Source organism: Sarcophilus harrisii, chromosome 2 (assembly GCF_902635505.1).
Source record: "Sarcophilus harrisii chromosome 2, mSarHar1.11, whole genome shotgun sequence".
NCBI classification, from domain to species: Eukaryota; Metazoa; Chordata; class Mammalia; order Dasyuromorphia; family Dasyuridae; genus Sarcophilus; species Sarcophilus harrisii.
Window position 1 is genome coordinate 357,098,392 of NC_045427.1, and position 72,089 is coordinate 357,170,480.

Here is a 72,089-nt window from a genome sequence, read left to right on the forward strand (position 1 = left end):
CAAAAATTTAAAGAATTCCTAAAAGGAGGAAAAATGTAAATTATGTAAAAAGACCAATGTGGGATATACTAGGAACTCACCAACCAATTAAGATTTTTAAGATATTTTCAGAAGAGCAGGTAACAGATGATGAAAAAAAAAAATCTTATTGTAAGTGTACAGAGTGCTAGAGTTTTGATGAACCTTGAGGTTGAATAAGAAAGCTAGGGATCACAAAAAGAATTTTGGTATTTTGCAATGTTTTGGTAAATGATTTGAGTTAATGTGATTTGCCTAGTCAGATAATTACCTAACTAGTCTAAGATCAGATTTGAACTTCCTCCTGATTCCTGCATTATATCCACTGTGCCATCTAGCTGTTCCATTTTTTTTTTTAACTGTAACCCTGTCACAGTGACTATGGAAACTGTTAAGTCTCTTTATGAGTCAAATAGGAATTCAGATATTATCACTGAGACTTCAGTATTTCAAATAGAATGTTGGAGAAAGTCAGGTTGGCATTTGAAAGAGACTTGATGTGAAATCACTCTTCCTCTGGAAACAGGAAGATATTGTGAGAATGACATTATTAAAATGTTAACTTGATGGAAACTAAGGAAGACGGAGAGGAAATAGGTGAAAAGATCTTTCTTGAAGTAGTTTTCTCTTATGAAGAGGATTTCATAGACTTTAATGCCTTGAGAAACACTGAAAAAGTAATTCTTAATGTCTTGAAAAGTGGAGGAAAGTTAAATTAATGATATTACTGAGGCAATTAGGTGGTAGAATGTTAGAGTATCGGATTTGCAGTGAGAAAGAGCCAAGTTCTAGCTATACCCAGAAAAAGAACTCTGGGAGATGACTAAAAACCACTACATTGAATTCCCAGTCCCTATATTTATGCACACCTGCATCTTTGATTTCCTTCACAAGCTAATTGTGCAATAATTCAGAGTCTGATTCTTTTTGTACAGCAAAATAACAGTTTGGTCATATATACTTATTGTGTATCTAAGTTATATTTTAATATATTTAACATCTACTGGTCATCCTGCCATTTAGGGGAGGGGGTGGGGGGGGTGGGGTAAGAGGTGAAAAATTGGAACAAGAGGTTTGGCAATTGTTAATGCTGTAAAGTTACCCATGTATATATATCCTGTAAATTAAAGGCTATTAAATAAAAAAAAAAATAAAAAAAAAAAAGATAAAAAAAAAAAAAAAAAGAGAAAGAGCCAAGTTCAAATCTTGCCCTCAGATATTCACTAGTTGCAATCACCTGATTTCTCTTAACTTCAGTTTCTTATTTGTAAAGTGGAAGTAAAATAATAGCAACTATCTCACTAGACTCTTGTAAAGATACACAGGTATAATTATATAAAGTTCTTTGTAAGATTGAAAGCATTTTATGAATCTAGTTATTATAGTGGCAGTGAGATGATATAGTGTATAAAGAGCTATATCTGGAGTCAATCAAATGTAATCTCAGACATGTCCTAGCTGTATTATCCAAGACAAGTTCCTGTTTAACTCATTTTCCCATCTGCAAAATGGGACTAATAACATCTACCTTCCAGGGTTTGGAGGAAAATCAAATGAGATAATTATAAAGCATTAAGCATGGTGTCTAGCACGTGGTAAGTATTATGTAAGTATTATTATTATTGTTATTATTACAGAGTTTTGAAGTGATTGTCAAAATATTATAAATTATAACTATGTTTATTCAATTTGTTAATAATTTAAATATTTTATTATTTTAATATTTATTTAAGTATAAATAACAATCATTACTACTTAGAAATTTCCTCTTATTCACTGAATTATTAATATTTAATGAATTAGAGTGAAGGCTCAAACTAAACAGTTAATTAATGAGGAAAGATTACAGACTTATTAATAGGAAATAAATTATTCAATATACCCCTGGATTATTATAGAGTACAAGATTAATAAATTAAATATACAGCAGAAAGCCAAGAGCAGACTGAGGTTGTATGTCTACAAGGAATTATGGTTAGACACCAAAACCCCATTCACATTTGTTACATGTGGGGGCTCACATGGATATGTTCTCCTTACACCTGTTACATTTAGCTATATTGGGAGAAAGAGGAGAATCAAAGAACAGATGGAGTGGCTGCTTAGGATGGCTGGGATGACCAGAGACATGGTGTTATGGAAAAAATGTTTAAATTGGAGTCCTAATTCCTTGGCATTAACAGACCTGATTTGCAAACCTAGCTCTGGTACTTATTTAATTCCTCTAGGCCTTCACTTCATCATCTGTGAAAAGGGGAAACTGGATTTCCTATGATAATTGACAACAGAAAGAAAGCAAATCCAAACAATTATTCTTTTTTTTTTTTTTTTTTTTTTGCATTGGAAATGATGGGAAAGTGAAAAGACATACCAGATAAATTAGGAAATAGTAAGATATTGCCTACTTATACTTGATGAATTCAAGTCTCCTTAGTCAGATGAATTTAGGACATACATCTAGAAAGAACTGGTATTTGTGCTTGCTGAACTGATGCCAATAATTTGTATTTGAAAGATCCAGAAAAACAGAAGAGGTAATGAAAGACAGGGCAGCTAGGTGGTACTGTGCATAGAGCACCTGAGCCTGGACTGAAGAGGATCCAAATTCAGATCTGACTTCAGACACAGACCCTGGGAAAGTCGCTTAATCTGGTTTCTGTAAAATAAGCTAGAGAAGGAAATGACAAACATCTCCAATATCTTTGTCAAGAAAACTCTAAATGAAGTCATGAAAAGTTGGACACAACTGAACAACCAGGATATAGAAAACAAAAACAAAAACAAATGTAGCTCTGGTTTTCAAAGAGGGAAAGATGATAGGGTTTGCAAACTGGATTTCTGGGAAAAGTATAGAGCAGATCATTAAAAAGATCACTGAACCCTAGAGTCAGGAAGATCTGAATTCAAATCTGACCTCAGACTTTGACACTTACTGCGTAACCCTGGACAAATCACCTAACTCCAATCACCTCGGAGAGAGACAGACAGAAACAAGAGAAGGAGAGGAAGATAAAGCCAGAGAGAGCTGGGAGGGGTTAAGTAGAAGAGAAAGAGAAGGGCGTGGAGGGAGAGGAAAAGAGAGTTGGGAGGAAGAGAGAGAGAGATCATTGAGAACATATAAAAAAGGAGGTTGTAATTTAAGAGAATCTGCATGGATAGTCTCATCATGACTAGGTCATGTCAGACTAACCTCATGTTCTTTCTTGACAAGATTATTAAATCAGGCCATCAGGGATAAGCTGCAAATACAGTTAAAGCACTTGATCACATATTTCAAACTATTTTTATGGAAAACAGGTGGACTAGAGGATAATATGATGAGATGGATTCTGAATTAGACTCAAACAGTCTTTGTTAATGATTCAATGTCAATATAGAAGGAGGTTTCCAATGGAGAACCACAGATCTCTGTGCTTGGTCTGTGCTATTTAACATTTTCATCACTGACTCGGATAAAGGCAAAGATGGCAGAGTCAAGATCCAACAGGAACATGAAGGGTTAGACCATCAATGGTAAATTCAAATAGAAATTGGCCCACTGGAGCATACAGAAGGATCCCTAAAAGTGCATACTGACTTAGAAAAATCACATATTAACATAATTCTATATGTTATTATATTTTTAGTTTTTCTATTAACTTTTTCTCATTTACATTCAAATCTGGTGCACTTGTAAGTGCTGATGCAATGTGGTTGTCATGTTTGGCACATTTGGGTTAGAATATTGGATTGAATTTAATAAGATAATTTGTAAAATCTTATTATTGATTTTATTTTAAAAATACATCCGTACAAGTACAAGATAGGGGAGTCATGACTAGATAGTAATTTGTTTAGAAAAGATTCTAGACTTCTAGTAGGCAGCTAGTGATAGTGATAAGAATATCTCTCCTGAAATCAGGAAGATTCGTTTTCCTGTGTTCAAATCTGGTCTCAGACAATGACTCCGGGCAAGTCACTTAATCCCATTTGTCTCATGAGCTGGAGAAGAAATGGCAAATCACTCCAATCTCTTTGCCAAGAAAACCCCAAAATGGGATCACAAAGAGTTGGACATGACTAAACAACACAAAGTTCAATATGAGTAGTCAAAAAAAAGTGTGTGTAAGTTGGAGCTGCATTCAGTAAGACATCACTTCTAGGAAGAGGAAGAAAATAGTTTCTCTGTCCTCTACCCTGGTTGCACTATATTTGAAGTCTTATGTTCAATTCTGGGCACCAGAATTTAGGAAAGTTACGAATAAACTGGAGAATATCCCGAGGAGACAAATTAGTATCATAAAGAGACTCGAGTCCTTGTCATATGAAGATTAATAGAAGGAACTGTTTAGCTTCAGAAGAGAAAGGGGGAGGACTGGGAAGGGAATTAAAGTTTAGGGCACCATATGCTCTCTTTCTCTTCAAGTATCTGCAGTGCTGCCATGTTCAAGGAAAGGAGGTTGATTCTACTCAACCCCATACCACAGAACCAGGAGAAAAGGCAGGAAGCTATGAAAAAGAAGTTTTAGGCTTGATTTTAGGGGAAATTTTCTAACTTTTAGAGCTTCCCCAAAGTGTCGTGTCCTGCCTCAGGAGGTAAAATGTGTTTTGGTCACTAGAAGTCTTCAAGCAAAGGCTGGCTGACTGTCATGCATATTATGGTCAGAATTCCTTTATGAATAGAGAGTAATAGAGAGTCAATGAGGTCCCTTTAAGCTCTGAAATTTCATGATTCTGAGCCACCCATTTAAATCATCTTCCTTCAGTTGTTTTGTTCAGGTGCCATCTTACCATGAAACTTTTTCTCATGGCCCCAGCTGAACATATTCTGTCCCTTATCTGTGTACAGGTCACATTATAACTCCTTCCCAGAGTAGATTGTAAGCTCCCTGAAGGTAGGGAATGGGCCATATTTTAGTATTTTTATTTTCAGCATCTAGCAAAGTTCCTTATTCAGAGTACATTTTGAATTGAACCAAATTTATAAAATAATCTGTTTAGTATTAGACTCATTACTAATATAGGGGTCATATACACACACATGAAGGAATACCTAGAAACACACTCATTCATAGGCAAACATAAACCTGTTCAGGGGTAGATTTTTAAAGCAATCAATTTTATCCCATTTTGGATTACACTAGACAGACAAACCAGAAACATTGTTAAAAGGTTTTTAAGTCTTCTTCAGGCTGGATTTTAGTCCCATCAACCTCAACCCTTTGCTGTTATTTCTGCCCCTTGGTCTTAAGGACAATAATATATAACATATAATCATATGTATCATATATGAAATATATCTATAGATACAAACATGTATTTATATATACAGATAAATATATATAAACAAATATACATATATATACATAATATACAAATATATGTGGATTTGTTCTCATTTGAGCCATTCTGCAATCCTGTAAAGAAGCTACTGATGTGGCCAATGTCGCACTAAATGATATTTAGACACTAAATGATGGTGGGGACCAAACATTGGGGTCCAGTCATGTGAAGAATTCACAACAGTCATTCTCTTTGGTACTTTTACCTTTGTAGGTTCATTTAGGAGAAAAGGTTATAGATACCAGAAATGGTAAATATGAAATAGGATTTGCAAAGCATAGGAAAAGATTTTATGGAAAGGGCAAGTTCCTTAGTGAAACAAGTTCCATTTACCAGGAGAAAGGGAATTCCCCATGAGGTTGGGGCAGGAACCTACCTGGCAGACTAAATCCTAAAAGGGACTTAATACCCTAAAAGAGAACTGGGGTCTGAGAGCAGAGATACCACATAGTTTGGGGGAGTTAGGAGACACTACATGGAATGGGGAGGGGTAAAGGGAAATACACTACAAGATAGAGTGTAGTAGTCCTACTCAAAGGAGGGCAGTAGAGAAGCTATGGGCTATAAGCTGTTTTATAGGGAAAATTTAGCCTTAGGGACTTGGATTTCTGACTGGATTATTTCCAGAGGGTAGGACCAGGAAACTAAACTGATCTCAATTATCAGAACCTTCTTCCTGTCTGCCCCCGAGAATAATTTTTATCAATACTTCAATTTCTCTCTGCCCACCACACCCACCATTCAAGACCTCTTCAGCTATTGTTGTATTTTTATCTTCATTTTACAGATGAGGAAACTGAGATTGAGAGGTCAAGTGATGAGGAAACTGAGATTGAAAGGTCAAGTGCCTTGCTTACAGTCACACATCTAGTAAATTGTCAAATATGGGAAACCCAGCTCTTACTCCCTAGTGGAGTATTATATCCACTCTGGCAGAAGGAAACAGGAAAATATTTTTCAGTCAGGGGTTGATTTTAAAAGCAGCTTTCTTGGAGCAGCTAGGTGCTGCAGTGGATAGAGCACCAGCCCTGAAGTCAGGAGGACCAGAGTTCAAATGTAACTTCAGACACCTAGCACTTCCTGCCTGTGTGACCCTCAGCAAGGCATTTAATTACCTCAGCAAAAAAACAAAAAAAACAAAAAAAACAAAAAAACAGCTTTCTGGGGCTCAAGGCAAATTCAATCCATGTCCTGTAGCATTCTCATCTCTGCCTGCAGCCTAAAATAGTAATATATTTTTTTTGAAAATCTGTTTTTTTAGTTACCTTAAGGTTTGTGGTAAATTTTTCCATTATCTGTTCATTCACCAGTCTTACAACCACCTGAGCAAAGAGGGAGGACAAGGGTTACTTACTTGTCTTCACTTTAAAACTAGAATATCCAGGTTGGAAGGAACTTCAGGGAGGACTGAGTCATGGGGTTATAAATGTAAAGCTGAAAAGCCATTTAGTCCAACCTTTTTTTTTTTTTTTTTTTTTTTTTTTAACAGAAGAAACAAGAGGCTCAAGAATGAAATGATTTGCCCAGGGACCCAAAGGTAGTGTCAGGGATGGACTGGACCCAGATCCAGTGCTCTCACCCACATGATGACAGGAGTTTTGTGGATGTCCTATTGAGCCTATCAATATCTCTAAATTATACTCCTATAGACAACACAAGTACACAAGTTCAGGAAAGTAGAACAAAGATCTTTAATCTATTCTACTGTGTGGGACAGGTGCTAGATCCCCTTTCCCAAATTAACTAATTAGAGACATCTTCAGGTACAAAGAGAAAGCATTTATTTAGTCCCTGCAGGGAGAGGCCCAGACACACACCTGGGAGCCATCCCAACTCCCACTATGTACTCATGCAACCTAACCAGCTTCCCGCTTCTCAGGTTTAAATAGCAAAAGACTCAGGCCTTTTCATTGGATAGAGTAAAAGGAAGTAACCATCCTTGACCAATGATGACCAATGTTGTCTGCTTTCTGTGGGTCCCATCACTTTCCTAGGCCCAGAGATCATGTGGCTTCCTGAAAGCTGAGGCCCAAGACCTCATCTTCCCTCTCTGGCTATGGGAATCATGAGACTTGGGCCTAGTCTCATAAACTCAGAAAACTTCATCCAATCAGTCCCATTCATATGTCTTAGACTTCTCTGCCAGTGCAGGCTTCTCGGAAGCCTATCAACTCAGAGTAATATTTTTAAATGCAGACAATAAAATATATGGAATTACAAGGGAGTTGGCAATTGAAATACATTTATCAAAAAAAATTTTTTTAAGAGAGAAAAGAAAGGAAATTCATACACCCAAGGACGTTTCATGTAAAGGATTACAAGTTCATAGATTTAATCCTGGAAGGGGCTCTCAAAGTGATCTGGTCCAGACTCCCTCATTTTACAAATTTGAAAACTGAGGCCCATAACTGACTTACTCTAAGCCATAGAAATAGGATTTGAATCCCAGTCCTTTCACTGCAGATTTCTACTTTCCAATGTACAGTACTGCCTTTGCAATTCCAAACTTTTCAGTTATACAGATAAGGGAAAAATCTCTCCAAAAAGAAATGACCTCTTCAAGATTACACAACCAGGAAGTAGTCAGACTTAACCCTAGGCTTCCTGGCTCCCAATCTAGTAGCAAAAAATCTTGAAGTCCCTACAGGACTTGCCATCAATAAAGAATGAACCGATGATAGCCAATGATTGATGTGACTGAAATAATTAAAGAACTCTGATATTTGGGAAATTTGCAATCAATGGATATTCCCACTAGCCCTGAGTTAATAAGAAAACTTAGTTCACTAGTATTCTCTGTCCTTCCTAGTTGCAGATTAAAGTTTGCCTTTGACAGCAATGATCCAGTGGGAAGGGTCTTATCACAGGATCAATAAACATTTATTAAGCAACTACTATGTGCTAGGCACTATGCTAAGTGATAGAGATTCAAAGAAATATAAAAGACAGTTCCTAATATCAGGGAAGCTCACAGTCTAGACTGGGAAACAACATGCAAATGACTCCTGACAGACCTTCTATATATAGGATAAATTGGCAATTATCAACAGAGGGAAGGTACTAGAATTAAGGAAGATTGGAAAAGGTTTTCTGTAGAAGGTGAAACGGGGATCTGCCTTTCTGTGACTTTATATGAGAGGCTCCTAGTTAGATCTTGCTTCAGAGTAAGATTGACTTGATTTACCCGTTTGTTCACATTTCAGACCTCTGATCCAGTCTGTCCTGTGATCCACATGTTGCTTTCTCTATGAAGATTCCTGAACAATCTCTCACTGCCAGCAAGTGAATGCTTCTTAATCCTTGATTTCATCTGCTTCCATCTCTATTATAACCTTTAATAACCGTGTACTCCCTATAATCATCATCTTCCTCATTACCATCATTATTGTCATTATTGCCTCCATTAAAGACCTTGTACTTCTCAGCATGTAGCCCTATGTTGAATTCCTCTGAGCTGGAAAGTCTCCTAGTCCAAGCCTGGAGAAGGACTGTGAGTCTATTATATAGAGCAAAATACAAGCTCCTTGAGATCAGGGCCTGTTTTATTTTCATTTGCATCTCCAATATCTAAAACAATGCCTGGCCACTAGTGGGTATCAAATAAAATGCTTATTGAATGAATGAATGTCACCAAAGGACTGACAGCCTAACCAAATGCAGAATGACAGAGGTTTTTATTTTTAACATTGATGATTTACTACAAAGAATTGCATAAAAAGGCATCCAGGATTTTTTTTAAACAATATTTTATTTACCCCCAAATATGAGGATTTTTTATTTTTACTGATGCATGCAGTCCTCATACCAATAAAATCATAGATCTTTTGAAGTAAATATCAGTATCATGAGAAGGAGCATGGCATAGTATATAGAGAGCTTTAGAAATCAAAAGGGCTTCTTAAATATATAAAATATATATCATATATTATAGGCTATACAATATGTAGTATATTATATATTATACTATATATGAAAATATTTTAAAATATATAAATTGGTATACAAATATATGTTTATATATTTGTATATATACATTATATAGTATAATATATAATATATATAAATAGGTATTCAAATCAAACATTTACTCATAATAAATCATAATTTCATGACCCCCACATTCAGTTATAAGACCCAATATGGTGTTGCAACCCACAATTTAAGAAACTGGGAATTAGTCCAAGTCTTTCATTTTATAGATTTGAGGAAAAGCGGTCCTTAAAGATTGGGCAGTTTGCCCAAGGTTACAGAGGTAATAAATAGCAGAAGAGGGTTTGAACCTATGTCCTCTGACACCAAGTCTGACTTTTTTACATTGTGCCATGTTCCCTAATTTGTCATAGAAATCAAGTATCTTTTTTTATAAGGAAAAAAATCACATTATAATTTTTCTTTGGTAAAATTTTTCACCTACTCTCTGCAAATGGCAGTGAATGTTCACCAAATGAAGAGGGATCTACAGACAAATGTATCAGCATCAACACTATGCATAGCAAGATTCTTGTTCCAGAGATGGGGCCCACTATAATGTTGCCTTTAGGTCACAATGGGGCCCCTGTAATGGGGAATTCCAATGTAATGTCATCAGCAAGTTCTCAGGACCAGCCAGACAATGTTTCTGGTAGTATGCTCCATGACAATGTAATTAATACCATCCCACCCACAAGGCTTCACTTTTTAGGTACTTTTCTGTTCCCAAGAAACTTTTTGTTGAGTTTTTGACTCATATCTGATTATCATTCCATTTGGAGTTTTCTTGGCAACAGTATTGCAAATTACAAATTACTTTTGCAGTTCCAAACTCTTCAATTTTACAGATAAGGAAATTTTCAGAAAATAAATGACTTTTCCAAGATTACACAGCCAGGAAATAGTCAAACTTAAACCAATCTATTGCTACCAGGTCTTGAGACTTAACAGGACCTGCCCAATTTCAATAAAAAATGAGCCAATTATATCCATCGATTGACATGACTGAAATCAGAAAAAGATTCAGCTATTTGGAAAAATTTGAAACCATTGGATAGATCCACTAGCTCTCTTTCCTTCTTTGGCTCATTTTACAGATGAGGAAACTGAGGCAAACAGGATTAAGTGTCTTGCCCTAGGTCACACAGCTAATAAGTGTTCAGGAAGATGAGACTTCCTAACTCCAGATGTAGAACCCTAGCCATTGCACCAGCTGGCTGCTCCAAGAAACATTAGCTATTGAAGTTGATTTCTGCATTCTCAGAGACTTATCAAAGATTACAATGTTTTGTTCTGTTTTATTTTGTTTTTTTTTCTTTTGCCACATTGTAATATCAGGGAAGTGTTTGACTTCTACATCTACATCCTACATTGAATGTTATTGGAAACAGTTTTGGTTAACTTTAATATCCCAATCAAATTGGCCAGAGTGATTTCTAGGAGCTAAGGAACAATTGGAGATAGGTGGAAGAACAGAAGTGTTTTGTCAGGTTTCTAGACTCATTGGAAAATTCAGACATAGATGTAGAAAACACCTATCAGAAAGAAGAAATCGAGCAAGATTCAGGGAGGGAATGTGTTTAGTTTGCTTCCAGCTTAGCACCAATAACAAAAACCTTTTCTATTGTAGTTTCAAGGTGCTCATGGTGGGCTTTCTTGACTACTGGATGAACAAAGCCAGAGATGGGAATATCTGATTTAGTATTTGTATTTTCAGTGACTCTACAATACAGCATCATCTACTGAACTGGGTCGAGAAAGTTTTTTTCCTCTGGAAAAAGGGTTAGTTAAGGTATGATAGGTATCACTTGCTGAGAATTATGGGATGTCTAACGAGAGCTCTAAGTAAAAATACCTATACAGACCCCTGGGGAAGGTTTACTAGTGCATTGGCAAATGTTAGGATTTTCTGTGAGCTCTGATAAGAATTCTGCTTGTTTTCTTCAACAAACAAATAAACCTTTTATTCTCTGAGCTTTGTGAACTGTGTGCTTGCAAGGGGAATTAGTAACAACACATTGAGTACGTGCCATATAATGAAATTTTCAGATCTTCTGCATGTAGGTAATGAGCCAGAGGTCTGAGAAATCCCCCAAAGTATAATAGGTAGCTCACATTCAAATACCACTTTAAGACTCACAAAGCATTCCCTTCATAACAACCATGTGATATGGGTAGTACAAAGATTATTCTCGCCATTTTACAAATGAGGAATCTGAGGATCAGAGAAATGATATAACTTGTGTATGGTCATATAATGAATTAATGACAGAGGCATGATTCAAATCCAGGAATTCTGTTACAACGTGATTTCTCTCTTCCATGTGATGCTGACTCTATCTTGTTCTTCTGTTCTAAAAGAAGGGTGTATTCTCATGGAGCTGAGCTATGGTGCTGAAAGAAGAGGTCATATACAATTGACTCTTCACCTTAAGAGGCCTAATGGCCAGAGCTGGCATTCTCAGACTCTCCATTAATAACATGTGCTTAAGATAGAAGCAAACAAATTGCTTTACGGGGACTCAGGGGTGGTGGTGGTGGGGATTATAATAACTTGTGAGGATTGGGGAATACTCCCTTGAGCAGGTAGCATTTGAATTGAGTTTTAAAGTATGAGTAGGAATTTAAAGGGGAAAATGGGGTGGAAAGACATTCCAAATATAAGAGCAATATGAATAAGGGCATGAAGTCAGGAAAGCACAAGCCATGTTCAGAGCAAATACCCTGGTTTGGCTAGAACCAAGAAGAATGGTATAAAATAAGATTGGATAAGAGTTATGTTCCCTACATGTGCCTCAGTATAACTGTACTATAAGTTTATGTCCAACATTCTCATAAACATTATGTGTATTTGTGGGGAAATATATCCCAGGTTTACCGTTGGGGGTGGGAAGAGAATTTTCTATGGGTACTATTTTTTTTTTTTACAGCAACTTTTTTGTTTTTGTTTTTTTTGTAAGCAATTCGGAGTTAAATGACTTGCCCTAGGTTATATAATTGTCAAGTATCTGAGGTCACATTTGAACTCAGGTCCTCTGACTCTAGTGCTCTATCCACTGTATCACCTTGCTGCTCCCATACAATGACATCTTAATAAAGCCTTTGGGAAAGAAGGCAGAAAAGAAGGTAGGAAGGAAGGAAGGAAAACAAGGAAAGAAGGAAGGAAGGAAGGAGGGGGGGGAGGAGAAAGTAGACTGGAGAAAGATTGTGGAGAACCAGACAAAAAAAGTCTGAAGTTTACTTGACATTTGGCAACCATTAAAGGGTATAAATGGAGAAGTGGTACAATCAGGACTATGCAGAAAATATCATTATGGCAGACTATGAAGAATGAAATAGAACAGGAAGAAAATGCAGATGGAAATGCTATTAAGAGGATGTAGTTGTTCATAAAGATAATGGTAACAGCCCATATTTCAATCTTTGGTTATCTCCTAAAGGGTTCACATCAGTTGACTTTAGGCATGTTATTTTTGTAGACTGTTCTATTTGTAAAAAAGGGATTATACTCATTTTGCTGGACTAGTTTATCATACTCCTCCCTCTCGACCTGCCCCAACCCTTCTTTTCTCCAGGGTAAACACTCCCAGTTCCTTCAATCATAACCATTCCTTGTGTCCTAGTCTCCATTTCCTTCATCATCCTGGTCACATTCCTTTGAAAAAGTTCAAATTTGTCAATATCCTTCTTAAAATATAGCACCTGGAACTCAGCAAGATCAAGAATCACAAAGCTAGAAGGAACCTTAAAATTCAACAAATCTAGCCTTTATTTTTCAGGTAAAGCAATTGAGTCAGAAACAGGTTACTTAGCCAAGGTCACACAACTAGTAAATATCTTCAGGAATGGAACCTGGGTTCTCCTCTCCATTCTAGAACTTTGTTATTTTAATTTTACGTTATATATATGTGTGTGTGAATACATATACATATGTATATACATATATATATATATATATACAGTTTAAGATTACATTAATAGCTCCATTTTCCTCCTCTAAAATAATTCTCAGTCTCACAGAGTAAATTTTTGGTTTTTATTGTGGTGGTTTTTTTGCCTTTGGACTATTATAGTCCACTTTAGTCAAAAAAACACCTATTCTCTGCCAGTATGCTAAGCATGATTGAAACCAAAAAAAAAAAAAAAAACCCAGAAACCAGTTCTTGCTCTCAAGTAGTTCATAGCCTAAGGGCTTACAACAAGCAAACAATTATGTACAGGTCCTCCAGACTTCTATGTCTGATGTTCTATCCATTGCACCAGCTAGCTAGCCAAACTTTTCTTTCTGTGTCTCTCTATCTCTGTCTATCTATCTCTGTCTCTCTCTCTCTGTCTGTCTGTCTGTTGTCTCTCTCTCTCTCTCTCTCTCTCTCTCTCTCTCTCTCTCTCACACACACACACACACACACACACACACACACACACATTTATTTTGTGGTTGCTTTTTAGTTCCTCTTTCCATATCCAACATTCTGTTGAGTTACCTAGCAGCCTAAAAGACAGAAGTACTGAGAGAAGCATAGAGGGCTCAAGACTCAGAACTTGAAACTAGGAAATGGTGAACCAGCAAAGGAAGCAAAGTGGTCAGAGGTAGAAGAGAATCAGAAGTAAGCAGCATCATGGAAGCCAAAAGAGAACTTCAGGAGAAGGAAGAGGTAAAAAGTGTCAAAATACTGCAGATAGGCCATTGAATTTACACTGTACTTTACATTTACATAGTACTTTAAGGTTTGCCAAGCACTTTACAAATATTATCTCAATTAGTCTTCATAACAATCCTAGGAGTCAGGTGCTGCAGTTATCATCCTCATTTTACAGATGAGAAAACTGAGGTAAATGACTTACCCAGGGTCATACAGCTAGTAAATATCTGAGGTCAGATTTGATCAAGTTTTCCTGACTCCACACCCACTTTTCCAAACATTGTGTCATCAGTTGTCACTAGCCAGGTTTGAGATAAGAATGGAGAATAAGAGTAGATAAAGAGATTGAAAATCAAAAAGTAGGTTTAGAGGTTGTGGCTGAGATCTTCAAAGTTCTGATCTTAGAGGTGTGCAAATTTCCAAGAAATGGAGAATTTTGAGGTGTGATCATCATGCCAGTGTGGGCCTGATAGTCAAGGGATGAAGTAGAATGGGAAATGGGTTGCAAGAGGAATTAATGGCATAGACATGGAGGTTGCTAAAGAAAACTGAAGGAAGTAGGCAAGAAGGCCATGAACCAAGTCTATCAAAGATGCTGAAAAAATTGCAGATAATCAACAAATACGGGGTAACAGTAGCATGAGGGAATTAAATGGACTTGGGGGGGAAAAAAGAAAGATCATTGAAAGAGGTCAGGAAGGAAGGGTTTGGAATCAACAATGGAGAGCAGGGTAGGACAATATTCATCCATCTTCCTTAGTGCTACAATTAAGGGGAAAGGATAGGAGAGGCTTCCTGGAGAATATTGTACAAGAATCTGAAAAGGAAAGCCAAGTTTCTGTTAAAGTGGGAAAGTCGAACACTGAAAATTAAAGCTTGGAGATCCTGAGACGTTATGAAATCTTTCTCATTTCTCAGATGAGGAAATGAAAGCCCGGAAAAGTTAGATTCATAATAAATGGGAAAAGTGGGATCTGAACACAGTTCCTCTGACTCCCACTGAATCACTATCTACCTCAGCGGAGTCCGTTGATTTGTTGAGTTGTTCCAATCATTACCTCATTATAGGGTTTTCTTGGCAAAGACATGGAAGTGGTTTGCTATTTCCTTCTGCAGTTCATTTTACAGATGAGAACCTGAGGCAGAGTTAACTGACTCGCCCAGGGACACCCGGCTGGCGAGAATCTGATGTCGGGATTTGAACTCGTCTTCCTGGCTTCAGAACCAACGCCACTGCACCACCTAGCTGCTCAATTCTGGGCTAACCGAATCGCTCGGGACTGGGGTATTCAACATGTCCCTCCCTGCTCCGCATAATCTGCTCTTTGGATCAGCATGCCTCACCCTTCCCCCTGCTCTCCCCCCACGCCTTCATTTTAGAGGCAGAGATAAAAAGGTGAGCTCCTTTTATTTACGTGTCTGTATTTCTGGTCTGTGTGTATTTTTTTTTGCGGAGGTATATGTTTAGGCTTGTGATGTTCCCTGTATCTCAGCTCCTCCCAGCCCAGATCGAGCACCTACGCAGTGAAATCTGAGATGCTCCACCTGTCACAATGCCTGAAATTCCAGCATTACGGCCTCATTCGGTTGGCTCTTGCAGAATCTTCTGTGAATTTGGCAATTCCTCAGGGAGGGGGGCACCTTTAAGCAGAGATTCCCTCTCCCTGTAGTGGGTGCCTGGGCGGGCACAGGCAAGAAAGGAAACTCCCAACATCATCAACTTTTCAGGGGTCACCTGGTCTCTGCGGAGCGGCGAGATCCTTTAGGGAGCTGGAGCAAGGCAGAGGGGCAGGGCTCAGGGGGCCGGAAAGGTCCCCTGGACGGCGGAGGGGAGTAAAGAGAGGGGTGGGGACTTGAATGGATAGCACCCCCCCCCCCCTTTTTTTTTTTTTTGCTTTCGGTCTAGTTTCTTGGCAAATGAGGATTAGGCCTGCTTCCTGCCTCCCGGGGCTGCAGTATAAATGAGGCTATTTTTAGAGCTGCAGAAGAGCTCTCTCCCTGGGGGAAGAATTCACTGAGCTAAGAATGTTCGTAAACCCTGGGGGAAGGAGGGGCCCGGGAAAGAGCCCGAGCGAACCCTAGACTTCGGAAGAAATTTTTTTCTGAGATTAATATTATCCGTATGAGCTTGGCCAAGTCCTTGTCCTCCGAATGCCACTTTTCCTCCGCTATCAGAAGGGAGTGATTTGAACAATCTTTGTCATCCACTATAACTCTATGATTTATAAATAACCCCACAATGCAGACCCTTGTGCCACCTCCTCCATGAAGATTTCCCGGACTATTCAATTACTCGGATTTACTGACTGCCTTTGATTTTTATCTCCTTAAATTGTCCCTTCATACACATATAAATGTCCACACTCCGTCCCTCTACTAAAAATTATTTCTATTCTCTTTGCTAACTTTCATATTTTCTTACTTCCCCTCCCCCACTTTATGCTTGCTCCCGCTCTCTCTCTCTCTCTCTCTCCCTTCCCCCTTCCTCCACCTTCCCTATTTTTTTCTCTCTTTCTCTCCCTTCTCTTCATTTACTTTCTGCCATTTTCCCACCCTTCTCTCCCATTTCTGCCACCCTGGGCATAGTGGGGTAATTGAAAGAAAATCAGGAAAATTAGATTCTTTTCTCACTGCTTCTGTAGGCAGAGCAAGACTGTCACCTTGAACAAGTGAGTTCCTGTCCTTATGATCCGTAGTCCCTTCCTCTTTAATGAGGGTTCAGATCAAATGCTTTCCAAGGTCATTTCCAATTCTGGCTATCTGAAGTTCTCTGTAAAAAGCAAATTTCCTTGAAGGCAAGGAATGTTTCACTTGCTTTTTGATGCCTTAAAATGTTTATTAATCATTGAATTCCTTCAAATGACCATAGCATTTATAATTTATAAAACATTTATTCGGTACATAACTTGCCTTTTATATATTTGTTTTCATGTCTATCCCAATAGATTGTAAGCTCCTGGAGGACAAGGACTAATTTTTTTTTCATTTCTTTGTATTCCCAGTGATGAGGTTTAGATTTAGGGAAGCAAAATGAAATTAGGGTTTCTGGTGGTCAGGGAGTTAAATGATAAGGTTTAGTGGCAGGTTGGGCTTCGGGGAACCAAATGGAGAGGTTTGGCTTCCCTGCAACCCCTTGGGATTTGACACAAGGGTAGGGGGTTTGGGGGACTCCTTTCTGGTGGTGCAGGGGTTCTCTGTAAAGGAATTTACAGATATGAAAACCTAGATTGATAAAAGAGGTTTATTATAGGGATTGGAAGTAAGGTTAGAAATTCTGACAGAGAGGCAAAAGGTCTGTTTAGGAAATAGGTGAGGATAAAGAGAGGATGGCACTGGAAAGAGTATTCCAGTGGACAGAGGCTTCTTGGCATGTTTGGAACCTCTGCAAAGAGGTTTTAGTTTGGCTCTTTCATAATGAGAACTTATAAAGGGGCTTGTGGGTGGAGTCCCAAGTTGGCTTATCCTGGGTTTCAGCTTGAGCTGGAATTTGAAATGAATTCAATGAGTTTCAGGACTGAATCGACCCCACCCAGATAACAAGGATAAAACTGTTTGTGCCTGGAGGCAGGGTCCTTCACTGAGGCAGAGTTGAAGGAGATTTTCTCCTTCAAGGATTTTCAGAGTTTCAGAGTCCCCTCTTCATCAGCACAGAAGAGTTGTGCTTATTCGAGTTTACTTATTAATTAAATAACTGGTTTACTTATGCTAGACAATGTGTTAAGTGCTATATAGACAAAGGCACGAAAATAGTCCCTGTCCACATAGAAGAGAAAACATGTAAATAGTCACATACATGTAACCTGAGTCCCAAAGCAGTCCCATGGTATAGAACTCTCTTCTTATTGATGAAAATTAAAGCTCCCTAGGTGGCCAAATTATGAGCTTTATTTTCTGGATCCATCAGGAAAGAGAATGTCTCAGTTTGACCAGTTTGACAAATTCAAAGGAGGCTTTCTCATAACCACATGGTCACAAGGTGCTTCCAAACACAAAGTGAACTGGGAATGCTGCAAAGGTCCCATATAGAGAGTGAATTGAAGGTAGATGTTGTTTGTCCTTTATTCTGGAAAAGAACTATAACATCAGGAAGGTGGTGGCTTCACACATACAAATGAATTGGCTTATGTGAGGCAGAACTGTGCAAAATAACCAATCACATTTTCTTCTCCAGTACCACCTGGATCCATGGGCAAGACATAGATCTAGACACTTTGGCTTTTTAAGCTAAGGTCTTTAACAGGTCTCGGTTTGATTGAGACAACACCCATTCAGTGATTGACTAGGTAAGAAATGAAGCAAAGAATGGCCTCTTCTACCCAGTCCACACACACAAAATATCAATCTGGGAGATAAAACCCTCAGGATTTCTGGACCAAAAAGAAACAATTACTATTTACACTCACTCTGAGCCATCAGAGCCCAAACGGTGACCAAGTGGGCTCAGACTGGAACCTACTGTTGGCCAATCAATGAGTGCCAGAATGATTTGGGTTTAAGGCATGATTCCTAAAAAGAAATCTACCTGTAAATCCCAAGATATCTTAGGACGTTTTAATGGTCAAAATTTATGTTCCTTTGGGCATAGCACCCATTGTTAAGAGTATGCATCCCTATGTGGACAGAAAGAAAGAAGGGAGGGAGGGAGGGATTAGAAGAAGGGGGAGGAAGAGAGGAAGAAAGGAGGGAGGGAAGGAAGGAAGGAACTTTAGAGGGGAAAGCTGAAGTGATTGGGGATGAGAGTGGGGGAGGGGAGACTGGGAAGATCTTTAAAAGATAGCATTTGAGTTAAATCTTGAAAAAAATCAGAGAGGACAGCTAAGTGGCATAATGGATAAAGCACTAGCCCTGAAGTAAGGAGGACTGAGTTCAAATCTGATCTCAGACACTTAACACTTCCTCTCTATGTGACTCTGGACAAGTCACTTAACCCCAATTGCCTCAGGAAAAAAAATAAAAAAGAAAGAAATCAGAGATGCCCAAAGGGAGAGATTAGGAGAAAGCATTCTAAACATGGGGTACAGCCAGTACAAAGGCATGGAGGTGGAAAATGAAAAGTCAAATGTGATGGCCTAGTATTGTTAGAGAATAGATGAAAAACCAGTTTGCAATGTAGAGTATATTTTACTGGGAAAAAAAGGATTTTTTATTCATCCTTTCTTTTATTAAAGAACTATCCATTCCAACCTACAATTCCTGCTTCCTTTATTCTTTCCTTTCCCAAACCAGATTAGACATAATAAATCTTCTTTATCTACTCTCATCCCTATCCTGTTTCTCTCAGGTGCAGTTTGCCTCTACTCCTGAAGTCCTTATATAAAGGAAATTCTTGCATATTCCCCTATCTCACCCCAAGTTCTGTTGTATCCAGTTCCTTTGAAGACTGGGGATACAGCACACTGAATTTGGAGTTGCTTTGACACTGGCTGAGGATGTGACCTTGAGCAGGTCATTTTCAGTGGGGCTTGTAATGCTGGAGAAAGTGAGCAAAATAGAAATTAAAGTATTTAATAGTGTATTAAATGGAGAGATATACTGGAAACAAATGGATCCATGGTTTGGTCCCAGGGCTGAATGAGATTATCGTCTCCAAGAATCCAGCAAACAATGTGAGTTCTCAATGACATATATACACATGGCTCAGATGCAGGGGATAGACTAAGGCAGGGGCAGAGTCAGGGTACTGAGAGCGGGAACAGCACTCTGACAGGGTGGGGTTTGCCTCTGGAGAGGGGGGTGACATAATTGGGGGAGGCACCCCAGTGATGGGGAAAGGCATCTTGATAAGACAGTATCTGATATTCTAATACGGTGGTTCTCAAAGTCTGATCCAGAGCATCCTGGAAATCTCTGAAATCCTTTCAGAGAGTCTACAAATTCATAATGGGTTTTTATTTTTAATGTGATTAATATAACTATAAACCCCCATAAACAAAAACTCTTTGGACAATTCCTCAATCATTTTTAATAGGATAAAGATATTGAGAACAAAAGTTTGAGGACCACTGTAATAGCTTGGGATGGGGAGAGGCATGGTGATATTCTAAAATATAAGATCTTTTATCCTTATCAAGTATTCTGATAAAGAGGGAGGGGAGGTTTTGCTGAACTGAGAAGCAGGGAAACTGAGTCAGGACAATAAAAGAGAACTGTGGGTTAACAGGCTATTTGCTATTCTTTCAAATAATAACTAATATCTATATCAGGTTTACTGTACACCAGGCACTGTGCTAAATGCTTTATGATAACTATTTCATATGATACTGTAACAACTCTGGGAGGTAGCTACTATTATCCTTCCCATTTTATAGATGAGGAAACTAAGGCAAAAGATTAAGTGACTTGTCTAAGTCACACAGCTAGTATCTGAGGCTGCCTTTGAACTCTGTCCTCCTGATTCTAAGCCCAGCTCTCTAATCATTGCACCCCAAATGAAGGGTGTTGTACTAGATGATTTCTAAAATCCCTTCTAGCTCTGAATCCTGTGATACTGCAGACTTCTCTTTCTAGTCAGAGTGTTCTCTGCTCTCTCTCAAAGTTAGGTTGACTGAAGGAAGAGAGGGCCTCTGTTGGGGAATGGAATCTTACTGGGTAAGCAGCTGGCTCTCACCTCCCCAGGCTCAGCACCCCCAGGGCAGTCAGGGGGATCCAGTTTCCTCTTCAGAAATAATGCAGCACACATACCTCCCTCCCAAACTTGTGCTGTTGTTAATTAAACCCTGAGGAGCAGTCTCTGGGTCCCAGAGCAGAGTTTGGGGTAAAGAGTTGCTTGACAGCTGCTGCTGAAAAGAAACAGGGAATGAGGGGAGAATGAATTCAATACTCCAAGGTTTGGCTTGGACTTCCCCCCACCACCTGTGAATTTTGGAGAGGCAGCTACAGACAGTCTTTCAAGACTCGGGTTCTAGTCAGTCCCGTGTAGCAGTTCAACCATCCAAGGTAATCCCAATAAATTTTGGATTAAAAGGCCATCTGCATCCAGAAAAAAGATCCGTGGAGATTGAATGTAAATCAACACATCTATGTTTGATTCTTTTTTTCTCTCTCATGGTTTTTCCCTTTTGTTCTGATTTTTCTCTCCCAACATGATTCCTAAAGAATATTAAAAAATTTAATATATATTAAAATTAATATATATTTAACCAGAAAAAAAAATAAAGGGAAAAAAAACCCCAGCTCAACGAAAGGTATGCTGGTAAATATTTGACAATCAGGTCTCAAAAAAATACCTACAATAGACTTTCAAGTTTAATATGCATTATTAATATGTTCCTACCAATCAACAAAACCCTTGATTTATAAGGTTCCTTGACTTCGAAAGTATTAATGAGGAGGTTTGGATCCCCTCAATTCCCAGTCAGGGAACCAAATATTGAGGTTTGGCGCAGGGCAGAGTTGTCGGAACCCCTTCTGGTCAGCGCAGGTCCTTCATAAAAGAATTTATGAACCCGAAAATTTAGACTGGCAAAAAGAAGTTTATTGGCACTTGAGAAGTCAGCCTTTACTAAGAGGCTGATTTCCTCAGTGGCAAGGTCCCGACAGAAAAATAAAGGTCTAGCAGAGATGTCCTGGCAGAAAGATAAACAAGGGATGTAGAGAAATCCTGGCAGAGAGATAAATACGGGTTACCACTGAGAAAAGAGTGTCTTCTCAGCAGGAAGGGGATCCTCAGATGCCAAGGAGAGAAAGGGGTTCCTTGACAAGACATTGTCCTGCTTTGGCCCTCTACAAAGAATTGAGCAAGCAGATGCCTATTTTATCTTGGCTGGGAGCTGGGGGCAGTTTGAGTTTAAATCAGACTGAGATCTTCTAATTTAATAGAAGTTTCAATTGAATGACATTACTGCCCCCAGGCCTAGATTTCCAGAAGAATGGGACAGCTTACTGGGAGTGATTCTGAGCCAATTTTCAACTCAAAAGAGATCAATAGAAATCTAGATCTCCAGCTAAATGAGATCACTTAAGGTCGAGCTAAGTAGCAGTGGTCCTGGACTCAACTAGTCCCACAAAGATAACACAATGAAACCACTTTATCTTGATTCCCTGAGGTGGGTCTTTCACAGAGGCAAGAGTTCACGGAGAATTCTCAAGCACTTCACCTCATGGTCCCCCCCAAGTCAGGACAGTATCGGGGTTTCCCCATCATAAATACTCATGCTAGAAATTTAACCATCAGTTTAAGCTGACTCCAGCACTCTCCTAATTAAGTCCGGTACACAAATCTGTAACTAGCACAAGACTAGTCTATGTTAAGAAGCAGATTATGGATTATCCTTGATCCTTTACTGTGCCTGTCTATGGTATCTCTCACCACCCCCCACTACTTACTTCTCATTCCAGACCCCAAATGATATACTGCCAAAGTTACCAGCCCAAAGTCCACATGTCCCTGATGCTTGTCCCCTACCCTGGCCTAAACTTCTGACTCAGACTCTTCTTTCTCTTATCCCCTCTTACTAAGTCCCCATTTTGCTTCTCCATTAACATCTCCACTCTTGACTCAACATGATTTGGAGATTACTCCAGAATCTGAAAGTTAGATGATGTCAGAAATCGCCTGGTTGAACCTGTCTCTGAATAAGAATCCTTGTATCTGCAGCATACCCAATGAGTGCTCATCTAACCTTGGCTTGAAGGGAAGCTATTGCCTCCAAGGCAATCACTTCCACTTTGGGATAGCCATTCTAACCTTGCCTTACCTCCAGCTTAAATCTGCCACTAAGCAGCTTCCACCCATTGCTCTTAGTCCTGTGCAGTGGGGCCAAGAACAAAGTTTATCTGTCTTTCCACATGACAACTCTTTAAATACTTGAAGCTGGTGATTATTCTGGTTCTGCCTCTTCCAGCTTAACCTGGGCAAGTCATGTCATGTGTCGGTTTGCCTATTTTCGTATTTGCAGTGTGGTGGAGAAGAAGGGGCCCAGATTTGGAATCAAAAGACTTGAGTTCAAATCCAAGCTCTACTACTCATTAGCGGGTTGATCTCTGGAATGTCCCTGAATCCTTACCTGCCCACATGTTATTTTCCCCAAAGGACTGAAAGGCAATTTGGGAGAGGTTGATTGGATCCTCCCAAGCCTCTGGGCTTACCAGAGGCAGGTGACACACTGTCAGGCACTAAGGTAGAGAATGACAGAGGGAGAGAAAGAAGAATGGAGGAAGGGAAGAAGGCAGAAAGGAAGGAGGGAAGGGGGGGAGAAAAGGAGGGAGAGAGGGAAAAAAAGAAAGGAAAAGGAAAGAAGAAAGCAAGAAAGAAAAGGAGGGAAGGAAAAAAGAAAGGAAAAGGAAAGAAGGAAGGAAGGGAAGGACAAAAGAAAGGAAAAGAGGGAGGGAGGAAAGGAGAGAGGAAGGAAGGGAGTGAGGGAAGAAACTAACATTTATTAAGCACTTAGTATATACCAGGGACTGAGTTAAGCACTTTGTAAATATCTTATTTGATACTCAATAATCCTAGGAGATAGGTGTTATGATTATTATTTTCATTTTATATTTGATGAAACCAAAGCAAAGAGTGATTAAACAACTTGCCCAGTATCATACAGCTAATAAATGTATAGGGCTGTATTTGAATTCCATTCTGCCTGACTCAAGGTTCAGACTCCATCCCCTGAGTCACATAACTGCCACCCAAAATGTGGCCAACATTAAAACAGGAATAAGTTACTAGGTTATCTTATAAAAGATAAGAGATATAAGAGATCTTTTGTGGCCTTTGGGAGCTTTGAGAACCACAGAATAAAAGCAGGCTAAATAAAAATGTAGGAATGCTGCTCACAGGGATGTTTTGAGGTCTAGGAACTAGTGGGGAAAGGAGGGAGGGATTCTGGAGCCCACTTTCCCTGTTGGCTTGCTAAGTGTGCTTACCTCCTGGGAAAGAAAGAAAGTATCATTTGCTAGAAAACTGAAGAGATCTTCAGGCTGAAAAATATCAGGTCTGCAGAATAACAGAAATTGGCCTGTTATCAACAACTTCCCCCTGCTGGGAGCTGTTGAGAACTGAAAGAATTAAGAGTTGGAGAGAAAAAAAAAAATGGCAAGAAAGACTACAGCTGGGACTGTGTTATAGAAGCAGATGTAGAACTGGATGGGCCCTTTGTGGTCACCATATTCCAATTCCCTCATTTTAAAAGAAGAGGAGGAACCAAAGCCCAGGGTCATCTAGCTGGTAAGCATCCAAGACAGCATTGATCTCAGGTCTTCCTGACTCTGAAACAGGTGCTCTAGGAAGTAGTGATCCAGAGGCCTGAGGCTTTAATCATTTAATGTAGCTTCCTGGTGGCTTTAGTACAAATGTTGCTCACAAGGAGTTAGAAGCTCCTGCCAGTGAAGTGACTGTGGGAATTATAGTGGCCTAAGAACATGTGCCCAAATGAATCAGTGAGGTCTCTTTGTTGGATTGCCTTTGGATGTTCAGATTAAGTAAATCTCTTTTTGTTAACTGTAGGATAGTCTATTAGGGTCTTATGTCATTAGAATCCCTAACCAGAATTGCCAGATATGTTTGAGTCAAATCTGGTCTATAATATTACTTGTAATCTTCAAGATTGGATTAAAATGTTATTCTTGAAGTAGGGGAAAGAGGGAGGCAGAGGCCCTGATTGACATTGAACCACAGCTCCCTATGGTGCCCGTGATTCTACTTCAGTATACCATGAGACAATTCTCATTGTTCTAGGAGGACTTCCTTCCTTCCTTCCTTCCTTCCTTCCTTCCTTCCTTCCTTCCTTCCTTCCTTCCTTCCTTCCTTCCTTCCTTCCTCCCTCCCTCCCTTCCTTCCTTCCTTCCTTCCTTCCTTCCTTCCTTCCTTCCTTCCTTTCTTCCTTCTCTTTCCCTTCCTTCTGTCCATATAGCTATCATATACTTACTTGTGGATGCTCTGTTCAAAAGAAGGTAAATTTATTTATTTATTTGTTTATTGTATTGCTGAAACCTCCCAAGATATCTTGGAGTTTACCAACAAGATTTTTCTCTTAAGGACTACTGATTGATTGGCCAATAATAGATCACAGGCCAAGCTCCAATTGACTCAAAGGGAATGTAAATAGCAATTGTCTCTGTTTGGACCAAAAATCCTGATGGTCTTCCCCTTCCAGATTGATTTTTTTTTTTTTTTTGGACTAGTAAAACAGGCTGTTTTCTGCCTCTTTCTTAATCACTGTGTGGGTGTTGCCTCAGACAAACTAAGACCTGTCAAAAACCTTAGCTTAAAAAAGGCCAAACATTCAGGGCCATCTCCAGTATTTCTGATTTATATCTTGTCACTGGACCCAGATGGTTCTGGAGGAAAAAGTGAGGCTGGTAAATTTGTACAGCCCTTCTTCAGTCCAATTCACTTGCATGCCATGGTAACATCTCCTCAATGACATGATACTTTTTAAGATTGAAAGATAAACAGCGACAGGACTTTAGTAGCAGTAGGGGAGGCACTTGAGAGGACAGTGGTTGAATTTCCTCCTTACTATGAAATAATTCCAAAACTGAGAATAAGTAGCTGAGTTATCCTCTGCATATCCAGTGGTTATCAGTGATACGTGAATTAATTGAAATGACTGAAGAAACAAAGGTTCCAGCTTCCAAACATATTGATTTATTAAACAATGCATGCCAATTACCCAACAAGTTAGGACCAAGTCTCTTCAACTTAGCACTAAACTCCAAATACCCCTGAGACAGATTTCTGTGTATTAACAGGAAAACAACTAACAGTATATAAACCAGGATACAAAATTTGATTTCTAAGTGGAAGAAAAATTAGGAGCTTTTTGAATTGAGAACAGAATGAATAAGTTTCAAGAGTTGGAAAAGGGAAGAGAAAACAGGTACAATTCCCTGCAATCAGGAATAACTAATTGATCAGAATGAGGCCAGTTTTCTGATAAACATATGAGTTGCTTGAGGTGAATAATGTGAGAAAACTCTTTACATTAGTCTTTGGATTTGACTGGATTTCTGGTCAGCATAACCTATGTCCTTAGGTAAACATTAAAAAAATTTGGGCTCTAAGCAATAGGAAGAGGTGGTCTGGCTTTCCAGCCAACCAGAGTTGGATTCTGTCTTTTTTCACAAGACAGAAATTGGACTAGATCCATAATCAAATAGAAAGATAACTGAACTAAATCCAGAATTGAATCATAAGATGGGGTCAGAGTGTTTCACTCAATTCCTACGTTCTTCTTGGGAAGAGACTGGAGGATCAAGAGTTGTAGTTATTGTCTGATGCCTTGCTTTCTTGGTAACTAGGGGTAGGTGAAACTTTCCACCCAGCCTCCACAGAAAAAAAAAAAATTGGGTTAGTCTTTCAGCCGAGGTTTCTAAAGGGACAAAGATTAAGTATTTGTCCACTGAGGGAGAGGTCCTGGCTGGTGGGCTAGGGATTCCAGAGTGGGTAGTGGTATAGGGTAATTCTTTGTATTGATCTTGTCACAAGTAGGTAATTAATCTTCGATACCTTACTAAAGATGAACCTAATCCTTGATAAAAATTGGTGACTATTCCAAAAATGTCATCATCTATACCTTGACCCTGATGCTCCTGGCACTGTCCTTCCTCACTGATACCCCTTATATCAGTTCCAATGAACTATTAACGTTTGGTATCACTTACCACATATCATTGAGATGTAGGACTTGGTCCTTTCAAAAGAGAAAGAAAAATCCTGGGATTTTGGGAATTCATTCTTTATATTCTGTCACTCCTTCAGGGATTTATTACAATGCTTATTGTCACTTTTTATATCTTCATTGTTTTAGTTTTTATTTTCCTCCTCCAGAAATATCTATGCAAGGCTTCATCTCTCCATCCCTAAGATCAGGATTCTAACCTCCCTAAGACTTTTTAAGTGACAGCAGGTCTTCATCTTTTAGGACCTTGCCACCAAGGGATGGTATATTGTAGGAACCACAACTGCCCAAAACACTTTAGGCTACTTTTTTTAAAAAGGTATTACAATTATCCTCAAGACTTAATTGTTTTCAACAGGGAGAAGAGAGGGTAAGAAGAAGAGAAACAGGAGATAGAAAGTTTAAAGCTGAAAATGAAATAAAATTGAATTAAAAAATTATTTAGGGAATAGTAATGATAGCTAACATTCTTCTAACTTTAAGGTTTCCAAAGTACTTTACAAATATTTCATTTGATCTACAGACAACCCCATAAAATAGGTGCTATTTTACAGATAAGGAAACTGAGGCAGAGAGCATTTAAGTGACTTTTTCAGGGTCTGAGGCTGATTTGAATTTAAGTCTTCTTGACTCCAGCTCTCTGTTTTCTGAACAAAGGATTTCACCATTGACAGGATTTCCTAGTGGTTTAAGCACAAAAGCTAGTCCCTGAGGAATTAGAACTTCCTTCCTCACTCTTAATGTCGGTATACCACCATGGCAAATACAGAGGCAAGAAAGTTATGCCCAAAGCAACGAATGCTTGATCCTTGATGGATACCCTTTCCATGCCATAGTAAATCACATCTCCTTTTGTTCTTTGCTAAATGTTCTACAAGAACATTTCATTCAAATCCTGAATCTAAAACACTGGGCTGGCCAACCTCAAGTCTAGCTTATAACAGTTGATCAATAAGCACTAAATTGTCATCTCTGGGAGAGCTGCCAGAAAAGTAAAAAAAAGAGGATGTAAAGGCATGATGAAACAATTTCCTGGCTGTCCCCTGATAAAACCCTAGAGGAAGTTATCTAAGGGACTGAAACACTACTGGCCTTTGCAATGATGGTGAAAATGGTTCTACTTGCTTCAATTTTTTGACAATTCTGTAATTTCAGAGGCATACAATGGAGTATACCCTCCAACAGTACAAATTGCAACCCATCCTGTGTGACTCTTTCCATGTCCTTTCATACATCTCTCACAGAGGGTATACCTAACACGTCAGGAGCCTTCTTATAAATTGTTCAACTTTTATAAACTAATAGGTGACACAGCATCATGCCTGGAACCTGGAAGAGTTGATTTAAAATATGGTTGCAGTGAAAGAACTCTGGGAGATGACTATGAACCACTACATAGAATTCCCAATCCCGATATTTTTGTCCGCCTGCATTTTTGATTTCCTTCACAGGCTAAATGTACACTATTTCAAAGTCCAATCTTTTTGCACAGCAAAATAACTGTTCGGACATGTATACATATATTGTATTTAATTTATACTTTAACATGTATTGGTCAATCTGACATCTGGGGGAGGGGATGGGGGAAAGGAAGGGAAAAATTAGAACAAAAGTTTTGGCAATTGTCAATGCTGTAAAATCACCCATGCATATATTTTATAAATAAAAAGCTATTAAAAATATATATATGGTCGCAGATACTTATTATTTTAGACACTTAACCTCCATCTGTCTTGTTTTCCTCTATTGCAAAATGTGGATAATAGCACCTATTTGCCAGAGTTGTTGTAAAGATCAAATAATGTGATATTCATAATGTGTTTGGTATAGTGCCTAGCATATAATGCTTGTTTAATCAATGCTTGTTTCCTTCTTTCTGTGGATACCAATGGAGCATGTAGATTATCCACTACTTATCTATTACTCTCACTCCCACACTCATATCCTCTTCATTTTCTAGTCCTACAACTCCCTGAAGACTGCTACTGCTACTGAGTAGTTCTTCATTACAAATATGTCACGTACCATTCCTAGCATGATCCTCACCACTATTCCTTAATCAGCTGATACTTTTTTAAGCCTTGTGAGCCCTGGTGTTTATAAAAGGAATAAGTGACTTTCTCCCAGGGGAGGAAATATCAAATACTGATAATCTCATTTTGTCTAGGTGGAGGCAATGAGGCAAACAAAGAAGTATGAAACACCACAAAGTATACTCAGGGCCTTCATGTAAGATCATATGTGAAGCTGACCCAAGGATCAAACTTTTAAATAAGTTCAGTTCTCTTTCTTACACATAGGGATGGTCATTTCACTGTTCTGCTTAAAATTTTGAATAAGGTTTAAGTAACTCTTTTATCTAACTGGTCAAATTCAGAACCCTTTACTTGGTATTTAAGGGTATCCACAGTTTGGTATCACCCTAAATTTTCTATCATGATTTCATATTATTACCTTCCATGTAACCTATGCTCTCGATTGCATTACTCTCTGCCCTCAGAATCCATTCCACAAACTCCCCACTTATGTGTTTGCTTATAAGGTCCCTAGACAGCCTCCCTTTCACCTTTCACCCATCCTTCAACATCCAACTTCAATGCCTCTTCCTCCAAGAAGCCTCCCGGCTTCCACTATCAATAATATTTTCCTGCCCACTATCTCAACAATACTTTGTGCCATTCTTATGCACTACCTATTATTTGATATCATAGATCTATGCATATGTCCCATTCTTCCCCTACTTCCCCATCAAAACCACATTTGAGATTTTGGGGTGGAGAGGTAGAATGAAAAAAATTCACCCTGGAAAGACAGTCTGGAACCAGATTGTAAGTGGCTTTACGTATTAAAAAGACCTTTTTATCCTAAAAACAATGGGGAACCAGGGCAGGGGAGTGACATATTCAAACCTCTATTTCAAGCTTATCAATTTGTCAAGTATGTGGAAAATAGATTAGCAAGAAAACATATAGGATTCTGGAGAGTTAATTAGGGGACTCTTTTGGCCAGAGGTGGTAAGAACTTGAAACTAAATTGATATTCATGAGAATGGAGAAAAAAGGAGTGGATGTGAGCATTGTTGAGGAGGTAGAGTAGTTATGATTTAACAATTGATTAGCTTCCAGGTTGTGGATGGGGTTAGCTCAATATTGCTAAATTCACTTCCCTCACTTGTAACAGGAGAGAGTTAAGCTAAATGATCTCTAAGAACCTTCCTAGCTCTGACATTCTGTGTTCTGTGAATCCACATTTTATGATTCTGTTATTCCCCTCATCTTTCCAACTAGATTTCAAACTTACTGAGGCTAGAGACCATGTCCTCTTTGAGTTTTCCCTAAGGGGATCACATAGTAGAGACATGATAAGGACTCCTCAGAGTGATTTAGTTATTGACTGATTCTAACATTCCATAACCTAAGATTCTCAGTCCCTTTCAAGCTCTGACATTCTATGTACTTGGACCCAAAGGCCCCATTCTAGGGCCTAAGACCCCTTCCAGCTCTGGCAATCAATGTTCTCAGATATTAAGGCCTCTTTCAGCTCTGACACTCTATGTTTTAGGACATTCAGTCCCCTTCCAGTTATGACCTTCTATGTTCTAGGACCCAAAGGCCCCATTCTAGGACCTTAGCTCTGACAATCACTATTCTGGGATCCTAAGGCCCTCTGCAGTTTTGATTATCTTATAAGGCTTCTGAGACATTGTCTTCTATGATTCTGAATGGCTTCTGGGTTTGACAGTCCATGCTCTAAGGTTCCTTTCAGTTCTGATATTGTACAGAAGGATACTCTTTGCTCGAGATGTCTGTATTGCTGGCTCTTGGCAGGTGTTAAGACTATAGGCCTTACTCGGCAAATAGTCTCCCCGCTTTCCCCAGAGCCAAGCCCTCCTGAAATACCAATTTGGTAGATGCTATTCTGTGCAATAATTGTCACTGTGATAATTGCTGGGGAATGTGGGGCCAGGGGGAAGAGGGAAGCTCCCCAGGGAGGGGGGAGGACCCCATCTGGCTTGTTATTCAAATTAAGTTGTTTTTTTCCAAATCTGCTCTGATTTAAACTTTTCAGGGCAAAGTGTGAGTTAGTTGTTGAGCACAGCAGGCTCATTACCCCGAGGAATCTTTTTAATTCAGGTCAGCCTATAGATGGCAGGCACACACACACACACAGACACAGAGACAGACAAACAGCCACACACACAGATAGACAGACAGACACATAGAGCTCTGGCGGATTCCTTGCTTCTTAAAGATTCCTATTTTTCCTTCTGGGTTTAAAGTCAGAGAACCAGGACAACCTTCACAGATTATAGATAGAGACTTTGGGATAGAGAATTGAGGGTTGGAAGGGGCTTTAGAAATAAGGTAGTCCAGTATTCTTAAATTACAAAGAAAAAGACTGAGGTTCAGGACAATTAACTGTTTTGTCCCCACATATCAAGATAGTGCCTTATATGACTTCAGGACATCTGTAAGGTCCTTTGTGTGTTTTGGGGAAGAATATCAAAGTAATTTTGAAGAAAAAGCAAGCATGGTGCTCAGCACCTAGTAGATGTTTAATAAATGTTTATTTATTATATTATTAATGCTTATTTATTGACCACCTGACCAGTGATGTTGACCACTACCCAGCGCCTCATCTCTCTTTTTCTAAATTCTCTTCCTTCAAGCCTTCTCTTTCAAAGTACCATCACCTCCAGGAGGTTTTCCCAAATGTTCCAGCCACACTGCTTTCTCTTTGCATTACACTTACAGTCACTGTTCTGGAGTTAAGAACTTCATCATTTTTCAGTTCATTTCATAAGGCTTCCCTTTCAGCTACAAGCTCATGAAGGGCAGGACCTTCTCATGATTCCCCTCCAGACAGCATGCCTCTAGATGTGTAGTAGACACTCAATAAAACCCTGACAAACCAGAACATCCTCTGGCTTTCCCACAAGACTTGGGGAACCCTGGAAGAATTTATTACAGACATAGAACTATGAAAATAAATCACTCAACAGAATCTAGAGAACATTATACACAGTAAGAACAAGATTATGTGATGCAATTGTGATGGATTTTCAACAGTGAGGTGATTCAAGGCAATTCCAATAGACTTGGGATGGAAAGTGCCATCTGCATCTTAGAGAACTATGAAAACTGAATATGGATCAAAGTGTAGTTATTTTCAGCTTTTTTATTGTTGTTTGTTTGCTTGTTTTTTTCTTTTTCCTGTTTTTTTTTCCCTTTTGATCTGATTTTTCTTGCACAGCATGACGAATATGGAAATATGTTTAGAAGAATTGTTCATGTTTAACCTATATCAGATTGCTTGCTATCTTGGGGGAAGGGAAGAAGGGAGAGGGGGAGAAAATTTTGGAATATAAGGTTTTGCACAGGTGAATGTTGAAAACTATCTTTGCATGTATTTAGAAAAATAAAATACTATAAAAAATAAATAAATCACTCAAATATTTCTTAGCAGCCAACTCAAGCCATCTCTTAACCATCTGACCAATGTTGTGGTAGAAAAAGAATGTTCTTTCCTGCTACTCATTACCTGTGTGAATATGGCCAAGTTCATTAACTTGTCTGGGTCTCAGTTCCTTCCTCTGCAACATAGGACAATTAGAGTAGATGATCTCTAAAGTTTTCTGGGTCTAAGTTCTATGATTCTATCTTCCTGTCTTCCCAGACTCTATGCTCTAAGTTTGGCTTTCTGGGAAGTCTTCTATGATTAACTCCAGTTTCAAGTCACTTTAGTCTGTCTAGGAAGCTAAAAGAAAGGGACATTTCTGTAAAGCTGCCTTTTTTGTTGTTGTTATTCAGTCATTTAGTCAGGTCTGATTCTTTGTGATCTCATGTATATGTGATCCTCATGTGGACCATATATCCTCTACTATCTCCCAAAGTCTGTCCAGATTCATGTTCATTGTTTCCATGACACTGCTTCTCCCTTCTCCTTTTGCCTTTAATCTTTTCTAACATCAGGGCCTTTTGCAATGAGCCTCCTGTTTTCATTATGTGGCCCAAATATTTAAATTTCAGCTTCAGTATTTAACCCTCTACTGAACAGCCTGAATTAATTTCTTTAAGTACTGATTGATTTGATCTTCTTGCTATCCAAGGGACTCTCAGAAATCTTTTCTATTATCACAATTCAAAAGCATTGATTCCATAGTGATCAGCTTTTCTTACAGTTCAATTCTCATAGGCATATTAAAAAAACATGGCTATGGAAAAGCTATATATGGATCTTTACTGGCGAGGTAATATCTGTGATTTTTATTATGCTGACTAGAAAAGCTATAGCATTTCTTCCACTGATTCCTAGTTAAGGTTGGGGATTTTTCCCCCCCCAATACATTTGACCTCTCACTCATCAATTCCAAATATGTAAAATGCTTGGGTTTTTTTTTTTTTTTTTTTTTCCTGCTTACCCACTCTACCCTCTCAATCATACTGGGCCTCTTCCTTCCCATTTTCCCTCCCTTTTTCTAGCAATCAGTGGGACCTGGATCTATAGTTCACTTGTGTGTTCACTGCCCCCAACTCTGATTTCACTTGCTTCTACATCAGTCCTTTGGTATTCTACCAGCTCAGAATCCCTTGACCACCTGACCATCCTGAATCAATCCTAGGTAACTCCAATATAACATCTCCTTTCCTGCCTTAGGGCTGCTTAAGGTCAATGGAGAAAAATCATGAAACCAAGCAAATTGTGAATTCATAATACCTTTGCAAATGTTCAACAATTCTTAGAAATAATTCCAACACTTCTTCAATAGGTTTGGATTATAAACTGCCAGCTGCAAGCAAATGAGTGCCCCAAGAACTTTAGTTGCATAGTTATTCTTCATTTATTCAGACTCAGACTCAGCTGCTTTAACTACTTCTTACCTTATTCCCTATATTGGTTAAAAGATTGAGTGCACTGAATAATGAGAGAACAGCTATGGACCTGAAAGTACTTTTGATGCTGATGTTAGAGATATGGTGAAAGAAACAGTTCCTGGTCTTGGAAGGAGCATGGACCAAGAGTCAGTTTTGCCATCAAAGTGACTGTCTCTTATTGCAGAGAATTTTAGCATGAGTATGAGAAAGAAAGAAAATAGTAGCTTGAATAAAAATCATTTTATTATGTGTAAGGAAATATAGGAGCACTGGTGGTTTATGTGTGGGTGGAAATATAGGGGTAGTGAGTCTGTGTATGTAAGAGAGAGGAATTGGATTGAAATGGAAGGAGATTCAGTGTGAGCTCAGGCTAATCTGCAGCATGAATGTTTATGACTCTCAAAAATATCAAAAGAAAACAACCCCTCTACCCTGGATTTTTGTAATAACCTCCTAATTGATTTACCTGTCTGATCTTTCCTGGTTATTTGTTCTGCAATGGATGCTAGCATTTTTCCCTTACACAAAGATCTATCTCCAATACACTCAGTAAACTCTTATGCCTCCCCAGTATTTCTAGAATCAAATTTCAGCGCCTTTATTTGGCTTTTAAAACTCTTTACAACTTAAACTCAACCTATCTTCCCACTATTAGTACATATTCTTCCCTTTTACCCACTCTACAATGCAACTAAACTAGCCTTTTCTCTGTTCCTCACTTTCCACATCCCATTTCCCAGGCCCCATAGCATGGCATTTACTGTTCCCCATGACTAGAATTCACTTTCTCTGTACAGGACCCCTTGCTTCCTTCAGGACGTAGTGCAAACCCTACTCTCTTCATAAAATCTCTCCCGATTCCTGTAACTGCTAGTGCCTTCCCTCACTAACTTCCTGGTATGGTGCATAAGGGGCATTCAGGAAGGACTAGCATCTCTGGCCTGAGGGCTTGCCAAAAACTTTTCATGTCTCTGCCACTCAGCTCTTAGCTGTGATTCCCAGAAGTTGTAGCACACATAGTGGCCACATCCTGCTAAAACCATCTGGGCAAATGGGTTAAACCAGGTTGAGAGTAACCAACAGGGCGCTGCCCATTGGTAAGTTAGGGGACTGTCATCCCAAGCATATGGAGATGTCCTCTAATGGAACGGACAAACAAGAACACTTTGTTTCAGGGGCCACGAAGGTGGCTGAAACAGGTGCTGTGGAACTCTTAGAACTTGGTCAAACATCAAAGATGCCAAGGTCAATCGCTGTAGTTTGGACCATTGCCAGTCATCTTGACTTCCATCAAGTCCATACTGGATTTGAATGATTTAGGAAGAGAGATTAAGGCTAATGATTGTGTAACTCTGACTCAAATCCAATTCATTCACAAGCCAAGCCATCACCCGTGATGTCATTGGTCCTCTTTAAAAATGAAGGACAAACAAAACAAATATTTTTCTATTTATTTCATGTTTATTTTGTATACATTCTGTATATCCCCAGAATACATTCTTCAATATAGTGACACTGAGCTCCTTGCTATTCCATGAAAAAGAAGTTTCATCTCTTAGCTCCAAACATTTTCTCTGGCTATATCTACTTATATGTGTACATATTGCCCTCCTTCCCCTTCCACACACATATACACACATACACCTACATTAGAATGTACCTCCATTGGAACAGGGATTATTTATGTCCCTACCACCTAGCAAAGTAGTCGGCATACAGTAGGCATTTAATCAATACTTGCTAATTGATTATAATGTCTCAGTGTTCAAGAAAAATATAAGAGGATTGACTCAGAACTTACCCCTCTATTATACCAAGGAGGAGGAAGACTAGATAATGTCAGTCTTATAAAACAGCTCCAAAGAATGGTTGGGGGCTTCCAAAGACATTACAAATATCTTTTGCTTGAGTGCGGGGATTGGAGTGGGGGGTGGAATGGTAGAGAGATTATTCAGACTTCTCAACAAACAGGCAGATAGGGATGCAGAAAATTCAAGGAACTGAGGATCTATCCATGAGTTGCAGATCATAGCCCACATAATGAGAATCTTGGTCAAACCCCAGATTGAAAAGCCAGAGTTGATCCCCATGGGATCCCAGAGGGAATACTGTACCAAAGCAAAAGAGGGGAGGGGATGGGAGACTCTGGATAGGGGAAAGGAACTGAGTGCAGAGACCTAGCACTTAGGCCACAGGAGTCTCAAGAGAACAGACACCAGATATAGAACCTGACATAATAAGCGTTTGGGATGATACCATTCCGTCTGGCCCATTTGTGGGCCCAGACTCAGACTTGGAGACCAGTAGATTTGAGATTCTCAATTTACCCAAGGAGGATGAGTAAGGGGAGAGTACAAAAGTAACCAGCAGACTCCCCATCATAGTGCTATCTTGGGGATATCGGTACAGATGATAGAGTACTTCTATTTTGCATAGTATGAGTCTCTCCCATTCCAATTCATCCTCTGTTTAATCATTAAAGTGATTTTCCTAAAGTACAGATCTGACCATGTCAAGTCCCTATTCAATAAACTTCAAGACTTCTTCTTGTCTCCAGGATCAAATAAAAAATGTTCTGTTTGACATTTAAAGCCCTTCAAAACCCAGCTCTCTCCTACTTTTCCAGTCTTCTTATACCTTAGAGCCTATAGGTAGGTATTCCTCAATCCAATGACATTAGCCACTAATATGGCTGTCCCACAAACATGATACTCTGTCTCTTAACTCTGGGCATTTTCTCTGTCCATCCTCCATACCTGGAATTCTCTTTCATCATATTTCCATTACAGATTATTCTGGTTTTCTTTAAATCCCAACTAAAATCTCATCTTTTACAGGAAGCTTTTCCCAACTATTTCCTTTAAAAAAAAAACTGTCTTAATTATTTTATTAATGAACATACTTTAAATACATAAAGAACTTCTCATGCCAAAGGAGCCACAAGAGATTTCATGGACCACACAGAGAAATCATTTCATTTAAGCATGTATTTCCTATTTATCTTATACACAGCATGTTTGTATAGAATTATTTGCATGCTATCCACCCCCCCCCCCCCATTAGATGTGAGCAGGGGTTGTCTTTTGCCTCTTTTTGTATCCCCAATGCTTAGCACAGTGCATGGCACAAAATATAGGCTTAATAAATGTTTATTGATTGATTTATAGGTTGTTGTGTTATATAGAAATATATATTTGACATGCTTTCCATATAACTAAATATATAATTATAATCCACTAGGTTCTTGGTTAAATGACAAAGGGTACTGTTTATATGTGTGTGTACATATATATGTGTGAGCATATGTGTGTTACACACATATGTACACACACATACAATACATATATACATATACAGAGGAACAGAGACAGAGAGAGCTAGAGAGACAAAGAAAGAAAGACAGAGACAGAGAGGATACCCGCACAAGTGTGCTATTTGCAAAAGTTTTTCCTAAAGCTAGGAGTTAGATTCAGGAGGAAAAGATTTATTTTCCCAGAATTCCATAAGGCAGTGATATCAAACTTAGAAAGGGATCTCAGCAGCCTCATTTGTAGTTTAAAAACACAAAATAAAATTATCTATGTTATATTTTAATGATACAGCGAAGCATATTTCAATGACATTTTTACCTTGTTCTCCTTGGAGTTTTGTAAATCTTGAGTTGATACCTCAGCCATAAGAAATAATAAGACTGAGATATAGAGACTTTAGAAAAAAGGAAAACATGTGTGGAGAGAGTAGGAACTCCTGGGGGATGGGGGAGAAGGACACAGCTCCAATGGTTGTGTCTGATTCTTCATGACTTCATTTGAGCTTCTCTTGGCAAAGATACTGAAATCATTTTGCCATTTCCTTTTCTAGCTCATTTTATAAATTAGGAAACAGGATGAGGTGACTTGCCCAGGTAGTATCTGAGGCTGGATTTGAATTCAGGTCTCTCTGACTCAAAGCCCAGAATGCCATACCTTGTACTACCTAGCTGCCCCTCTCATTATGTTAATTCTATATATACTTAATGTGTACAGGATTAATGATGAAATAGATAAAGGCTGTCCTTGGAGTGATAAAGGTCTAGTTTCAAGTGCTACCTTTGAAGAATATTAACTGCAGGGCAGTTAAATGGTACAGTAAATATAGCACTGGCCCCAGAGTCAGGAGGACCTGAATCCAAATCTAGCTTCAAACACTTATTAGACATGTGACCCCGGGCAAGTCCTTTAACACCAACTGCCTCCAAAATAAAAATTTTAAATGAAAAATATTGGCTGTGAGACCCTGGACACGTCAATCATCCTCTTTGTGCTCCAGGTAACTTTGTAAGACTATATAGTTTGTTGATAGCAAGAGTTTCCTCACCCATACCAATTAAATTGTAGGTCCAGTTCCTATCCCCTGTCTATTTATTGTTTCTTCTTCTCATTGATAGTAGGGATTATCTGAGATTTTTATTTGTATCTCCAATATATATCACAGTACTTGTCAGAGAGTAGGAAATTAATGAACTCTGACAGGTAGATAAAAGCAGTAATCAGGGAGCGGTTAGTTTGGCTCACTGTTTTCCACTACAGCAAATAATAATATGATAATAATTTTTTTAAAAAACCGACACCAGAATGCTTTCTTTCCCTTTCTCTAGAAAGGAGGAGAATTAGGAAATGAATGGCCCGGACAAGCATGGATGACTTCTCTTTGATCTGGAATGGAGTAGGTGGCTGGGTACTCTGACTCAGCTCTTGGCTGTCTCTCTGGCTCAGCCCCTCCATCCTGATCATTATTGTCTGTAATTACAACTGACTGTAGTCCCAGTGCACAGGTGCTGTGGAGAAGGGCCCCTAATGAGGAGAGGTGCCTCCCTCACACTGCCCTGTGCCTCCATATGGCTTGTGGCAAGATGGATTCCATTCTTTCTTTTCCAGGGTTCTCTCCTCCAAGTTCAAAAGGCAAGTGTTTCTGTGACTTCTGGGTAAAAGTCTGTTTCGTTGCCATAGGTACTAACAGAGTCGAGGGAACAGACTGGCAAACCAGGAGATGAAGGGTTACATTCAGAAAAGGGAGAGTTGCCACCCTCTAACTGCTGACTGGCTCGTTGGTACCAGATGGAAGGTAAAACACCCCAAAGGGCTGGGCTTGGAGCAGTTCACTTTAAATTAAGGAACATGCCAAGGAAGTTGTGCCTATTTAGACCGACTGATCATAATTCATAATTATCAGCATAGCTCAGTGCTATGGGGCACTTTAAGCTCAGGAAGGGAAGACTACACAAAGAAATTGGGAGCAAGAATCTCAGGGAGATCTTGCCATTTAACTGTTTGTGTGCCTCAGATTAACATTCCCCAAATAACCGAAAAGGGACACTGCAAGTGGATGTAATTTGGAACAAAACCTGCTGAGTCGGGAAGCGACTGCACCCCTTTACTCCCCCATGATAGCCCCCTAGGCAGAGAAGGCTGAGAGACTAAGGGGGAGGGATGTGCCTTGGATCCAGTTCCCAGCATGACTTTCACCTTTACCAGCTGCCAGGGGGTACACTCTGCATCAACCCCAGGGCACAGCAAAAGCATTCACCAGGGCCATTTTTGCTAGTTGGTGGATTGAGTGCCTCATCCTTTCCCTAAGGGAAGGGGAGGGCTTTTCTCTGGGGATAGCTCACACTTCCTCAGCCACCTAGCCACAGCAGAAACAACCATTCTTGCCATGTGCCAGGTAACCCCCAGAGAATTCCCGTTTTATGCCAAGGAAGTGGGCCCAGGAGCACAGGGTAAAACGAACTTTCCACCAAATGAGTCACTGTATGGAGGCACATTGGAATGAGACTCAAATAAAATGGCTTTTAGGTGGCCAAGACCTATACGGCTAAGTGGAGGTGGTGGGAATTTAGGCTCTTAATGAACACTATTATATGGCTCATCCTCTTCTTTAGGTAGGACTACCGGGTCCAGATATCAAAGCTTCACAGATTTAGAAGCAGAAGGAACCCACGGAAGTCAGCGAGCCCAACCCTTTCGTTTTCTAGCTGAGGGGGCTTGGGAGGGGAATTGGGTGCTCCCAGAAGGGGCTCTGAGTCTTGTGCTGGTGGGGACTCCCAGTGGCTCTCCACTTCCGAGACCAGGATTAGAGAGGGAGGGACAAATTCGTACTTCTGCTGCAGTGAGCCCGACTTTTCGGGAGCCCTGCGTTGGGCTGCAAGGACGGGAGTGGCCAGAAGATGGGGGCCTTGCACTGCGGTCTCGCACACTGGTCCCGTCTGGGTGGGGTCGGGCTGATTGGCTGGCCCGAGATGAAGGCTTCCTGGTGGAATCCAGGCTGTTCAGAACTGACCCTCGTCGTAACCTGGGACCTGAGAAGGGGGCAAGAGTTTAGGGGTGGAGAGCACATACCCAGACTGAGTCCCCCTCAACTTCCTTTCTACCTACCTTTTTCCCTTCCCTTTTTCTCTCTTGTCCTATAATCTCTGTCCTCTTCCCAGTTTCTTTCTTGCCCTTTCTCTTCTTTTCAAATTTCTCTCCCCTCTCACCTGGTGGTCTGGGAATTAGAAAAAACTGAGATTTTATTTCTGTCAAAAAAAAAAAAAAAAAAAAAAAGAGGATGAGTGGACTGAATGATCTGTAAGATTTCTTCCAGCTCTGGCATCCATGCTTTCCTATTTCTCCCCCAGTCTGAGAAAAAGGTGTAAGTGCTTCCCTGAACTGGAAGAAACCTAATCTAATCCTTTATAATAGGGAATGGAGCACTGAGGTCCAAAGAGGGGAGGTCATTTGCCAAGATCCATTCATCGCAATTTTCAAGAACAGGTTGGACATGTTGCCCTCTAGCTGTGAGAGTCCGTGTGACAAGATTCCCTCCTATACCAGTATGTGATTCGGGGTGATCTATCTCCCTCCTTGGGAACTGGGGTCTTTCCTCTAGAGGTACTTATTTCTTCCATCTCCCCATTTTCCTCCTTTCCCACCATCCCACCTGCCTTTTCTGGGAGGTCTTATGAAATAAATCAGAGGCTTTTAATAGATTCAATGCTCAAGTCAAATGAGTGTCCTCACAAAAGAAAAAAAAAATCTTAGGAAGATTTTGAGGCACAGACTCCTTGGAGTAGGAGTCAGACTTCCTAAGTGTTAATAACTATTCTGTGCTGTAAACCACAGTTAGGAAGACTGAATTTTAGGATAAACTGGAGTTGATTCAAAGGAAGGGGATGGAACAAGTATTTACATAGCACCTACTACTCAGGGACTGTATCCTAAGTTCTTTTTAAATTTTATCTTATAAATGTGGAAATATGTTTTGAAGAATTTCACATGTTTAACTGTTTAGGGGAAGGAGGGAGAAAAATTTGAAACACGAGGTTTTACAAGGGTGTGCTATTTTTGCATGTATTTTTGAAAAAACAATATTATTATAAAAAAGAAAAAAGATTGAAAAAATATTATCTTATTAAATTTGATCCTCACAACAACCCTGCAAGGTAGGTCCTATTATTATCCCCATTTTGCAGTCAAGGATATTGAGATTATATAACTTGCTCAGAGTCATGCATCAAAAGTGTCTAAGGTCAAATTTGAACTTGGGTCTTGGCAATTCAAGCTCCAATACTCTACTGCTAAGGCAAATCAGGAGGAAAGGTGACTGTATGTAGGCTGTGCGATATAGAGCTGGTTAAAGAAATTGGAAGTATTTAGCCAGAAGAAGAGGAGACAATGGGGATCTCTTCTGGCAAGCTCCCTCAAGTCAACTCTCAGCATTAGATTACCTTTCTTTTCTCCAATTAGGAGCCACCTTATAAATATACAGCAGCATGGAAAATACCCTAAGCCTAGATGTGCTAGTTACAAACAGTCTATGTTCCAACCAAACTAAGTTCCCCAAATTGAATTCCATACATTTCAAGGACTGTTCCTCTGTGCCTCAACTCAGATGTTTCTTAGAGTCTTCACTGGTACCACTCCCTGAAAGTCTTCTCTGCTCCATCTTTTTTTTTTTTTTTTTGGCTGAGGCAATTGGGTTAAGTGACTTGCCCAGGGTCACACAGCTAGGAAGTGTTAAGTGTCTGAGACCACATTTGAACTCAGATCCTCCTGACTTCAGGGCTGGTGCTCTCTCCACTGCTCCACCTAGCTGCCATTTGGGCTATGTCTTACTATTTCTCCATCACACTTTCTTCCTTGTGTTCTATCTATCTCTGCAAATGATGTATCCTGCCCTGGTTCATCTTTCTCCCAACAGGTCAAAGAAAACTCCTTCAGGAAAACAAATCTTGCTTCTATTTTTGCTTTTTAATCCCCAACACCTTCATGGTATCTTGAACATAAGAATGTGCTAATAAATGTTTGTCAAATTTGATTTTTTTTCTTTTTACTTAGCCCCAGAAGAAAGAATAAAATTAAATGGTTGAAATTTTCAGAGGTAGATTTTTGGCTCAAAGTAAGGAACAATTTTCTAACAATCAGAGAGCTATCCAAAGGTAGAATGAATTACCCAGGAAGTAGTGAGTTTCTCAGCACTGTAAGTTTTCCAGCATAAGCTGAATGATCTGTGGGAGATGTTTTTGATTCCTGCTCAGGAATGGGTAAGAATAAAAAACTTCTGAGATTGCTTTGTACTCAAATACTATGGATATACAAAAATTAAAGCTACTCCAAAATATAATAGGCTTCTTTTGGAGGTAGAAAGTTGAAGTTCCCAGTACCATAAGAGTTTAGGATCTGATTTCAAGCAATCAATTAATCAGCCATTAGGTATTTATTAAGCACCTAAAAATCAATCAACAAACATCTATTAGTCATTTACAAGGCATGGTGTTGAGTGCTAGGTATATGAATACAAAAATGAAACAATTCTTCTCCTGAAGGATCTTACATTCATTCTACTGGGGGAAAACATGTATGATTTGTTAAGTGTAAAAGGCCCAAGATGTTATAGGACTCACCCATCCCTATTAATGTAATGTAATCAGTGTAAAGACATGATGAAATTCAAAAGTGTAAACAGCGTGGTTTATGGCTTATGGTCTTTTAATGAAGTAGAAAATTCAATTGGGTCAGGAAGGGAATAGCTGGTTGTCTAGCCAAACAAGCTAAGCATGCCTCTGGGGGTTTTAAATGGTTGGAGGAATTTCAGCAGGACTATACAGCAGCCAGGCAATCAAATGGTAAATCAAAATTGGAGGTAAGCCTCCTGAGAAGGGATTTATCTTTGGCTGACCAATAGGCGACAAAGGGGAGAAAACACACTGAGCAAAATCAAACACAGATTCAGGACAGGGAACCATGAGATGTTCTACTTAGTCTCCAGGGCACTAATGGAATTCCACTCTTTTGATCTTATTTTTTTTCTATTCACAGGCCAGCCTTAAATGGGTTCTCACTTATGATAGGAACTGTTATCTTTTTAGAAGCATGGGAAAGTACTCAGCCCCAGACTAGAAAGACTTGGCAGCACAGAAACAATAACCAAAAAGAGAGACTGAAAAGGAGACTCTGAAAGGAAGTCTGAACCTTGACACCCCACCCCCCCAAAAGAGGAAAGATCCATTTGCACTATCAGGTTCTAAGAGTTGCAAAAAATTCATATCAAAACTTGGGGTTACTCACTTGTGCCTCTCCAGAAACAGACACTGTGATATGTTCCGCTTAATTTCTTTTTTTTTTTTTTTTGTTAAATATTTCCAGTTACATGTTAAAAAAATGTTTAACATTCATTTAAAAAAATTTTTGAGCTCCAAATTCTCTCTTTCTCTTACTCCTACTCCTCCCTTGAGAAGGGATATTGACTATACATATAAGATCATGCAAAACACATTTCCATATTAGCCATGTTGCAAAAGAAAAGAGACAAAAACACTAAGAAAAATAAAGTTAAGAAAAAAAAAAAAAAACAGTATGCTTCAATATGCCCTCAGCGTTCATCATTTCTGTCTCTGGAGGTATATAAAATTTTTTATCATGTGATTTCAGAGAGACCTGAAGAGACTTATATGAACTGATGCTAAGTGAAGTAAGTAGAACCAGGAGATCATTATACACGGCAATAGCAAGATTATACGACGATCAATTCTAATGGACATGGCTCTTTTCAACAATAAGATGATTCAGGCCAGTTCCAATGGTCTTATGATGAAGAGAGCCATCTGCATCAGGAAGAGGTGTGGGGGCTGAGTGTGGATCACAACATAGTGTTTTTCACTCTTTTTTGTTGTTGTTTGCTTGCATTTTGTTTTCTCGTTTTTTTTTTCTGATCTGATTTTTCTTGTGCAGCATAATAATTATGGAAATATATATAGAAGAATGGCACATGTTTAACATATATTGGATTACTTGCAATCTATGGGAGGGAATGAGGGGAAAAGAGGGAAAAAATTTGGAACACAAGATTTTTGCAAGGGTAAATGTTGAAAATTATTTATGCATATGTTTTGAAAATAAAAAGCTTTAATAATAAAAAAATTTTCCATCATGGATCCTTTGGAATTGTCTTGGATCATTGTCTTGATCAGTATAGCTAAGAGTTTCACAATTGATCAACCTTACAATGTTGTTATTGTGTTACAATTCTGCTCACTTCACTTTGCCCGAGTTAATTTAAGTCTTCCTAGGTATTTCTGAAACTATCTGCTTGATTTTTTTCTACTATAAACATTTCTTTTATCCTGATTCTTGCCTCAAACAGAAGATAATTAGGAAAAAATCTAAACATAGGAGATTTTCCTAACTAAGAGCTCTAAGCTAATGTGATTGTATTTTTTTTCCCATCCAATATAAACGCTATAAAGAAGGGACCTCAGGGCCATTTTGCACTAGCTTAAAAAGTTAGGATGTAGCTGATTAAATTGGGAGGGGGGGGGGGGGATAGGAAAGAGAGGGCCAACATCAATGAAAAGATAAACAGTAAATGCACCCTCCTTCCCTCAGGGAGGAGATAAGAAAAGTATGGAAAAGACTCAGTTCTGTCTGTATTCAGCTGGTAGGAGGTAGAAGAAAGGATTGAGTACAGTTGTGCCTTCTACAGTGAAACCCACAGTGTGATAAAAGTATATGAAAAGAAAATATAAAAAAGTAATAAAGGGAAAGAGATAGCAAGCAATTGGAGAGATCCTAAAAGGTTTCCTGCAGAAGGTGGTGTTTGATCTGGGTTTAAAAAAAAAATATATATATATATATATGGGTTTCTAAGAGGCAAAGGTGAGGCAAGAGTGCATTTGTCTCAGAATACAGCAGAGACAGGATATGTGGTGTCATGTGTGATAAACAATAAGGCTAATCCAGATGTACTCTAGAGTATAGAAAGAAGAAGAATATCTTTATAATGAGTGTTATCACTGTTGGAAAGGTAAGTAGAGGCCAGGTTTTGAACATCTTTAAAGACTAAAAGAGTTTATATGATTCTAAAGAGAGCCATTAAAGTTTACTGAATGAGGGAAGAGTATAGTCCGGTCTATTCTTTAAAGGAAATCACTTTAGTAGTTGTGTAAAGGAAAGATTAGAGTAGTGAGACATAAGATAGGGAGGCTAGTTAAGAGGCTATTAAAATAGTTCAGAAAAAAGTAATGAGAGAATGATCTAGGATAACGGTAGTATAAGTTGATAGAATTGGACAGATACTGAAAAATTATCAACAAGATTTGAGAACTTTTTGGATGGGAAGGGAAAGTGAACTGATAACATTCAGCTTGTGAATCTCAATGATTAGATGGAAGGTATAATAGATATAGGAAAATTTCGAAGTGATCTGCAACATCTAACATCATTTATTACCGTTCCCTCCTAGATACTCCTTCCTCTCAAAGATTTTCTCTCTTGGTTCTCCCATCTATTAGCCTTTTCTTTTTTAGCCTTGTTCGTAGAATCTTCCTCCAGCACATGCCCCTAAACACAGGTGTTATTTAAGGGTCTTTCCTGGGTCGTCTTTTCCCTCTATGCAATCTTGCTTGATTTCATCAGCTGAGCCAAATGATCATCAACAATTGTCTTTTGCCCGGGTTATTTCTACCTTCTGAATCCAATTCTCCCTGTGCAACAAGAAAACTGTTTGGATCGGCACACATATATTGTATCTAGGATATACTAGGACATATTCAGAATATATAGGACTGCTTGCCATCTAGGGGAGGGGGTGGAGGGTGGGAGGGAAAAATCGGAACAGAAGTGAGTGCAAGGGATAATGTTGTAAAAAAAAAAAATTACCCTGGTGTGGGGAGCCAGCACTAATCTACAGCCACATAAGGCCAACCTTGAATAGGTTGAATCTCCTAATCGCATCATACCAAAGACTTCCTGAATAGGAATCTCCTAATCACATCCTAACTTTGAATAGGCAGATATCTAGGCATCCCCTAATCACATCATAGAACTTCCTGCCACCAGAAACATCTGAGCAGCTCATCCTTGGGCGGGATACCAACCCTTTGTCATGGACCCCCACCCTGTACTGTGTTTGAACAACCCTGCCTTCTTTTCTACTGCTGTATATATATCTGTACTATTGCACCCATTAAAATGAGGCTTGATCAAAATGATTTGACTTACCTCCATTCTGCGCCTCCCCTCTCTCTTGCCCTTATCTCTTTTCTTCCAGGGTCCACACACTGCCTCGCGGGCCGAGGCACCCTGGCATGGGTTCTGTCAATAAAAAGTTACTATAATAATAATTTTAAAAAATGAAAAAAAAAAAAAAAACAATTGTCTTTTGGACAATCCTAATGGGATATCTCATAGTCATCTCACGTTTAACACATCCAAAACAAAAATTAATATTCAAAAAAAATTTTTCCCATAGCCTACCTCCCTTCCAAACTTCTTTTTAGTAGGTTCTAAAAAATGTTGCATTGACATATATTTATGTCAATTTATATTACAAAGAGATCACCACCACCCCACTCTGAATACTTACTTGAACAATGTAAAACAAGTGAAGAAAAACCATAGTGTGACTCATCTGAAAGTGCAATATTCTACATTTGAAGGTCCCCCAATACTTCATTTTTAAGTTTTTAAAATATTTTTATTTTCAAAAATATGCATAGATTTCATCATTCGCCTTTGCAAAATCTTGTTCCAAATTTTTTCTCCCTCCCTTCAATAGTAAGTAAACAAATATATTAAACATGTGTAATTCTTCTATACATATTTCCACAATTGTCATGCTGCACAAGAAAAATCAGATCAAAAAGGGGGGGGGGGGGGAGGGGGCCCCCCCCCCCCCCCCCCCCCCCAAGTCCTTTTTCTGGATATAGACGGTTCTCTCCATCACAAGTCTATTGGAATTGACCTAAATCACTTCATTGCTGAAAAAAGCCATGTCCATCACAATTAACTAATCTCATAATCTTGTTATTGGGTACAATGTTTTCTTGATTCTACTCGCTTCACTCAGTATCAGTTCATTCAAGTGTCTCCAGACCTTTCTGAAATCATCCTGCTGATATTTTCTTATAGAACAATAATATTCCATAACATTCATATACCAGGAGCAGCTAAGTGGTGCAATGGATCAGCCCTGAAGTCAGGAGGACCTGAGTTCAAATCTAGCCTCAGACACTTAACACGTCCTAGCTGTGTGACCCTGGGCAAGTCACTTAACCCCAATTGCCTCAGGGAAAAAAATCATATACCACATAACTTATTAGTTCTTATTACTATTAATGGTGTCATCATCTTTCTAATAATTCAGGCTTGTGATTTCAGTGCTATTCTCAACTCCTCTCTTGTACTCATTCCACATATCTAATCTACTGGCAATAAGAGAGGTGTAGTTACTTCATACCTGATTATTTCAATAGTCTTCTGTCTTCAACAGATCTTCCAATCTCAAATCACTTCCCACTCTAATCCATCCTTTTCTATTTTTCGTTTTATTTATATATACACAGCTATTAGCTGTCCCTCCTATTTTCCCTTCTTAAAATTGAATTAAAATAAAATGACAACAAAACCCTCATAAAAATATTATGGTCCAGCAAAACTAATTCCCACATTGGTCACATCCAAAAACACAGGTATCATTCTTGCATATTGAGCCCATTATCTCTCAGAAGGTAGCATTTTTTATTATCACTTTTTTTAGAATCTTGGCTGGTCATGCATTGATCAGAATTCTTAAGTCTTTATAAGTTGTTTTATTTTATAACATTGTTGTTATTATGTAAATTATTCTCTTGGATCTGCTCACTTCATTCTGTATCAATTTACATAAGTGTTCCCAGGTTTCTCTGAAACTGTCCCTTTCATTGTTTCTCACACACCGTAATTTGTTTAGTCATTCCCCAACTGATTGGCAGCCCCTTAGCTTCCAGTTCTTTGCCATTACAGAGAGAGAAAAAGGAAGAGAGGGAGGGAGAGGGGGAGAGAGAGAGAACCAACACAAATTAGTGGTCTTTGGCTGTAATTCCAAATTGCTTTCTAGAATAATTGAACAAATTCACAGCTCTACCAAAGTATATATGCTAAATGTACTTGTTTTCTATATTATCACTTGACATGACAATGTCAATATTTGTCATTTTCCTTTTTTGCTAACTTTCCCAATTTTGGAGGTGTGAAGTAGAACCTTAGAATTGTTTAAATTTATTTTTCTCTAATTATTAGTGCTTTGGAGCATTTTCAAAAATATAGTTGTTACCAACTTAGATTTCTTCCTTTGAAAACTGAATAGAAGGAAGCAATGTAGTTGAGCTCCCTACCCATAATTTCTCCAAACAGTTCTATAAAATGTACCAGACAAGATCATGATGGAGAAATTCATTCACATTGAATCCTTTGTCCAATCCTAGTCAGCAGAGGGAGATAGACAAAGAGAGCTGCAGACACTGGGAACTGGGAACTGGGAACAGGGTCAGTACAAGAGCACATGGCAGCACTCCTGTACCCAGGGAGAAGCTGTATAGCAGTACAAAAGAAAGGATCCCACATCCACACTGGGGAACTGCACTAGGGACAGGTGTCAATTAGTAGCTTTGTCACTCACTACCCATTCATAGGTCATAGATCCAGAGAAGAGTGAGAAGGTGACCTGTGCCCAATGATAGAGGAAGTTTAGAAGCCAGCACCAATAGCCATAGACTTGGGGAATAAAACATGATCTCACTCATAGCATATTGTCCAGCCTGCAGAGGAATAACCGGGTGAAAGTTCTGCCACTCTAAAACAAGAGATTTTTAATTGACTGATAAGGCTGAGTCCAACAACATTTTATTATTGCTCAGACCCAACCCTAGGTGAGAAATTTGTAGACCTCAGACCAGGGAGGCAACAATCAGATTTTGCCTTGGATCAGGCGACTTTGTGAGCACTGAAAATTTGCAAGTCCCCAGACTTACCTTCAGATCCTGGAATAAGACAACATTCAGTATCCCAAATAAACAGCAACAGGACCAGCCCAGACTTTGCCTCCAAAAATATGGCAGAATCCAGCCCTGGTATCAAGTCTGAAGTCAGGAAGTAGGCTGAAAAATTAAAGATTGGTTCATTTTATTTCTTTGATTCTTTGGAGTCATTTTCTTATTCTATGTTTGTGTCCTGAGTGTCCCTCCTCATTATGCTGTGCTTTTCTTCCCATTTAGTAATCACCAGATATCTATCAAATCTGTTTTCTTTCCTAAAAGTCTATTCGGATCTTAACTTATTTCACATTTATCTTTTGGCTTAGACTCTTCTAGATCTTAAAGAGTCCACTGAGGTCCTTTATTATTATAAGTTTACAAGCTTTTTCTTCCAGCAAGTCAATTAATTTTCCTTTAAGTATTTACATACTACACTATATGGGGCTATATACCCCAGCTTCTTAAACTATGGTTCGTAACCCCATAATGGGATCATGAAAATTTCTTGGGAGAAAACTAGTCAAAGTGGAGAAAGTTTAAGAAGCTCTGGTATATAGTAAATGTTAATACAGATTCTTTATCTGTGGTATCTTTAAGCATAATATAATTATCCTTTTTGTGTCTGTACTCTATACTTATCTTGTATATACATAGATATTTGTATATTGCCTCCCTTTCTCCATTAGAATTCTTGCTTCTTGAGGATAGGGAATCTACCTTTAGATAGATAGATAGATAGATAGATAGATAGATAGATAGGTAGATAGATAGATAGATAGATAGGAATCTATCTTTATGTCCCAGCACTTAAAATAGTGTCTGATACATAGTAAATGTATAATAAATGTTTGTTGACTGAAGGGTGAGTTTGGTTAGGGAAAGATGATGAGTGTTTCACATGCTTAAGAAACTTCCAGTTGCTCAGAAGAAAGACTGGATACATAGAGATCAAAGAATCATTTTCCAAGAAATCAAAATTAAATCTGTGGAAGCTAAGTCATTATTAATCAGAGAAATGCAAATTAAGACAACTCTAAGATACCACTACACACCTGTCAGATTGGCTAAGATGACAGGAAAAAATAATGATGATTGTTGGAGGGGATGTGGGAAAACTGGGACATTGATTCATTGTTGGTGGAGTTGTGAACGAATCCAACCATTTTGGAGAGTAGTTTGGATCTATGCTCAAAAAGTTATCAAACTGTGCATACCCTTTGATCCAGCAGTGTTACTACTGGGATTATATCCCAAAGAGATTATAAAGAAGGGAAAGGGACCTGTATGTGCACGAATGTTTGTGGCAGCCCTTTTTGTAGTGGCTAGAAACTGGAAACTGAATGGATGTCCATCAGTTGGAGAATGGCTGAATAAATTGTGGTATATGAAAATGGAATATTACTGTTCTGTAAGAAATGACCAACAGGATGATTTCAGAAAGGCCTGGAGAGACTTACACGAACTGATGCTGAGTGAAATGAGCAGGACCAGGAGATCACTATATACTTCTACAACAATACTAGATGATGACCAGTTCTGATGGATCAGGCCATCCTCAGCAACGAGATCAACCAAATCATTTCTAATGGAGCAGTAATGAACTGAACTAGCTATACCCAGAAAAAGAACTCTGGGAGATGACTAAAAACCATTACATTGAATTCCCAATCCCTATAGTTATGCACACCTGCATTTTTGATTTCCTTCACAAGCTAATTGTACAATAATTCAAAGTCTGATTCTTTTTGTACAGCAAAATAATGTTTTGGTCATGTATACTTATTGTGTATCTAAGTTATATTTTAACATATTTTAACATCTACTGGTCATCCTGACATTTAGGGGAGGGGGTGAGGGGGTAAGAGGTGAAAAATTGGAACAAGAGGTTTGGCAATTGTTAATGCTGTAAAGTTACCTATGTATATATCCTGTAAATAAAAGGCTATTAAATAAAAAAAAAAAAAAAAGAAAAAAAATAAATCTGTGGAAGCTGATGAGGTCACCAAGAGTGTAGAAGGAGCAGAGAAGAAGGTTTAAGACAAGAGCCTTTATGAGTATAAGCAGTGTAATGAAAACCCAGGCTGGAAAAAAAAAAAAAAAACAGCAGAAGAGAATAGTCAATGATATCAAATGCTGCAAAAAGGTTCAGAAGGAATGATAACTGAAAAAAAAGACCACTATATTTACTACCAAGAAATCACTGACAACCTTCGAGGAAGGAATTTCAATTGACTGATGGGATCAGAAGCCAGATTGTAGAGATTGACAGTGAAAGGAGAAAAGGTATTGTACAATAGCTTCAAGGGAAGACAGATCTTGTGAAAGTTGTTTCAAATTGGGGGAGATTTGGGTGTATCTGTAGGCAGTTTGGAAGTAATCAATAGTTAGGGAAAGATTCAAGATTAGAGGGGATAATTGTAGAGATAATTTTCTTTTTTTCCTCAATAGTATTTTATTTTTCCAAATACATGTAAGATAGTTTTCAATATTCATTTTTGGAAAACTTTGTGTCCCCAATTTTTCTTCCTCCCTTAAACAGATTTTCTTATTTGTCATATTGTACAAGAAAAATCAGACCAAAAAGATGAAAACCATGAGAAATAAAAAGCAAGAAAACAAAAAAAACAAAACAAAAAATGAAAATATTATTTTCGATCCACATTCAGTCCCCATAGTTCTTTCTCTGGATGAAGAGGGCATTTTCCTTCCCAAGGAGACAATATTCTAGAGAAGATATGAGGGAATAGGAACAAGGATATACACATAAAAGGATTGACCTTGGTGTGTCATCTCTTCATCAGAAAATAAAGGATGATGTCACTCCATCAGGCAACAAAGATTTATTAAATGCTAGATATGTTCCAGGAAAGGCAACTAGGTGACTCAGTGGATAGAGCATTGGATCTGGAGTAAAAAGCACCTGGATCCAAATCCAGCCTCAGGTAGTAACTATGTGACCCTGAACAAGTCACTTAATCCTATTTGCTTCAGTTTCCTCACTTATAAAATGAGTTGGAGAAATAAATGGCAAACCACTTCAATTCTTTGCTAAAAAAAAAAACCCAAAAAACAAACCATGGATGGTGTTGACATGCTAAAGTCTATTGAGTCACAAAGAATTGCACATAACTGAACAGACTTAACAACAACAACAAATATTCCAGACACTCTGCTATGTTCTTGGGATATCAATAAAAGAAAAAAAGAAAAGTCTCTCACTTCAATGAGGTCATATTCTAATGGGAAGAGAACATGTAAATAACTAAGTAAATGCAAAATAATGATAAAATTGTAAAAAGCTCTGATTTTTATCTTGAAGATGGTCTCAGGATCCTAAAATATTATTTTAAACCTAAGAGACGCTTTGTGCTAACTATATAACATCTTTTCTGATAACAAAAATAAAATACATTTTGGATAGGGATTCTTAACTTAATAGTCTAGAGACCCATAGATTACAGAGCATCTTTTTTTTTTTTCACCAAAAGTATTTATATATATATATATATTTTAATAATTATAAGTTTTTATTGACAGAGCCCATGCCTGGGTAATTTTTTACATTATCCCTTGCACTCATTTCTGTTCCGACTTTTCCCCTCCCTCCTTCCACCCCCTCCCCCAGATGGCAGGCAGTCCTATACATGTTAAATATGTCACAGTATATCCTAGATACAATATATGTGTGCAGAACCAAACAGTTCTCTTGTTGCACAGGAAGAATTGGATTCAGAAGGTAAAAATAACCCAGGAAGAAAAACCAAAATGCAAACCATTTACATTCATTTCCCAGTGTTCTTTCTTTGGGTGTAGCTGCTTCTGTCCATCATTGATCAATTGGAACTGAATTAGATCTTTTTGTTGAAGAAATCCACTTCTATCAGAATACATCCTCATACAGTATCGTTGTTGAGGTATATAATGATCTCCTGATTCTGCTCATTTCACTTAGCATCAGTTCATGTAAGTCTCTCCAAGCCTCTCTGTATTCGTCCTGCTGGTCATTTCTTACAGAACGATAATATTCCATAACATTCATATACCACAATTTACCCAACCATTCTCCAATTGATGGACATCCATTCCTTTTCCAGTTTTTAGCCACTACAAAGAGGGCTGCCACAAACATTTTGGCACATACAGGTCCCTTTCCCTTCTTTAGTGTCTCTTTGGGGTATAAGCCCAGTAGTAGCACTGCTGGATCAAAGGGTATGCACAGTTTGATAACTTTTGGGGCATAATTCTAGATTGCTCTCCAGAATGGTTGGATTGGTTCACAACTCCACCAGCAATGTATTAGTGTCCCAGTTTTCCAGCATCCCCTCCAACATTCACCATTATTTTTTCCTGTCATCTTAACCAATCTGACAAGTGTGTAGGGATATCTCAGAGTTGTCTTAATTTGCATTTCTCTGATCAATAGTGATTTGGAACACTCTCATATGAGTGGTAATAGTTTCAATTTCATCATCTGAAAATTTGACCATTTATCAATTGGAGAATGGTTTGATTACAGAGCATCTTTGTAATTGAATGGGGGGAAATATTACATCATTATTTCAATATAATTGGTTTCATTGATCATCCTGTGTATTTTATCATATGAATTTAAAAACTTTATTTTGAAAAAGGGGTCCATAAACTTCACCTAATTGTGAAAGAAGTCCAGGATACAGGAAAGGTTAAGAATCTCTGCTGTGCCTTCTATGTTTCCTTTCCTTTAAAGATACCCTGCGTCAACTTGAATTAAAAACAGCTAAATAACAAAAAAATATATTCTTCAGTTGAGGCAAGGTGTTGCAATTGGGGTACCATGCAGCAGCAAGCACTGGGGAGCCCAACAAAGGGGGTGGGTTCTGGGTTCTTCTAAATTATTAGGGCAGAGGGAAAGGATGTGCACATGCTAGGGGATTGGGACATTCTACCATTTCACAAGGTAAACTGTTTTGCTTAATAAATGAGCCCATAACAAAATCTTAGGAATATGTGGAGGGGAAAATGTAGTACATTAAAAATTAGTTGGAAGCTGAGGCTGATCATCTCTCATGATCATCCCTGGGTTTTCATTACACTGCTTATACTCATAAAAGCTTTTGTCTTAAATCTTCTTTTCTGCCCCTTCTACACTCTTGATGACCTCATCAACTTCCACAGATTTAATTTTGATTTCTTGGAAGATGATTCTTTGATCTCTATGTATGATCGGTTTGTCAGCTGATAGTCAACTGTATTAAACACCTGTTTACTCTACAATTGTAATTCTTTTTAACGGATAATACTTTTATAATTGTGTGGATATATAAAAACTTCTATATAAAACATTCTTTGGGTAAAGAACTCTCAATTTTAGCCTTTGGTCTCTTCAGACGGTGGTAGTAAATGGCTTATTCCTGAGCATAATTATCTGTTATTGAATTAGCTCATTAAAAGTTTGGTGTCACTAATGCATCATGGAGTTGTGAAATGATCATTCTGGAGAGCAATTTGAAACTATGCCTAAAGGGCTATATAAAATTATGTATATCCTTTGATCCAGCAGTCTCACTACTGGGTCTACATCCCAAAGAGATCATAAGAAAGGGAAAAGAACCCACATGTGCAAAAATGTTTGCAGCAGTCCTTTTTGTAGTGGCAAGGAGCTAGAAAGTGAGTGGATGCCCATCAATTGGAGAATGGCTGAATAAATTATGGTATATGAATATAATGGAATATTATTCATAAGAAATGATGAGCAGACTGATTTCAGAAAAGCTTGATAAGACTTACATGAACTGATATTGAGTGAAATGAGCAGAACCAAGAGAGCATTGTACAAAATAACAATAAAATTGTATGATGATCAACTGTGATGGACTTGGGGCTTCTCAACGATGAGGTAATTCAAAACAATTCCAATAGACTTGTGATGAAAAGTGCTGTCTGCATTCAGAAAGAGTATAATGGAGACTGAATATGATTAAGGCACAGTATTTTCAGCTTTTGTTGTTGTTTGCTTGTTTTTTTTTCCATTCTCATGTTTTTTTACCTTTTGATCTGATTTTTCTTATGCAGCATGACAAGTATGGAAATATGTTTAGAACACATTTAACTTAGATTGCTTACTGTTTTGGTAAAGGGGCAAGGAGGAGAGAGAGAGAGAAAAATTTGAAACACAAGGTTTTGCAAAAGTGGATGATGAAAACTATTTTTGCATATATTTGGAAAAATAAGATATAATAAGTTTGGTGTCAGTAATGAAATGACAATATCTAGCTAAGGACCTGAAGAGATACAATACTAGTTTCTAATGAGTTCAGTCTTTTGTACTGTAATTTCAGTTGATTTCACCCATCTGGTTCTTTCCCGTGGCTCTGGCCATCAGGTCCACTTTTCATTTCGATTTGAATGATTGATTGACCATTGACAGCCATTTAGTCAGTTAGTCAATAAGCACTTATTAGGCACCTATTCTGTTCCAGGTACTGTAAAAAGCACTAGGAATATAGATCTGAGAGTCTCTCTTGGGGACTTTCAAGGAACTTTCAAGGGAAGACAACATACAAAAAGAAACTGAAAAGTTGGAAAAGGGAAAGAGAGAGAAGGAAGGTATCAGACACAGGAACATGATGGACAAATGCAAATCCAATGAGTTATGAGTTCCAGAGCTAATATAATGTTCTAGGATGAAGAGATTACTGAGGCATAATGGAAAATTTAAAAGGAGAGGAATTGAGTGGGAAATGAAGAGATTGCTGTCTTCAACATAATATCAAATGTGTTTGGAACAACTAAAGGTAGCACACCTATATGTGTAACAACCAAGTCTCAAAAAAATTTTTTTTTTACACAACACACTCTCTATGTTTAATCTATATTATTAGAATTTTCTATCATTTTCTTAAGTCTAGACAATCAAATTAAAAATATATCAAGCCTTGATTTGTATCATTTGTTTTTTTCTGAAATGCAAATATTCACACTGGAAATTTACACCATCCCAGCTGCCTCCAGCACAACATAGGGAACAATCCAGTAAGACTACCTATTTAGTCCTTCATCTTTTCATTATTCTGTAGAATACCTCAGGGAATTTTTCTGGGTAATAATTATGAATCCAGTTCTGCACAATTTTTGAAAAAAAGAAAGCAAGATAGTAACTAATTGCAGTTTCATAAAAAATCCTTTGATCATGAAATTCTCAAGCACTTTTGTGAGAATTTAGAGGATTCCCATCCTCAACAGATAAAGGAATGGTTCTGTGGGAGGCAGTCAGAAAAAATCCAAGGCAGAAAAGTGCTATTCCTAGCCTCTGTAAAAAAAAAAAAAAAAAAAAAAAAAAAAAAAAAAAAAAAGAAATAGAAATGGAAACGAGTCATGTTCTGATCCTCCCTCCTCCAGGCCCATGTACCTAGCTCTTCTATTGTCCCTCTTTTCTTGGTTCTCCTTAGTGAAAATATTTTGAACATCTGGTTTCAGGCAAATTCCATTCCTCTAGAAGCTGCCTAGCCAGATTCTTAAAAATAAATTCTTTAATGTTGTTCAGATACAAAAGATCCAACTGACATAAGCCCAACTGCTGAGGGAAGTAGTCAATTGTTACTCTGATTCCCAGACAATCCCTCAAAGTTAACTCTGATAAAACAAATTGACTCCAAGAGGAGCAAAACTATAAGATGCTCTCAGTTCTACTTGCATCCAGGAACCATCTTGAAAATTCAGATGCCCTTCCATCAATATCCCAATCTTCAAAGAGATAGTGGTTGTCTAGTATAGGTACTATGTTCTCTTTTATTATCATCACCAGGTCAGAAATCGTTCCTAAATTATGTGAAGGTTCAGATGAATTGAGAAGTAAATTATATTAAACATTTTCACCTGAGTGCTTGAGCAGACAGAAACCAACTGCTTTCAGGCTTGCTGCCTAGTGAACAATTCTAATTTATACTGCCTATATCTTGTTTGTAGCTAATTGCATTTTGTCTTCCCCGATTAGACAGTGAGATTCTTGAGAGCAGGGACTACCTTCTGCTTTTCTTTGTATCCTCAGAGGTTAGAAGAGAGCCTGGCACATAGGAGGAATTTAATAAGTGTTTGTTGACTGACAGTCCTTCTCATGATTACAAAGTGGTCAAACAATGTATCATTGATCAGAACTTCCAATAGGTGTGAAGATCTGAATGCACCTGGGGAAGCAGGAAATTGAAAGACAATGAGCTTATGTACTCCTCAAAGTGACTGGGACCAGATAATAGATTGCAATAAAAATAAAAAAACAAGGCAATGAGGGGACATCCCTTCAACCATTATAGAAGACTATTCAAGTTTCAAACAAACATTCTGGCAGTTCAGACCCAGAAAATTCACCACAACTAATGCTTTTACAAAGCTTCATGCCTAACTCTAAGACTCTACAGGATACTTTTTATAGTATAAGAAGCAAAACTGTTTATTGGAGTCATTGCAGCAACAGAGGATTCTTTTATTATTATTATTATAGTTTTTTTATTTACAAGATATATGCATGGGTAATTTTTCAGCATTGACAATTGCCAAACCTTTTGGTCCAACTTTTCCCCTCTTTTTCCCCACTCCTTCCCCAGAAGGCAGGTTGACCAATACATGTTAAATATGTTAAAGTATAAATTATATACAATATACAACAAAGCATTCTTATAAGAAGTCGTGCAAAAAGTTCTATCCAGCACAAACTTAGGATTCTGAGAATTCAACAGGAGGTTTTCACAAGTCATCTTTTTTGACCCAGCCATAAATCTAAAAGACCACTTTTGATTCCTTGTGAACATGATATCTATAATGGTTGTAGAAAAAAAAAATATTCCCAGAGAAAAGTTCACCATTCTCTTTCCAGACCATGAACTTGAGAAAAATGGCAGACTTTGAAGTTGCAAAAAACAAAACAAGACAAAACACCTTTCCTAAACTGTTTAAAACCAGTCATCTCTTTCTGCAACAAGAATAGTTCAGATAATCCAAAAATTACTATGCAGAGATAGTAGGAAAAAATTGGAATGCTAAACTATACATAAGGAAGGAGGAAATAGATTCCAGTAGTGTTAGTTCAGGTTTTATTTTCATTTATTCATTGTGTGGGTTGAATGAATGATGACATAAGTGTTGTCTTTGTGTTTTGGGAACATGCTGAAACCTGGACCTGCTCAGTACAAAAGGGATTGCCCCTAATTAAATTGGAGTCATTTAAAAAAATGTTATGTAATGCAATAGGAATTTTGCAGTAATGAAACTTCCCTAAATTATCCAATTGATCATAATTCATAGGTATACTGTTCACATTTTCCTGGTCTGTCCATTCATGGAAAGATAAACTGGAAAAACTATAATGTACAAATACTAAGAGAAAAGGTCTCTCTGGTTTCTATCCTTTGTGGCATTGATAATAAAAAGGGACTATTTTTGTAACTCTAAAGCAAATCAGATACAATTTTTAAAATTTGGATTTCCAAATTATGATACTCAGTTTTAACTTTTGATATGTTGAAATATCCAGTGATGGAACCTTGGAAGCCCATTTAACTTTTTTTCCTTCTCTTTCTGAACTCTTCCTCGATCCTCATGGATGGATTGTTGTTTCTGGGATACAGGAAAATTTCTTGATTGAGACTCATATTCTATGCTTTGCTCTGATTTCTGACCTTAAATATACACAACAGCCAAGAGTGAGGGGGTGGGCGTTGAAGAGAAGCTTTTCTCCCCCCTTTTATCTCAGTGTACTTTCTTCCTCTCTGTAGATCCTGGTATGATTTTACTGTGAAGGGCTTCCAGTACAAATTAAAGACTATGATACCAAATAATTCTCATGTTCCTATCTTGATGGAAGGAAATTCAACTATACCTAGTCCTCATAGGAACAGGAACTACTGAGTTAGGACAGGCAATTTTTTCTGGTCAAAAAGACCTGTGGATTCAGGCCTTTTGAAAGAATGCAAGCCCTGAATAAAAACTGTATTTTCCTTTCTTCTGTTGTTCAGCACTCTCTTTTATATTGGGCAATAGAAAGCATTAGATGGGTCACCAATGACTTTAAAACTCAAGACATCTTTGTACTCAGGAAATTGCTCCTATATTGCCTGTAGTGAAAATGGAGAAAATAAATCCTGATGTCCAGAATTTGGGTAATATCCATGACTATTATTTCCAGTTAACTGTGCCATACCCTGTCTTTGTGATTCCTAAGACTTCTTGAACTGCAAAATATCTTATGAGCCTGGAGCCCACTGATATGCTTTCCTTTCTATCCCTGTTCATCTTGAATTCCAGATCTTGTTTCCAAGTTTGATTCAACACAGGTAACATATACAGCAATGTTTCCTATCAGGATCTACAAGCCTGGTCCTGAGAAGTCTGTCACTAGGCAGGATGTATCCTAGAGTTTCTTAAACTGTGGTTTGCAACTAAATGTGGGGGTTGTGAAGTTACGATTTATTATCAGTAAATTTTTTATTTGTATATCTATTTTATATACCTAGGGTCATGTAAAAATTTCTTAGATGTAAAGGGATCATGAGTGGAAAATACTTTTTAAAAAAATTATAGCTTTTTATTTATGAAACACATGCATGGGTAATTTTTCAACATTAACCCTTCAAAAAACTTCTATTTCAACTTTTCCCCTACTTCCCTCCACCCCTTCCCCTAAATGGCGGTAGTCCCATACATGTTAAATATGTTAAACTATATATTAAATACAATATATGTATACATTTTTATACAGTTATCTTGTTGCATAAGAAAGATCAGATTTAGAAAGAAAAATAATCTGAGAAGGAAAAAAAATGCAAGCAAACAATAGCAGAAAGAGTGGAAATGCTCTGTAATGATCCATACTCATTTCCCAGTGTTCTTTCTCTGGGTGTAGCTGGTTCTGTTCATTACAAATTGGAACTGATTTGGATCCTCTCATTGTTGAAGAGAGCCATTTCCATCAGAATTGATCATCATGTATTATTGTTTTTGAAGTGTATAATGATCTCTTGGTTTTGCTCATATCACTTAGCATCAGTTCATGTAAGTCTTTCCAAGCCTCTCTGAAATCATCCTTCTGGTCATTTTTTTTAAAATTATAGCTTTTTATTTACAAGTTATATGCATGGATAATTTTACAGCATCAACAATTGCCAAATCTTTTGTTCTAATCTTTCCCCTCCTTCCCTCCACCCCCTCCCCAAAAGGCAGGATGACCAATACATGTTAAATATATTAAAGTATAAATTAAATACAAAATAAGTTTACATGTCCAAACCGTTATTTTGCTATACAAAAAGAATCGGACTCTGAAATATTTACAATTAGCCTGTGAAGAATAAGTTTACATGTCCAAACCGTTATTTTGCTATACAAAAAGAATCGGACTCTGAAATATTTACAATTAGCCTGTGAAGGAAATTTTTTTAAAAATGCAGGCAGGCAAAAATATAGGGATTGGGACTTCAATGTATTGGTTCTTACTCATCTCCTAGAGTTCTTTAGCTGGGCGTTGCTGGTTCAGTTCATTACTGCTCCATTGGAACTGATTTGGTTCATCTCATTGCTGAAGATGGCCAGGTCCATCAGAATTGATCATCATATAGTATTGTTGTTGAAGTATATAATGATCTCCTGGTTCTGCTCGTTTCACTCAGCATCAGTTCGTGTAAGTCTCTCCAGTCCTTTCTGAAATCATCCTGCTGGTCATTTCTTACAGAACAATAATATTCCATAACATTCACATACCACAATTTATTCAGCCATTCTCCAATTGATGGGCATCCACTCAGTTTCCAGTTTCTGGCCACTACAAAGAGGGCTGCCATAAACATTCTTGCACATACAAGTCCCTTTCCCTTATTTAAGATCTCTTTGGGATATAAGCCCAATAGTAATCCTGCTGGATCAAAGGTACTACTGGTCATTTCTTATAGAACAATAATATTCCACAACATTCATATACCACAATTTAACCATTCTCCAATTGATGGGCATCCCTTTAATTTCTAGTTTCTAGCCAATGAGTGGAAAATACTTAAGTAACCCTAATGTAGACTGTATCCTCATTGCTAATGGCCATCAGAAAACAGTTCTGGGGTGATTCAAGGCAATTCCAATAGATTTGGGAAGGAAAGTGCCATCTTCATCCAGAGAGAGAACTATGGAGACTGAATATAGATTGAAGCATAGTATCTTCACCATTTTATTGTTGTTGCTATTGTTTGCTTATTTTTTTCTTTCTTGTGGATTTTCCCCTTTTGATCTGATTTTTCTTGTACAGCATAACAAATATGAGAATTAATAGAATTGTACATATTGCTTGTTATCTGGGGGAGAAGGGAAATAAGGGAGGGAAAGAGAAAAATTTGGAACACAAAGTTTTATAGGAATGAATGTTGAAATCTGTCATTGCATGTCTTTGGAAAAGTAAAACACTATTAAAAACTGGGAGGAGGGAGAAATATTAAAAAAAGAAAACAAAAACTATATTAGGGTCTCTCTCTAATGTATTATCTTGATGTGAAAATTTAGAGAAATCTTCTTCTCAAATAGTTGTATAGACTTGTGGCAAAAACTTCCCAAGTTCATATGGGAATGAGCAGTCACAGCTGTACACACTGTACAATGATTCTGATATCATGATATATCATTTTGACAGTATTTTATTTTTCCAAATACATCATTTTCAGCATTGATTTTTAAAAAAGTTTGTATTCTAAAGTTTTCTCCGTCCTCCTTTCTTCTCTCCCCAAGGTAGCAAACAATCTGATATAGGTTTAACATGTACAATTCTTCCAAACATATTTCCATATTTGTATGCTACACAAGAAAGATCAGCCCAAAAGGGGAAAAAAACATGAGAAAGAAAACAAACAAACAAACAAAAAGATGAGAATACTATGCGTCGATCCTCATTCAGTTTTCATAGTTTTCTCTCCAGAAGCTATTGGCATTTTACATTCCAGGTTTTTTGGAATTTGCCTTGAGTCACCTCCTCGTTGAGAAGAGCCAAGTCCACCTCAGTTAATGATCACATAATCTTCTTGTTGTTGAGTACAATGTTCTCCTGGTTCTTCTCACTTCATTCAGCACATGGTATCATTATGGTCTTCTTTGAGCAAACAACAACATTGCATTATCTTGCTTATTTGGGACAAAGTTTTGAAATGCAAATTATGGTTCTGCTAAATTATAATTACGTATTTTGGTCATGTTCTTTCTGAGAGACTAAAAATCTGAGAGAATTAAGACCATGATTGATATTTTCTCTTTCCCCAATCAGAAAACAAGTAGGGAAGGTGATGAAGAGGCAGCTAGCTCCTTGGAGTTAGGAAGACGTGAGTTCAAGTCCAGCCTCAGACACTTAACCAGTTGTGTGAGTCATTTAACCATGATCAGCCTTAGTTTTCTCATCTGTAAAATGGGGATAGTTATGCTTATCTTCCTTGGTTATTGTGAGGATAAAATAAGATAATATTTGTAAAGTATTTTGAAACCTTAAGATGCTATACAAATGGTATTATTGTTGTAACTATTAATAATAAACTGGCAATCAAAGGGATCTCTTTTAGTGGATATTTGATTTAGTGCCTCCTTGAGCTTTGTTGTTGGGAATTCTCCCTCCTCTCAGATAGTAGATGCCCTGGCCCTACTAGTTGATGTAACAACTGATTTAGTCATCTCTCTTAATGCACTCAGCACCTCTCTCTCCTTTCTACCATCTTTTCCCCCCCTGCCTGTCTCTACTCAAGGATTCTCTATCTAAAGGGTCAAAGAAGCGATAATTGAGAATGGAAGCAATCTGCACTCTGATTCCTTTAGGAAATCCCCTGATGAATACCCAACTGATTCTCATTTTCTATTGTTTTCACTGGCTGTTACTGCATGATATGTCATGCATCACCAAAAAGAAGGTGTTTAGTATTGTTATTTGTCCACAATATAATCTTGGGAAATCTATCCCTGATGTAATGATTATCTTAACTATACCCAAGGATACCTGACCTTTCTCCCATTTCCAAGTAGGCTTCACTGATTTACTTCCAACAGAATTAGCCATTTCACTCCAGGCATATTTACTACAATGTTATAACCACATTTGGAAGCTTTGTCTCTCAAAAAGTTAAAGTAATGTTATCTGTGTCACAAGAAGGACTGAATCATGACCTCCAGTCAGCCTCTTGGCTTTATGCTTCATGCTACAAATTCACTGTGTTATCTCTAGATCCACACCACCAGCCTCAAAGATGAACTGCCTCAGATTTTCTGATATTCCCAAGGAAGCTGGAGTTCTACTTATATCTGTTTAGTTGGCAGACACTCTTCCTCTATGAGGGAGGAAACTACAGAAATGGGTATGAAAACAAGGAAAATCTTTGTGAATCTTTAACCTGAATCCAAAATCATTAGGAAATCAGCTCCCAGAGATCTCTCTCTCTCTATCTCCTTTCTCTGACAAATTGGAAGTTATAATTTCTTTGACAGTCTGTAAAAGTTGTCATTTTTAATTGAGCCATGAGCAATAATCCAAACTGTTATTTTAAAATAGAGAATTATATGTCCAAACTATATCTTATATAATTTTATTATATCTATATAACTTTTATTATCTTGTTGATAATAAAAGTGTGAAAATTTCAGAAAATAAGGTTCACATTCTTTAATGTTCCTGGATCCTCTGTATATTGTAAATTGTTTTAACTGATAACATACAGCCATATGGATATATAAAAAATCTGTGTGAAACAACCTTTAGAAAAAAATTATACATTTTGATCTGATCTCTCTTCCTTACAATTGTAGAAAAGAACTTGTTCCTGTGCATAATTCTCCATGTTACTAGATTATTTCTTTATCTATACATTCAGGGTAGAGAAGCATTTCAGAGAAGGGACTAGCACCTGGGAACATTGAGAAAGACGTAGGCTTTTAGCTGAGTCTTGAAGAAGCTTGGAAAAAAGAAGTTTAAGCATTCTAAGCATGGGGACAATCAAATTGGAGGAACAACTACCAATATAGCTAGACTATAGAGGAGAGTAAGATTGTTGCTTACAGAAACAATGACATCAGAAGTGATGTCTTGACTTGTGCATGAATTGAATTTAAGTGAGATAGAGTTGCACAGTCATCTATTTCATTCTCTCTTCCTAAATAATCAGAGACCAATAGAGTGGTGGAAGAAAAGAAGCAGTGAATGACTTTGACATCTTTGAAATCTAATTAAGCTTTAAAGGCTCCACAACATTTGCTTCAGTCATCTTCATGGCCATTGGAACAAATTATTCTTATTCCCCCCACATTCCACCAGGGAAAATCTTTACATGCTTGGGAAAGACATCCTTCCAAGTCGCCAATGAACTTGAAGCCTGTTGGCTACTCTCAATTTGGTTTAGCTTATCTGCCCAGATGATTTTTATCAGGATTATGACCACTGTAAATGCTACAGCTTCTTGGAGCCACAGGTGAGAAATGGATAAATCAGATGAATACCAAAGGTAGATGAGAAGACCTGAAAAGGGCTGCACCAGCCCTCACAGCAAAGGTGCTAATTCTCCTCAATACCCCACACAAGGAAGATTTAAAAGGTAGGGAGGGGTCAAGTTATGAAGAGATAATCCTGGAGATAATAGGAAGCTAATAAAGTTCACTGAGGTAGGAGGAAAGGATACCATAATCTGACTTGGGGTTTTAGCAAAGCTACTTTGGCAGCTAAGTGGAGGATGGATTTAAAGTAAGAAAGAAGAGACAGGGAGACCAACCAGAAGGCAATTGCAATAGTCCAAGTGTTAGGTGATGAGTAATTGAGTTAGGTTTCTAGCTGTTTGTGTGGAGGGAAGACTTGTGAAAGTGGCAATGAAATGATTTAGCAACAGATTTGATATATGGAGTGAAGGAATGAGGAACCTAGGGCAACAATGAAGTTTCAAGCTTGAGGAGGCTGGTGGTACCTTGGACAGTACCAAGGAAGTTTAGAAATGGAGAGAGTAGAAGAAAAATATAGAACATCGGGTTCAAATTATCTAAAAAGCCATTGACGTTGGTACAGTTCAGGAGATAGATTAATTAGATGTGTAGATCTGGGAATCATCTGCACAGGATTATTTATTTGTTCAGTCGTGCCCTACTTTTCATGATCCCATTTGGAGATGGCAAAGATAGTAGAGTAATTTATCCTTTTCTTTTGCACCTAATTTTTACAGATGAGAAAACTGAGGCAAATAGAGGTTAAATGACTAGCCTGGGGTCACACAGATATGACTAGTCCTGGCATTCTGCTACACCACCTAGTTATCAGCATAGGGATGTATATAAGACCTTAAGATTTAGAAAATGATTTTTTTTTTGTATCTGTATGAAGTAGTGATATAGAATCCCAGCTCACCCATGTTGTGTAGATGATGAAATTGAGTTCCAGAAAGGCTGGAGGACTTCCAAGGACACACACAAAAAAAGTAGAAAGCTCAAAATTCTATTTTTTGTCTCTCCAGGTTAGATCCAGGTTTATGTCTACTATTTCAGAATTAGGAGCTCAGGAGATATTTGCTGGATTGAATTCCCAGATCTCTGGAATCTCTCTGTTCTAGAGGGTAGGGGGAAGGAGTGCAGAGATAGGGCTGAATGGGTAGGAATGCATTGATGTTTCTTATTCGATCTTATCTCCTACAGCCAGATTTTCCTCTCCAGGGGTCACATGCCTACCCTTCAAGGCTCACACCTAGACAAAGAAAAAAAAAAAAAAACCCTAGTATCCTTGGGACAGATGCTACATGGGACAAGCATTCCAAAGGTCTAGCTTAACAGGTTCGTATAGTGGCAGATTCAAAGGGTTTAAAAGTCAGAGGATCTGGCTTTGTTATTTATTTGGCTAATTCATTTCATCTCCATATGAGTGTGGGCCACCTAATATAGATATGGATCTGCTCATGTGTGCATAGGTACATTCCTGAGGCAGCTGGTGGTGAAGTAAATAGAATTCTGAACCTTCCAAATATGGCTTCAGACACATATTTATTACCTGTGTGACCCTAGGCAAGTCACAATCTCGGTTTGTCTCATTTTCCTCAATTGTAAAATGAGGATAATAATAATACCTACCAGAGTTGTGAAAATCTGATGAAAGAAAATTTGCAAAAAGCACAGCACAGTGTCTAGCATATAGTAGGTATTTTATAAATGCTTATTCCCTTCTTCTTCCTATCTGATCTGAAATCTAGCCCAACCATAGCTTTGGAGACTGAAATGTACAATTTTGTGGGAAGCTTAAGTAGGGAAATGTCTAAAGGCTTGCTCCCTTCTTTCCTTTTCTCCAAGAAAGGTAGTAGACTAGAATTGTCATCTCCACGATATTGGTAGTTTAGCATATGATGTTTTAAGACTCAGGATAAAAGCCTCTTTCTTGATTACTTTCTTTTTTTTTCCTGAGGCAATTGGGATTAAATGACTTGCCCAGGATTGCACAGCTAGGAAGTGTTAAGTGTCTGAGTTCATATTTGAACTCAGGTCCTCCTGACTTCAGGGCTGGTGCTCTACCCACTGTGCCACCTAGCTGCCCCTTGATTACTTTCAAGGATGAGTGTAATGCTGAGCTTATTGCCAAGTTTAGCTTTCTCCCACCAAACTCTGGTAATACAAGACTACTATAGATAGGTAGTTAACCTCTTTATCAAAAGAAAGTTAATATAAAAATTAGAGAAAATATACATAACAGTAGATTTAAAAATAATTTAAAATAAATGGACTCTCTAGATTGGAAGCCCTTGGAATCAAGAGAACTATGTATCTACATATCTTTAGTTCCAGGAAGATCTCCTGTCCCCTATTCTAAAGTTCACATTTCCTTTCTCAAAAACTTTTCTTGAAGTCTTACAAGTATCTGAACTCATATTTCCTTTTTTGTTTTCTTTTTTTTTCTAAAGCAATTGAGATTAAGTGACTTCCTCAGGGTCACACAGCTAGGAAGTGTTGTCTAAGTCCAGATCTGAACTAAGGTCCTCCTGACTTCAAGGCTGGTGCTCTATCCATTACACCAATTAGCTGTCCCATGAACACATTTCCTTTCCACATGCCACATTCATCATCAGTGTTTCAGAAGTATCTCAGCCAATCAGGAGTCACAAAGAATACAGCATAGTCTCAGAGTTGTATTTAAAGGCACTGTCTACCCTTAGTGTATGGACCTGTTACAACCTTTCTGGAATTCTATTTCCCACTCTGTAAAATGAGGGTGCTAGGTGATCTCTAAAAGTCTCTTCTAAATTAAGGCTCCTATAAATCTTGTGAGATTCAATGTTCTTGCCATTAAGTGGAACTTAAAGACAAGAAGAGAAAATAGTAGGATGTAGGTGTGGGGAAGACCAGATTAGAAAACATTAGATCTCTAATGGCAAGAGATCTAAATTATAGTCCCAGCTCTATTATTGACTTAAGTTGATACTTCTCAATAGAAAAGTATTCTGAATAAATTATCATGAATGCCTTTTTGTAAAATTTCTCTTCAGGCTATATATAGGGGTATATGGGGTATTCAGAGAGAATTAGCACTGGTATGAAGGTTTGCCAAGTCCTTTTCAGCCTAGCTTCTTAAACTGTGGGTTTAGACCCACAACCAAATACCATACCCGAATGAGAGAGTCATTTGTGTACCTATTTTATATACCCATATACCTGGGGTCACATAAAAATTTCTTGGATAAAAAGGGATCTTAAGCAGAAAAAAAGTTAAAGCCTTGCTTTTCAGGATTGTTTATTCGTCTTTGGTGTCTGCCTGATTCACTCAATTCTCACCTGTGTTTCTAAAAAGTTATAGCATACATCCCAGTAAAACCATTGGAACATTCTTTTCTTGTGCAGCATGACAAACATGGAAATATATTTAGAAAAATTACACGTTTAACTTATATCTGATTACTTGAAGTTGGGGAGGGAAAGAGAGAGGGGGAGAAAAATTTGCAACACAAGATTTTGCAAAAGTGAATTTTTTTTTACTTCTTTTTTTTTTATTATGGCTTTTTATTGACAGAACATATGCATGGGTAATTTTTCAACATTGACCCTTGCAAAAACTTCTGCTCCAACTTTTCCTCTCCTTCCCTCCTAGATGGCAGGTAGTCCCATACATGTTAAATATGTTAAAGTATATGCTAAAAACATTTGTGTATGTGTACATATTTATACAGTTGTTTTGCTACATAAGGAAAATCAGATTTAGAAAGAAGGTAAAAATAACCTGAGAAGAAAAACAAAAATGTGAGCAAACAATAACAGAAAGAGTGGAAATGCTATGTTGTGGTCCACACTCATTTCCCAGTGTTCTTTCACTGGTTGTAGCTGGTTCTGTTCATTACTGATCAATTGGAACTGATTTAGATCCTCTCATTGTTGAAGAGAGCCACATCCATCAGAATTGATCCTCATACAGTATTGTTTTTTTTTTTTTTTTTTTTAAATTTAATAGCCTTTTATTTTACAGGATATATACATGGGTAACTTTACAGCATTAACAATTGCCAAACCTCTTGTTCCAATTTTTCACCTCTTACCCCCCCACCCCCTCCCCTAAATGGCAGGATGACCAGTAGATGTTAAATATATTAAAATATAACTTAGATACATAATAAGTATACATGACCAAAACATTATTTTGCTGTACAAAAAGAATCAGACTCTGAATTATTGTACAATTAGCTTGTGAAGGAAATCAAAAATGCAGGTGTGCATAAATATAGGGATTGGGAATTCAATGTAATGGTTTTTAGTCATCTCCCAGAGTTCTTTTTCTGGGCATAGCTAGTTCAGTTCATTACTGCTCCATTAGAAATGATTTGGTTGATCTCGTTGCTGAGGATGGCCTGATCCATCAGAACTGGTCATCATCTAGTATTGTTGTTGAAGTATATAATGATCTCCTGGTCCTGCTCATTTCACTCAGCATCAGTTCGTGTAAGTCTCTCCAGGCCTTTCTGAAATCATCCTGTTGGTCATTTCTTACAGAACAGTAATATTCCATAATTTTCATATACCACAATTTATTCAGCCATTCTCCAACTGATGGACATCCATTCAGTTTCCAGTTTCTAGCCACTACAAAAAGGGCTGCCACAAACATTCGTGCACATACAGGTCCCTTTCCCTTCTTTATAATCTCTTTGGGATATAATCCCAGTAGTAACACTGCTGGATCAAAGGGTATGCACAGTTTGATAACTTTTTGAGCATAGTTCCAAACTACTCTCCAAAATGGTTGGATTCGTTCACAACTCCACCAACAATGCATCAATGTCCCAGTTTTCCCACATCCCCTCCAACAATCATCATTATTTTTTCCTGTCATCTTAGCCAATCTGACAGGTGTGTAGTGGTATCTTAGAGTTGTCTTAATTTGCATTTCTCTGATTAATAATGACTTGGAGCATCTTTTCATATGACTAGAAATAGTTTCAATTTCTTCATCTGAGAATTGTCTGTTCATATCCTTTGACCATTTTTCAATTGGAGAATGGCTTGATTTTTTATAAATTAGAGTTAATTCTCTATATATTTTGGAAATGAGGCCTTTATCAGAACCTTTGACTGTAAAAATATTTTCCCAGTTTATTGCTTCCCTTCTAATCTTCTCATACAGTATTGTTGTTGAAATGTATCATTTCAGTCAGCATCACTTCATGTAAGTCTCTCCAAACCTCTCTGAAATCATCCTGCTGGTCATTTCTTACAGAACAATAATATTCCACAATATTCACATACCACAATTTACTCCAATTAATGGGCATCCATTCATTTTCCAGTTTCTAGCCACTATGAAAAGGGCTGCCACAGACATTTTTGCATATGCGGGTCCCTTTCCCTTCTTTAGCATCTCTATAAGTCCACTAGTAACACTGCTTTGTTAAAGGGTATGCAGAGTTTGACAACTTTTTTAGCATAGTTCCAAAGTGTTCTCCATAATGGTTGGCTCCATTCACAATTCCACCAACAATGCATGAGTGTCCCCGTTTCCCCACATCCCCTCCAACATTCATCACTATCTTTTCTTGTCATCATAGCCAATCTGAGAGGTATGTAGTGGTATCTCAGAGTTGTCTTAATTTGCATTTCTCTGATTAATAATGACTTGGAGCACCTTTTCATATGGGTAGAAATAGTTTCAATTTCCTCATCTGAAAATTGTTCATATCCTTTGGCCATTTATCAATTGGAAAATGGCTCTATTTCTTATAAATTAGAATCAGTTATATATTTTGGAAATGAGGCCTTTATCAGAAAAAGGTGAATGTTGAAAACTATCTTTGCATATGTTAGGAAAAATATTAAAAAAAAACACACACACAGTATCTGAGCTGATGGATTAAATCAGATTCAGAGTAACAAACAACCTTTAACCTATCAGTGAGTTAAGGGGATATCTGCTCCAACCATGTGAAGATTTCCCTGGTGGAATGGGAGATGAAAATAATTTGCCTCAATGGCCATGAAGGCAAATGAAGCAGGTATTGTGGAGTCCTTAAGAGCTTGGTTAGTCATGATGGGCTTGAGGATGGGGGTGGGGGGGGCAGCTGTGATGAACTGAGCCCTGGACCTGGAGGAGAATGTCTTCCTCAGTTCACATCTGGGCAAGTCACTTAATCTTGTTTGCCTTAGTTCATTCATCTGTAAAATAAGCTGGAGAAGGAAATGGCAAACCTCTCTAGTATTTTTGCCTTTAAGAATTGTCTTCCTAATTCCAGGCTCAGTGCTCTAATCACTGTGCCCCCTAGCTAATCCAAATATAGAATACTGAATATTTTTCCCCACATTGGGCAAATTATTTACCCACAATCACAGGATCCCATACTTGGGAGGCACCTCAAAGGAGATCTAGTCCAACTTCTTACTGGAGCATAAAACATCTTTAAATCCTTAACAATCAGTTATATAGCTTCTACTTGAAATCTTTAGTGATAGGGAACTTACTATCACCATTCCACAATGGAATGTGAGAAATTATTCAGAATTTTTTTACTTATATTTACAAAGCTGAAAGAAAAGAATTCTCTTCTTTAGGTCTTTTGGGTAAAACAGGGATATTAATAAGCCTCATCCTGACTCCTTCCCATACAGGATCAAATAAAAAAAAAAAAAAAATGGACGGAAAAGCACTTTTTAAAACTGCAAAAAGAGTTGGTCCAGCATCATTTATCACATCTCAATTTTGAAGAAATGTAGCTTTATGAACTTATGGGATTGAATTAATGATTTTGAAGGGCTCTGTCCAGCTTTGGCATTCTCTTACTTCAAAGGCTGACATAGTGTCCTTTTAATTCTAAGATTCATTCCAACTCAAGATATTTTATGTTCTGTTACTCAAAGGCTCCTTTCAAGTCCAGCTTTCTGTGTTTTACAATTTCTGCCTTGCCCAAGGTCACATAGTATAATGCAGAGCCAGGAGCCAACCCAGACTTCCTGACTCCCAGCTCAAGACTCTGTTTGCCTGTGAAGTGCCAACCACAGCCAGGACTTCTACATACCCATTATTTCTCAGAACTTGACAAGCAGAATGCTTGAAGGAAATGCTGATGCATGAATCTTGGATATCAGATACAGAGACAAGGCAAAGTTGAACTTCAGTGAGTCAGAAATGGAAAGGGAGGAGACTATATGGGGAGTTTGCCAGCTTTCTCCTCTTGGGCATGAAGTCCTTTACTCTTCCCTCGAGATTTCAAGATTCACAGCAAAACATCTCCTGTAGAAAGCCTTTTCATGACATACCTCACCCCCATGCTGATACCTTTCTCTCCAAATCCTTACAATAGTCCCACAAGTTGTCAGTTGTTTTCAGTCTTCATGACTCTATGTGATTCCATTTGGGTTTTTTCTTTTCTTTTTTTTTGTGGAAAAAATGACAAAGATTGCCATTTCCTTTTTCAGTTCATTTTACAGATGAGGAAACTGAGGCACATAGGGTTAAGTGACTTCTAAGGTTACATAGTTATTAATTTGTCTAGGGCCAGATTTGAACTCAAGAAGATGAATTTCCTGATTTTAAGCCTGGCATTGTGCCACCTAGCTTCCCCCACATACATCAGATCATAAGGTCACAGAATCTAGCACTGTAGAAGGTTCTAATTTAGTTCATCCCCCTCATTTTATAAAGAAAAACTGAGACCAAAAGAAGGTTCCTTCTGTGTTCCATGATCTCTAACTTGCCCCCAAATTCACTCAAGTAGTAAATAGTAGTACTAAGATTCAATTCACATCTTCTAACTCCAAAATCAGCCCTCCTACATTTGGTGAGTCATTGTAGGATGCAGCTTTCTTAGCCCAACACAGTCTGCTCAACTGAGCCGTAAGCACCTGATATCTAAGAAGATGTTTTCTACTT

The 72,089-nt window shown here is 38.1% G+C and overlaps 1 non-coding gene across 1 annotated transcript; it reads left to right on the plus strand.

Annotated features, from left to right (window-relative positions):
- The first annotated feature begins 15,079 nt into the window (after window positions 1-15,079).
- Window positions 15,080-40,025, plus strand: LOC100928333. The gene is made up of 2 exons (XR_004232086.1): window positions 15,080-15,348; window positions 38,433-40,025. It is a non-coding gene; the product is annotated as an uncharacterized LOC100928333 (transcript).
- The last annotated feature ends 32,064 nt before the right edge of the window (window positions 40,026-72,089 follow it).